Source organism: Balaenoptera physalus (assembly GCF_965194825.1).
Source record: "Balaenoptera physalus genome assembly, chromosome: 14".
Lineage (NCBI taxonomy): Eukaryota > Metazoa > Chordata > Mammalia > Artiodactyla > Balaenopteridae > Balaenoptera > Balaenoptera physalus.
The window spans coordinates 42,242,519-42,299,176 of record NC_138893.1 but is presented as its reverse complement, the minus strand read 5'-3'; the positions used below and the strand labels follow the sequence as shown (position 1 = coordinate 42,299,176).

The 56,658-nt window shown below is 42.7% G+C and overlaps 1 protein-coding gene and 1 long non-coding RNA gene across 2 annotated transcripts; one reads left to right on the top strand and one right to left on the bottom strand.

Moving 5' to 3' along the window:
* Positions 1 to 885: 885 nt before the first annotated feature.
* On the bottom strand, positions 886 to 12,326 carry SMNDC1 (survival motor neuron domain containing 1). Its single transcript, XM_082425400.1, has 6 exons — positions 12,142 to 12,326; positions 10,829 to 10,948; positions 5,884 to 6,026; positions 5,108 to 5,269; positions 3,071 to 3,224; positions 886 to 2,251 (listed from the first exon to the last, which is right to left on the bottom strand). Exons 2-6 carry the CDS (start codon positions 10,946 to 10,948, stop codon positions 2,114 to 2,116), a joined length of 717 nt encoding a protein of 238 aa, XP_082281526.1. The 5' UTR covers positions 12,142 to 12,326; the 3' UTR covers positions 886 to 2,113.
* Positions 12,327 to 19,296: 6,970 nt separating this feature from the next.
* On the top strand, positions 19,297 to 41,277 carry LOC309643058. Its single transcript, XR_014253521.1, has 2 exons — positions 19,297 to 19,332; positions 19,456 to 41,277. It is a non-coding gene; the product is annotated as an uncharacterized lncRNA (long non-coding RNA).
* The last annotated feature ends 15,381 nt before the right edge of the window (positions 41,278 to 56,658 follow it).

Here is a 56,658-nt window from a genome sequence, read left to right as displayed (position 1 = left end):
TGACTTCATGCTATATGCCTATTTGTTAAAAAATGTTTTCTACAACACGGTCACTTTTTTTTTTCCCTTTTCTCTCCTCCTACTGCAAAGCCCTCCAGGAAAATTAATGTGCGGAAAGGAAGGCCCATAGAGTCAAAGGAGGCACGAGTCTCAACACAAGTCTTGCCTACACAAACACCAGGTGAACTATTACTCCAGCAAACATACCAAGATAATCTCACCAAAAACCACTTTGTGTGGCCACAGAGTTATACCAAATTTCTTTCCAGTGCTTTTTAATTACTAGGGTTCCCTTGCAATCCTTTAAGGATACCATTAATTTAAAGTTTGTTATACTGGTAACAAGAACATTAGTATATTTAGAAGTTTTTCAGGCTAAGTAGCTCCTTTTCTACTGTAATTTGTGCCTTGTATTGAAAAACTACCTCACCTTTCATTCTGTCCTATGTGCTCTACCCTTTGGCCATAAATTACAGGGAAAGAAACAAGAAAACAAAACAACAGTGATCTCCTGGGTTGGGAGGGAGATGGAGACACGAGGAAATCTCTCTCTCATCACTGTCCTCCTGAAAGTTTCAACCTGCCAGACTTCCCTGGCGGTCCAGTGGTTAAGACTCTGAGCTTCCACTGCAGGGAGCACGGGTTCGATCCCTGGTCTAGGAACTAAGATCCCACGTGCCGTGCTGCGTGGCCAAAAACTTTTTTAAAAAGCTTCAATTTACCAAAAAAATTAAAATTCATGAAATAAAAAAAAATTTTTTTTCTTAATGAAATAAAAATTATTTTCCCCTTCTACCAAAAATTTACAAACACCCCTATGCAAGCACAACCCTTAAAACTAGTCTGTCCTTTCCAATTTCTTATGTCCGATATAAGGAGTACATAAGGATTTATCGAAACATTTATTACACACTCAATATTCTTTCCTGTGGAAATGATGTATGCTTAATCACTATATCAATGCTGGCAGCTAACTTCACCTTTCTGTTAACACACCCTGGAGATTTTAAAAACACTTTATTTAATAAAAGTTAAACATACAAAAACTGAAATTAATACACATCTTAAAAATCACCATCTTCCATTAATAGGAAGACCCTTTTCTACGCATACATTTGGCTTAAACTCAACTCAGGATAATTGTGATGTTCACTTACCAACAAATGCTGACAACTTGATCTAGTTAACAAAAATTACAAACTCAGCTACGTGAACATAATATACAGGGAAATTATGGTCAGATTAATGCACAAGAAATACAGTAAATTTTTAATGATGAAACATTCGGTACTCTTGTTCATTAATTTAGCCTTGGTTTTTTACAAAAATAGTATCTACATTGTATACAGGGCTATACATCAGCTTTTTGTTTTCTCATATAAACATTACACATCCAAAAGATGGTACCACTACCATAAGTGAAAATCAACACAGGAGGAAAGCAAACGTACAAAAAACAAAAAAAACATTAGAAAAGGTAGCTGGTCCTAAACATGGTTTCTTACATAAAACTAAAATTCAATGAAAAGAATACAGAGCTGGATCAATTTTAGAGATGGCCTAATAGGCTTAGGAAAGGAGTTGAGAAAAACCTCAAGAAAAACTCTGCCGTTTACAAATTAACCTACTTTTAGGTTAACTGGGCAACAGCTAGGCTTAAGCTGAAGATAAAAAAAAATGAAGAGAAGTTCTCTTTAGCAGGTTGGTATTTTGCCTTGATGTTCCAGTGAATTGCTAGAATATGTGGCAAGTTCAAAGCATCTGAAAATTCCCAGTTAGTTAGAACCTTACAAAACGTATATGCCATTCATTAAGTGGGGGCCTGATACTAGGAAGATCAATAATTCATCTAAGTGCTGTATTTATCCAGCATCTATCTAGAAAGTTGCTTTATCCAACAAACTTTGAGGAAACTGGTAGTTGTAATGAAAAAAGTTTAAATGAATAGCAGTTATCAAATACAATTTCTTCAAGTTTCATTCTACTGAAGTCAAACAATGACGACAATGGTATCTTCCTTACTCGTCTAACAAATAATTTACCTTTAGAAAAATATAAGGATAAAAAGGTAAATGTAAAGCCCTGCAGAGATGAAATCCAACAGTTTTTCTGATTATTGAGGCATCAAATGCCTAACATTGTATTTAGAGGTATCTTGATACTGTGTCATAGGTTTATCAGCAATTCCACAAGTTCCTACTCCAACTTTGCCAGTTACACTCTCAGGTGAAGCAAAAATACTCCTCTTTACCTAGGAGAAATGAAACAAACAATTCTTGATTAGTTTTGGAAAAAATTAAAATTCCAAAATACACCTATAAGGAAAAGTACCTCAAGGGAACCTGAGTGCTCATAAAACCCACTAGTGATACCCAACATAAGGCATGTTAACAAATCAGGTAGGGTTCAATACACTCTAAGCAGTATGTAAGATAACAAATAATTTTTCAAATTTTAGTTTATAAAAGGAAATCAGGGATTTCCCTGGTGGCGCAGTGGCTGGGAATCCGCCTGCCAATGCAGGGGACACGGGTTCATGCCCTGGTCCGGGAGGATCCCACATGCCGCGGAGCAACTAAGCCCGTGCGCCACAACTACTGAGCCCACGTGCCACAACTACTGAAGCCCGCACACCTAGAGCCCATGCTCTGCAACAAGAGAAGCCACTGCAATGAAAAGCCTGCCTGCCGCAACAAAGAGTAGCCCCCATTCACCACAACTAGAGAAAGTCCGTGCGCAGCGATGAAGACCCAACACAGCCAAAAATAAATAAATAAAAAAAATAAATTTATTAAAAAAAAAATTTAAAGAAAATTTAAAAAAAATAAGAGGAAATAACCTAGATCTTTTGTAATTCCTGGTATAAACTCATTCATAGTGCTTCCATTGCAGAGACAGTGGCTAATGGAGATATTTTTCAGTAAGTCAAAATGAAGATTAAAGAGGATTCTGAATTCAAGATCCAGTTACTATTTCGTTAAATCTATGAACCTCCTTTTTCATTTTAAAGTTATTTTAATGACAGTTGCACTTTGCAAATTTACAAAGTATGATGAAAGGATTTACTAACCTGGCCTTTTTTGTTTTTAGAATAGGCTCTGTTGTTGAACTGCTGCCATTTCACCTTCTGGTCCTCTCTTTCTTGTTCAAGTTCTTTTATTCTCTGTGCTTTTTTCAAAGCTTTCTTCTTTTTATATTCACGCTGCTGGGCAATCATTTCTTTTCTGTGTGGACAGAACAGGTAAATGTCAACTCTGAAAATTTAAAAGATGACTTCCTTAGAGATATTTAGCAGTGCAACCACTGCCCCCCCCACAAAAAAAAACCCAAAACCTAATGAACTTACACATTCTTCACCGCACGAATAAAAGCTAACATCAATGCCGATCACTCAGGACTACTAAGAAATAAATGTTATTTGAAATATACAGTATCCTTGGAAGCTTTTGAACGCAAGTGTAGTAATCTATTACCCATTTAAATCAAACATTTCAACTATGACTTTTAACTTGCTGTTTACATAGCTTTTGCCAGTTGTGTTTTAGGAATAGGATGAGTTTCAACATTAAAAGCTATCTAAACCTGTATCAATTGTTAAATGGGCAGTTAGCAAGTGTGATATGCTGCATTTGGAAAAACTGTATGAAGAGATTCAATGCAGATAAAACTATTTCATGTAGATTGGAAGAGCACAGCAGTACAAAGGGAAATCATAGCTAACAATTCTTAAAACAAAAACAACTAGGGTTTTCCAATCAGAGCCTAAAGCCCTCTCAATAACTTCTGCTCAGTCTGTTAACACTGACTTCTCACCAAAAGAAGGACGAAGAGAGAGGTCTTTAAAAACAAAGCTATACGATCTAGACTCCTCTGTATCATATAATCACTACTATGAAGTGTGGTTTTTACACAAATATCAAAGACTAAAAATAGAAATGTCATGTTATTCTACAATCTTTCTTATTGGGATGCTTAAACCAAATTTACTTTAATAGATGATATAATTTTCCCAAATTCAAATATATTTATGTAGCAACTTAAGTTTTGAAAACTGACAAATCCAAAAGATAGCAAATTGTGGCAAATATGCAGAACTGAAAATTGTTCATTCTATCTCTTAAATACCTCTCAAACTATACATGGGTCCATCCTTAACTGCTACTCCCTGGGTTCAGGTCCACGATCATCTTATACCTGGATGACAGCAGTAGCTGCCTTCTCTCTGCTGCCAGGAATCATTCGAAAGCTCCAATCTGAACACATCAGATCCTCTCTACTTGAAATACATCCGTGGCTTTCAAGCTTTTTATGATCTGACCTCTGCCCCTCTAACCTCTTCTCTTGTCAAACCACCCACCCTCGAGCCCCAAGTTTTTACCAAAGGAATTTCTTTGTTACCTCTATGTTCCCACCTTGTTTTCTTCTTTAAATGTAAACATTTACTGAGTGAGATCTTACTACATGTCAAGAACTGTGCTACATGTTTTACTCATGCCGTCATTTAATCCTTACAACCCCATAACGGATATACTATTGTCCCTGTTTCACAGATGAGGGAACAGAAGTTAAGCAGCTTGCCCAAGATCATACCTTCTAGTTCATTAACTGGCTAACACCTGTTCTTTTCAAATCTCAGTTTACACATCATTTCCTCAAAGAAATTTGCCCTGATGACTAAAATGCAGTTTAGGTACCTTTTCTTTGTTCCCTAAAAGTACCCGTTATGTTCCCTCCATTACTTTTACATATTATTAAAGTTCTTCTTTAATTATGTGTTTGTTCTTTAGACTATAAACTCAGTCAGGACAAGGCCTAATTTGGTCTTCTTTGCTGTGATGGAACCCAGAACCTGGTTTAGTGAGAAGTATCGATATATAGAATCCTCTTAATAATTATTCATTAAATGCCTAAGTGGGAACCAAAATGTCTTCACTTTACCTAGGCATACATATACAGACAATGTTGACCATACACTGCTAATCTTCAAAATAATGGTGAACAGTATTATTAAGTTTCTTACTCTAGTCTAGCCTGCACAGATTCTGCAGACCTCAAGTACCCAAATGGGGAAGATTACATTTAAAATGCTAAAGTCAAAGTCACTTACTTTGACATGGGTTTGTTGCCACTGTCCTCCTTTGCCTTCCTTCCTTCTTCTACAGGCTTGAGGTTCAACAGTGGAGTCACTTCAGCATTGCCATAGCCAGCAAAAGTGATTGCAGCGGTGCCGTTTTCTTCATCTATCTCCTCAATCTCCGCTTCATAACACCTGTAAAGATATCATGGCTGTAAGCAGGTGAGTAAAGGTTTAGCACTCAGCCTACAAGACTTATACTGCAGTGATTCAACTATTCAATGTGTCTAAAATGAAACTCCTATAATCAAATGTCCCTTTGGCAAAGATAATAGTGGCTGGAGTTAGCCATCTGCTTTTAAAAAAGGAAGTCCTAACCAAAATATTGCCAAGGAAGTCTCTTACATGTCTACTATATGTGCTTTAGTCAATCTCTTTTGAGAAAAGATACTTATTATAGGAATAATTTCAGTGTATGTGCTTCACAAAAGTCTAAGATAACCAACCATTACTCAATTTTCAATTGAAGGAAAAATGAATTTAGACTATTTTTTTTAAATATCCATTCATTTTCCTCTACTTTCATGTTTATTTCCTCTAGGATCCAAGCCATTCTTCTGCCCTAAAACTTAATCTAAAGCTAAAAATTAAACTGTATTAATGGTAACCACCCAAGAATCAAATTCGTTCTATAAGTCATACTGGCTATTATAGAAAGATTAAAATAGGGTAGTTCAAGCTGAATAAAATCACCTTACCATTGTACTTTACTATTTCATGTTATATTTACAGTTTTTTTCTACACTTACTGTCCATCTTCACTCCAGATTGCCATACACTTGTCTCCTACTTTCCAAGAATGAGTGGGCTGAGTAGAAGCAAAATTGTCTGAACTTGCCAGCGTTTCAGAAGGTTGAGTTGACAGAAGGTCTTTGGTTAGTTCTATAACTTCCTAAAAAGAAAAAACAAAAACCATTAACATTATTTTTATAATTCACATTGTCAACTACTTTCAACAAGCAAGTTCTTTCAGTTTTTGGTAACAGCTCTCATACCACATAGCACTCATTAAGTACTCTACACATATTTATTTGCAGTTCATAACAATACTATGATGTAGATACTGTGATTATCCCCATGTAGAAACTGAGATACAGTATTTTATACACTGGTGCTGGGATTTAAACCCAGGCAGTTGCCTTTCAATTTAATTAACCTCAAATACTAACAGAAATAGGGTAGACTTGAATTTACACTGTACATTATTTTTAAGCACCTATTTTAGCTGAATAGATCTCTCTAAAGATGAGAAACAGTCAACTGTAAGGCACTGACTTAGATTCAAGATCACTTTTCTCTCACATCACTGTCACGTGTACGTCGCGCAACTGCACTTTTTACAGGGCACTGCTTGGCAGTCGTATTAACTGCCTGCCAACAGTTGAGTTCCCCCTCAAAAACCCCCAAACACTTGAAGCAGCCTTATTAGTAATAAAAATGTTCCTGCTCATACATATTTCTACAAAGTACTGTAGATATATTAAAAATACAGTAGTTTCTCTATTCATTTATTATAAAATCTATCCCATCTGGGTAGGTAAATTACCAAGTCAGATTTAAAATATCCCAATACCTTAATGTTAAGCACATTAGCACAGCTTCATTTAAAAGAAAAAAATAAAATAAATGTAACACACACAGGTAGGCAAAACCTTTCTGTGTGGCAAATATATTTTCTAACTCAGGCTTACACTTACTGACTTTAAAGGTGTTTAGTAGGGTTGGTTAAAAAACTTAAGAAATAGAACAAATTGATAGATTCTGCTACCAATCTGCTATATGTTTACTCTGATGAAGACTCCTATTATGCATCACCTTATCTGACTGAAGAACTTGCATACCTGTTCCTCTGCTGTTGCAAATAAAATACCTTAAACATCGCATTGTATGTTGTGGGAGAAAAATTAGCAAAGTTACACTCTGTACTGAGTTTCTTCTGGTTCCCACTGAGGTTTTATAATAGTAGTTCTGGTTCAATAGCCAAGAAAGTTTAATGTTACTTCTCTCCTAAAGATTTTAAATCTTCCTGGCTATTTCTTAAAAACTTCTATTTGAGCCTTAAAAAAAAAAAGGATTATTAAAGCCCTTGGAGAAAGATCAGTTTTATTAATTAAAAAATTTTATGAATGAAAAAACTAGAAGACTCAGATTTAAGTTAAAAATTCAGTAGATTAACATCTTTAATGAAAGTTTTATTAGGTGCCAAATATCCATTCAAATACTTTTTAATAAGACAATCTTTTGCAAATAAGCAAAGAACTTCCAAATAAATAGATCATGTACTACACAAAGAAGGAGAGTAAATTATCCAGTCTTGTTTTTAATTAACCACTTTTAGGGCCAAGAATGTAATCCAATAAGCCTGACTCAAGAGCCCATACAATCCCTATCATTAAATAATTCCATTTAACTAGGGATCATTTAACAACTAAAGCACAAACATGAAGTCTGTGTTTGTAGGTCTCAAGATTTAGAACTCTACTTCTCTTGGGATAAAACATCTCCCCAATATATTTTCATAAGGAAATACATTTTCACCAAAGAAAAGGGTCCTGAAAAGCTGTGCATGTTATAATTTCCAGAGTCCTGCACTGAAATGACGCTTTAAAAAATCTGGAGCATTTATCTCTAGTTGTCTTTTTACTTTGCCATGTTTTACACACCCCTCCCAACAACTATGAAGACCCTTCTAAATGGTTTTTTTTTTTTTTTCCTTCACATGTGTATATGGACCAAAGTATTAGAGAAACTATTTTATGTATGAGGGAGTTCTTAAAGGTACATACCATTAATTACTTTTCCTCCCCCAAGTCTGAGTTCTGAAACTGCTCCTTCATTGACAGATGGGCAGCAGTTACAGTAATCGGCAATCCCAGGAAGCATCAGATGTTGTGATCTACATATCAGCAGGTCAAAGGGGGTGCACTCAAGCACTCTGCTTACTGAAGGAAGGCGTTTCGGGGATGCAGAGCCACTGTAACATATGAGACAAGTGACTTGACCCCTGCCTCCTTTAGAACCAGTGTATTCAGCAAACAGCCTAATAAATTGACTATATTTTGTGATTATCAGAGACTGCCTGGGGAGCTAGCCAACTAGCTAGCCTGGATTTTACTAAACCCACTTCTTTTAAGTGAAAAAAGAAAGGCAATTAGGACTTTAGTAAATTAATCTGCTGCCTGTTGAGTAACTTTATGTGAAAGATAGTACATAAAGAAATAAACATAGAAGCCTTACTGACAAAATGAAGGTCACTGAAAAAAATGCAGAAAGAACATTTTGCATAAATGAAAGGGCAAACAAATTCTTAACCAGAGTAAGGATATTCCATAAAAGGAACACAAGAAAATAAAGGAGGTCACAAACTCAAGTCATCAGTCTGAACAGATTCTTCAGCAAATATAAAAGGCAGGATTAAATATCAATGGCACCAGGTATATCCCAGAATGCAGAGAAGGAAAAGGATTTTTAAAAAAACAAACACACAAAAAAAAACCTATGACAAAATAGAAGCTGTAGCTGTTGTCAATGGAGATAACAATTACTAGATGGAAGGAGACAGCAAAAAAACTTTCCAGAATTTTATGTAATCCTAAATGATGCCTTCCACCTTTGAGTAGTTTTCAGTTCAAAACAGACCTATTTCTAGTAACCAAAATGATTTTTTTTTCCAAGACAGAATAAGAGAAAAGAATCCAAAGTCAAGACTGGTCAGGAAAAACATTCTCTATTATTTCTAACTGAAGTGTTAGAACTTATGCTTCTAAATCTGTGCCATCTGATATGGTAGCCACATATGGCTACTTAAATAAAATTAAAAATTCAGCTCTTCGGCCATCCTAGTCTTATTCCAAATATTTGACAGCCACATGTGGGTAGTGGCTATAATATTACGCAGCAGATAAAGAACATCTCCATCACCACAGAAAGTTCTATTGTACAATGCTTTTCAAAATGGTTACAGAAAACAGGACATTTTACAGATAAATGGCCCCCAAGTCATTATTAACTGCACCCTAAGTAAGCCATTTACCTAGTTACTACAATGCCTACCACAGTGGTCTGTCTCCCAATAGTATTTCCACTATGGATCATGTCCTAATAAGACAATTCTGCCCAGGCTCTGACAATTTACTCTGTAAGTACTAAAAACACCTCATAATAATGTTCTCAGTCTTCACTCCCAACTCCCCCCTCCACCAGTTCCACATATACCCCTCCCTCCTACTGCCCAGGAAGCAATATATACAACATTAGCACATGACGTTTTATTTTCTTCAAAGAAAAAAAGCACTGCTTTTAAGTTGGGTTTAAAAAAAAAAAAAGAGAGAGACAGAGAGATGGGGGCATGCCAGGCTCTCTCCTTGAGGCAAGCAGAAAGTTGGCCTGAGAGTGGGAGAAACTGCTCCCAAAACATCTTTTTCTTATTGACTGGCTCCTTGAAATCCACTGGCCTGATTTCCACGTACTGAAGAGAGGCCCTGGTTTCTGTGTTTTTAGGAAAATAACATACTATTGCAACTTCATGAAAGTCTATCCTAAATCCAGAATTTGAACCTGAAAATATTTAACTCATCTTAATTATGCCCAGGTAAGCGCTTTCAGAATCCTGAATCTGGACCCCATTTCACATAAGTTTCATTTGTTTGCAGTTCTAATATCCCTAAAATTTAATAATTTTAATGGGCAAGAGGATGATATAAAGGGAGGGAAAGGATTACTTAGATAGGATGAAGATGATTCAAGTTTTGTTTTGAATCAGTGAACACAGGCCATCTAATCAAAACATCTTTTAAAACTTTCCAAAAAATCAGGTTCAGAATTTTAAGTTCACAAATTTGTCAAGATGAAAACTCATACATATTTACAAGTATTATATATGGTATTTTTATTAATCAACCTATTGTTCTGAAAAATAACAGATATTTACTATTATGGCTTTATGTTTGTCTCGAAACCCCAGAGCAAGTTTTAAAAAGCAGGTTTCATACTTACTGCCCTTCCACAACAAAAAGAACAAATTAAGATCTCCTCACATAGATTCGGTTTAATTTTAAGTTGCTAACAAGTGTCAAAAACTACATGTAAAACCTAGCCTTAAGTTCAAACATTATATAACATTTATGCAGAAAACAGGCATCTTTTTAGGTATTTTTATAATGTGTTTTCAACACAAAGCACTAGAGCTAGCTCTGTTACACACACACAGGATCTCTGGCATGCGCGCTCTATTTCATTTTCAAAGACTCTTTTAGCATTAAAAAGAATCTTAATCAGGTTATATTTTCCTCCTTTAATTTTAGTTACCCTTTGAACTAATTCCTTTTCCAGGTCTTTAAAAACAAAAGTGCTATTCCTTGTAAAGTTGTATGTACCTCTTTCTCTAGAAAGTTTGACAATGACTTCTAACGTTAACTCCTATCTTTAAAAATTATATGAGCATACAAGGTTGACGTTAACAAAGAACAATGCTTCAATCATTTTGATGCACACAAACTGAGGAAGCAACCCTACTCCTAGAAGCCATGTATGCCTATGTGCGTACACACTTGTACGCACAAGGGGTGAAAAGGGGTGAAACACTCCCTCCAAATGGTGTTCTGGATACCCACAGATTCTTAACAATAGATCATTTGTAAAACACAGAAATATTCTTTTCAAGCAATGTAACTGTAAGTGTCCCCTCATACTTACTTGCAAATCTTTCTTTAATTTTAGCAAATCTTCGTTTTCTCCATTTCCAGACAGCGCAGCTTCAACTTGCTGGAGTTGAGCTTTGTAGCTTGCCAGTTGCTTTGCTAGATCCTCTGACATCTGAAGAAAATAAAAAGAGTAAGGCCATGAAAACAGAACCAAAGAAAAAACAAACCATAAAAAATAATTTTCCCTGTCTGCCTCAATCAACCCTAACTAATTTTGCTCCCAACTCATTATTATAATTCACTGCAGCGTAATTTATCACTACTACCTTTACTTTCATTTCAGAGAAAAGCTGTGAGCCAAACACAAACTTCAAGTATTCTGATGATTATAAACATGTCAGACAAATAACATATAGGAACAGAAAACAAGAGGTAAGAGGAAAAAGAAGAATTTCTAATTTTCTTTAAAGTCCTGTAACAGGGAAAGCACTGTTAGGCTCAATTAACAGGATTGTTACACTGTCACCAAAAAAAAAAAAAAAAAAAAAAAAAGGCACTAAACTGTTGAAAGAGTTGAGGCTTCTGATTTTTAAGCACTAAAAAATACTTCCAAAACCAATTCCAACTGATTTTGAATTAACCATACAAATAACTCTCTCCACAAGAGCTATTCAATTAATATGAATGTGTTTAGAAACTCTTATCCAGAGCAAAAACCCAGTCACTTAAATACTGACGATGCATTTTCTGCAATTAAAGAAACAGCACAGATACTCTCCTATTTAGGCAATCTAAGGAACGTGGCTTTCACCAAATCTGGCTCATTCTTCTCCCGAAAATAAGATAGGAGAGAATTCTTTCTCGCTTTATTAACGAACATACGGGGTTTCCGAGGACCCGTCTGTTTTACAATCCCCGTCCAACCACAGCCTGGAGCCTGGAAGGACTCCAGAAGGGTTAGAGCAAGCCAGGCTGCTCCCCCTCGGTCACCCAACACCTCAAAGCCCGCCACAACTTGCTCGACCATTTCAGACCTCGAAATTCAAACAGCTTCCAGGGAAACCGAAAACACGAACCCAGCGGAGGCCCCCGGAGCCGGAGCCCCACCCGCAAACAGGCTCGGAAGGGCCCGGAGCGTCCTTAAAATGCCAACTCCACCCGCTGGGTTCCCGCGGCTAGCCCAACCCCGTCCGAGGCCGCTCAGGGCTCAACTCTGGGTGGAAGAGAAGGCCGGCGCTCCTGACACTCCGGCCGGCGCCCGGGCCTCTCCAGCGCGGCCCGCTCCTCGGCCTCAGGCCTCCGCTTCAACTAGGGGGAGGCCAAAGCCCGGCGAGGCCTTACTCTCTCCCTCATCGCGTTTGTTACCTTGTGTGGGGCTGGGGGCGTGGCGGCGGGACGGGGTCGCGGCAAAGGAGCCCAGTGGTGGTTGCGACAACGGCAGCAGCAAGCAAAAGCTCCGCCGCGACAACTAGGCGACTCGGTGTGGAAAAGAATACCTCACTCAACGGCAAGCGGGAGAGGACTAAAGCCGGGCACTGGAAGGAGGAATAGAGGAGGCGGGTGAAGTCTCGCGAGAGGTTAAAAATCCTCTCAAGACGTCGCTCGACTCACGTGATTCCCAGCTCCCTCTAGGCCTCCGGCCCTTAATCACGTTAGGGAAGTAAAGTGGGCGGGGTTTCGTAGGAAGGAAACGACGTGCTGGTATGCGCCAGGCGCCGGATGTAGGTTCGTTTTATTTTAGTTCCGGCTCGGAGTTGGGGTCCGTTGGTTAGTTACTTCAGGGCTGGATGCTGTTGGGCACTTCTTGAGGTTCCCAGGATGCTGGGTGGTGGGAGGAACGGGGTTTAATACAGCATTCATACTACCGGTTGGTTCTCTGAGTGTGGTCCCGGTACCGTCAGCCTTGCGTGGTATTTTTTTTTTACAGTAATTTATAATTTATTGCAAAAATAATTTACTATAAATACGATTTCTCAACACCCACCTCACACCTTTGAGTCAGAAACTCTGAGGATGGCCTCAGCAACCTGTTTCAACAAGCCTTCTAGGTGATACCAATGTCTGGTCAAGTTTGAGAACCACCGCTTCACAGAATAATAAAAGTCTTAGTGGCAACAAAAAGCTATTTAGATTGTGGCAGAACCTATTCGAGAGTAGATTGGTTTATTTAAAACCTAATTGGACTTTTCGAGGGCAGTGACCCAATCTGTGGAGTCGCCCCAGGAGCCGGAGCTATCGCATCCCCGCCTCTTCCACTTCCCGTAGCAAACAATAAAGGCCATGCGTACCGTGAAAAAGAAAAGAAAAACCTATTTTGTTAGCACTTACTGGTTTTAATTAAGTTATATAGGTTAATACCGCCTGAAAGGGGACAATCTCCAAGTTACAATCTTGAATGATAAGTAGTGGTGTGAATACGTCCACTTATGTTTAAAAAGAAATGCGTGTTAAGTGTGTATGTTTGTAATAATATATACCATTTATGGACGGATGCACGAATATATGTAGACATTTGGAGTGGAAGCCACATGTTTTCACTAATAATCCTTTTTATCCTTTTTTTTCCCCATACGTATATAATTTTTTCCAATTAAAAAAAAAACTAGTTAAAAAAAAAAGATAAAGGTCTGAGACACGAAGAGGCTATGTGAATGCCAGGAAAGAACGTTCCCTGGAGGATTGGGGTCTGTTGCTGGACCCTTAAGAAAGCCTTCCTCTAAGGTGGGTTTGTGATGATTAAGAGTGGCAGTCAGCTTGCAAGAATGGAGAATGCTGCAGAGGGCAGCAGTGTGTAGCTAGAATTAAGAGGGAAGACAAACCAGAGAGGATGTACTTTTATTTAATATAGTAGAAATCTATTAAAAACACAATGTAGTATTTGACAACTGCTCTTATTTCAATTGTGTATTTTAAGAACTAATGCCAGGAGGATCTTCCATGAATATAAAGTAAACTTTAAAGCTGTTTTAAAATTTCTCAAATAAGAACTCTTAATGAACCCCCAAGATCAGAAAATAGGAAAATATTTATAAGCTTCAGTATAGTTTTTTGATAGCTTTTGTTTTCAGGATTGCTTTTAATCTCTCCCTGTGTGCAACATAGATTATATTTGGAAAGAAAAGTTATAGTGAATGTTATTAGTTCTCACAAAGAGATAACAGTTGTGTGTACCAGACACCATTATAAACACTTTACATGTATTCATTTATTTTTCACTGTGATTCTATGTGCTTTTAAAGACAAAGCTGGAGCAAGTACAAGCTTTGACTAAGAGTGTTCCTTCAAATAGGCGTTCTGACTTACCACTTCCTTTGAAGTGTCAAAATCTTAAAATATTCTCACTCAAATTTAATCGTGTTTATCTTCAAAAAGAACAGTATCTAAGACCTCTAGTTCTTTAAAGCTGGTATTTATTTTATTGAACTCAGTAAGTACATAAAATTTAAAGACTCCACATTGTCATATATGCAGCTATTTTCTTTCACTACTAAAGATAATTAAAGTATAGCCACTGCCTTTGGAAATGTGCCAACTCACTGCAGAGCATAAAAGTATAGAATAAACTAGTACATGTTGGTTAAATGGGAGATTGCATTCTTTAGCTTAGCTTTTATTGTATTCCTTCTTGACTAAAAGTAGCCCCAGATTTGCCTAACTTTTTTGCTATCTGTACAAATGCCTAAGGTAATGAATTAGAGATGTGTACATAGTCAAAATAACTATCTATGCCTTTTGCCCTTTTTAGTCATAATAGGTGTTTTGAATGTTTGCATGGAGATTTGTTGCAGGGCAAGCTACTGGCTTTTTCTTCCTATTGAGTGTTTTTGGGTACAATACCTTGCAAATATATCCTGAGATGACTCTTAGGTTATATCATCCATTTAAGTTTGATGGAAAAACAACCTTAAATGAATGCTGACCGATGCAGGTGTTCACCAGTCATAGCAATCCTGATTTGTTCACTGAAATCTGCATTGCCTTTCTAGTCTTAGGATGCACAATTTTCAGCTATTCTATGTTTCACGTGTACCACTAAAAAAAGAAAAAAGGATTAGTTTGAAAAGGATGATAATCTAGGCTCTACAAGGATCAGAAATGTCAGAGTCATCAAAGTTCTTTAGATCTATTTGAAAGTGGTGTTTAATAGTACTCCTACATTCTTAGTGGGATATATTCTGAGGGCAGAAAGAACAAAAACAAAAAATCTCAAACATCACAGATTTATTTCTAATAGTACTATTAGTAATGTAATTTTAAAACTTTTATGTTTATCTACTCTAGATAAAGTGAATAATTAATAAATTTTGTTAGTTAAAACTCTAATAAGAGGAAAGAAAAATATATTAAAAAAGAAGTTTTTTGGGGGGAAAGCCCTCTGATGTTAAATTTGAATTTTGGAAAAAAATATATATATATACACATATATCTTAGAAGTAATGTTACCCCAGTGGAGGGTGCCCCTATCTTGATATTTAAATACCATTCTCCACAAAAGAAACAGTATTTCTTGGGGAAATGGTTGCTTTTGGGTCTTAGGCCCGGAAAGTACAATAGTACAAAGGTGAGCCTGGAACATCTTGCCAGAAAACAAGGAAGTGCCCCAAAACTAATAGGATCAAGTCAAAAGTTCACATAACCCAGCTTGAGGGGACTCCACTGGCTAAATATGAGTCAATCACGGCACTAAAAAGAGTAATGACTGTGATAGATTGTCAAATCATTAAATACATTTTAAAAATCCGTAAGTCCAGAGTGATACTCAAAATCAAGGGTTGGGGAAGGGATTTTTTTTCTTTATAGATGAATGCCAGCCAGTAAACATAGATGGAATTATGGAATTGGAAAAATCACCTTGTGCAGTCCCCAATAATTCAGGCAAAGGTCATCAAGAGAAGCTAAAACCCATCTTGTAAAAGGAGGTAGTGAAAAGGAGGATGTTCGCACAGTGTCAGAGTATCACTCCATATATTAATAATTATACAGAGGAAAATATACCTTACAATGAAGAAATTCAGCAGTCACCAACTTAGCCTAGTGATCACACTTAGCACCACTAATGGTAGAATTGTTCTGCCAAAAAATTATATAAAATTTTGCTAAATTCGTTGTGTGTATGTACACACACATACATATATGGAGAGAGAAAGAATTAAAACGTGGCAAAATATTTAACAGTCATTGTGGAGGATGCATGTGTTTGCTCATTGTACTAATCTTTCAACTTTTTGTTGAAAAATTATGTCTCAGAATTTTCAAAAGAAAAAGATGGAGAAAAGTGTTCATAGACTAGTTAGAATAGTTATGGCCGGTGTTGTGCATGTTGGCGGGGAATGGTGAGGAAAGGCAGCAGATAGTTGAGGAGAAATCTAGGAGCTAGCAGTAGTTTAACAAGCTCAAAAGTAATATAGGAGATTATAAAAGCTTATGTGATTGTCAGAAACAAAAAGCCACAGAAAGCCAGATGGGTCAAGATGTGGGCAGTGGAAGTTGAAGTAGTCACAGGAGCTCTTTGAAGGCCAGGAAGGAAAGCATGAGAAAAAATTACTTTGTCCCCACATGCAAGAGAGAGTCCAGTGGGCCTTGCCCTCTGATGTGGTGACAGGAGCATTTTTCATTTTTTGGTTCTGTTTGGCTTTCTCGTATGACAGCCTCCATCAGTAGTCTTAAGATGGTCTTTTACACCCAGAGTTAATTGGATTCATCTGCATCATAGCCCCTGAAAGTACCCTCCTTATCTGTGTTTCCCACCCCCCATATTCATGTTGCCTGTTTATTTATCTTAGAAAAAGCTTATCACAGAAAAAGCAGGGAAAGCCTGGTACATTCCACATCACTTTTATTGCACAGTGGGTAGATAATAAAACAATCTTTTTTTAAAAGGATACATATTATACCAAACAACCATGGGGAGTAGGGGGATATACATTCCCAAATGTAAAGAAGAAAAAGGAGACAGTTAACATGACTTTTTCCAGAAGCCAGAATGAGCCCCAGAGTTTTGCCACAGTAAGACTAGTGGTCCATAGTTTGATATGGTCACATTTAGCCAACTTATTGGTATAGTGTCAGCAGTTGGGAAAAAAAGAACTACGCAATGGAGACCTTAATGCTCAAAGAACCATTAGGTGGCAGTAGGGACACAGGTATCTTTTTTTTTTAAATTTATTTTATTTTTAGCTGTGTTGGGTCTTCGTTTCTGCGCGAGGGCTTTCTCTAGTTGGCGGCGAGCGGGGGCCACTCTTCATCGCGGTGCGCGGGCCTCTCACTATCGCGGCCTCTCTTGCTGCGGAGCACAGGCTCCAGACGCGCAGGCTCAGTAGTTGTGGCTCACGGGCCTAGCTGCTCCGTGGCATGTGGGATCTTCCCAGACCAGGGCTCGAACCCGTGTCCCCTGCATTGGCAGGCAGATTCTCAACCACTGCCCCACCAGGGAAGCCCCACAGGTATCTTTTGATGTCCGCTTTCCCTCCCCCCATCCCCACCCCAGTGATGGAGCCTTAGTGAAGGAACATTGCCGAACAGATTTGTTGGGGAAAAGACAGGGAAAAACAAAAACATCCAAAAAAAACTATGGTTTATAGTATCCAAGTGATGAAGGCCTGCTATTCATCTATACTCAACTCCTGTTGTTGGTTTTAATATACACATTTTTACTTGTACTTGCTATAATTTTTTAATAAAATAACTTTATATCCAAATTCCTTTAGATCACCGTGTTCTGTTTACAACATCTCTCTGTTGTCAGTTTTAGAACATAAGCTGAAACATAAGTAGGAAGTGTGGCTCATCTTGTTCAAGACCCAGTACATTTAATATATACATGCTTCTATAGGGACACCTTCATTCTCTGTAATTAGTGACCACGAAGGGCTCTTTGTGGTCCTGGTAGGTGTAATGGGTTGGGGTTCCTGGGAAAAGGACTCGGATTTCTGTGCAAGAGGTTTATTGGAGTATACCCTTGGGAACGTCACCTGTGAGAGGTAACAGGAGCAGGATGGGGCAGAGGGAGAAAGAAGGAGCTGCAACACAGTTGCAACAAAGGCCTCAGCCAGTCCTGTAGGAGCTCTGGAGCTGGGATGGCCCTTCAGAGATGCTCCCCACCTGAAGTCAAGGGAGCCAGGGCTTTATACCTACCCAATCCCGAATAATCAGCCAATAGATATGGGCTGCCCCTGTGAAGGGGGCTAAGAGCAATTCAGCTGAAAACTCAGCCACCAACACTCCCTCCCTCTGGGAGAACAAGCACCTCAGTCCTGAAGAGGGAATCTGGGTAGGGCACCCAGCATCCACAGTAGGGAAGAAGGCAGACTTTCCCCATGGCACCCCTGTTTTTGGCACCTCTGATGCTGCCTCTCTTGCAGAAGCTACCCATTTTAGAAACCATGAAACAATGTCACCTTCTCATCTTGTTTTCCTTGTGTTAAAAGCTAATGGAAAAATATCTCAGCACTTCCTGCAGGTGTTTGTTTCGAATTGATTTCTGATATATATATACATATATACATATAAAATGCTGTAGGAGAGCTTGCTTATGCTTAAGCATCTCAGGTACCAAGATAAAGCATTTCCAGTGTTGAAGGATGCTCCAAAATTTTTTGGCCCAGTTTCAGCTAAAGGAATCACTTTTCTCCCTTATAGTAGTTTGACTAATTCTACTCACTAAATGTCTTTTGGATGTATTCCCTCTTCTCCATCCCAGTGCTGCAGACCAAGCTGTCAGCATTTCTCACCTAGCCTGATGCAGTAGCCTAAGAATGGGAATCCTTCCCTGAGATGCATCTTTCACACTTGGCTGCCAGATTGATCTTCTGGAAACACCAATCCAAGAATACCCACACCTACTTGTCAAAATTCCATTTGTTAACCCACCATATAAGGCCATTAGTGATATGGCCACAACCTGCTTGTCAGCCTGAGCATTGACCATACTCTCCATGTATGAACCTACCCTGTTCTTTCATGCATTACTGCTTTGCCCCTAGTGTCTGTTCTACGTCACATGCCTTTCCCCACTTTCCTGCTTGGAAGAATATCTTTAATGACCCAGTTCTGATGAGACTTTGGTGACTGCTCACCAGCTTGCACAGAACTCCTTGTTTCCCATTTCTGCTCCTTTAGTGTTTTACATCTAGTAACGAACACCCTGGGCTATTGGGGTTTAGAATGGAGCTACTCTAGACATCATATCTAAGGGGCAGTGATTACATCTTGTTCTTCTTTGCATCGTCAATGTTTGGCAAGGTGTGCCTGGCACTAGTAGAATTCGGTCTCCTTGAGACACATGGAGTTTGCTATCAAAAGCAAACTTTTGACAGCAGTGAACATTATATTTGACTTTGGAGAATATCCTAAAGATTTCTTGTAATTAGCGTTATAATATTTCTCTGACACATGGGCATATGATATCAGTTGCCTCATAAGTTTATTACTACAGTAACATATAAGGAGTTAATGTTTTGAAGCATTTTCTTGGTGGAGAGAATTTCTGATTGATCCTAATTAATGACATGTCTCTTTTCAGGCAGTTGAAAGTGATTTTTACATTCCTGTTTGCTGGTAAGTATATAGATAGGAAAAACATGACTGTAATTGCTTGATTATGAGCAATCAATGTATCGCTGGTTTATTTTTTTTTTCAGTGTTACTGATTAGGTGCCTAATTTGATACTTTCTCCACAGACAGAGTGAATAGAACCAATTAACCTGACAGTGGAAGAACAAAACTCATGTAACTGAGACAAAGTGACTACAATCTATAGATATATGTGGCCATTCGTCTTATGGTTTATGAAGAGAAAAGTATTGAACACAGAGCCCATGTTTGTTTACTCTCATTTTTGCTGTGACTTGTCAAGTGCCCTGGGTTAAGTCACTTTCCTTTTTTCTGTCCCATCTAAAAAAAAAAATGATAACATATTTCTTGTATCCTCATAAGACAAACAAGTTGATGTGAATATAATAGCTGCTTCTAACAGTTTGTGAGCCCAGATTAAATGGTTGTGGGCTTTTTTTGGTTGTAATTGATGCTCTGTCTTGTCTTACTCCATTTTTCTTTTGCATTGCTCTCAGATCTCTATTTTATGATCAAAGGAAGACATGACAACTTGCTTGACTGGCAGGTAAAACAGCACACTGGACCTAGGATCTGTAATTCTAGTGTGGATTCTGCCTCTTACTAGCTGTGAGACCTTCAGCAGGAAGACCTTAACTTTGGCCAGCCTCCATTTCCTTATCTGAGCCCTGAGATTCTGTGATTCTTAGTTTATAGGAGGTCAAGAAAGTTGACATATGATCTTCTCTGATTAATCCAGTCCATAGACAATTAATCAATATTACCCCCATCTCTCCTTCCTCTGAGTTTCTACTGAAGTATATCAAGGCTACACCATCTAACCAAATTAGTCCTCTGATGGTAAGCTCTAGTAAGGCAGGGTTCAATGTATGAAATCCCATCTCATCTCCTGCCTCCCTGCTCCCACCCCGGCCAACTCCCAGATCTAGGCATTTGTTGTAGAGTCAATTAATATATGTTGGCTAAAGGAGGAAGCTCAGGGACTCTACAGCTACCTATAAGAGTTGACTTCTTTTACCTTACTGAGAAAAGAAAGGTCATTTGGCAAGAATTTCCTTTGATAACTTCTTCCTCCAGCACATACACCTAAAAAAAATTTGTGTTAATTCATCCTTGAAAAGATCGAAAAAAAGGAGTATATTAAAATTCAAATCATGCATACAACCAAAAGCATCATTATGAAGTTAAAAACAAGCAACAGACCACAAGAAGGTATTTGCAAAAAGAAGTAGTAACCAGAATATTTTTTAAAAATCCTTCATATCATTAAGAAAACAGACAAATAACCCAGCAGAAAAGCGAAAAGAATGAGGAAGAGGAGGAAGAAGAGAAGATATGAACAAACAATTTACAAAATGACACCAAATAGCCAATAAACATATGAAGAATACTCAAACTTATGAATAATCAGAGATATAGCAACAAAAACTTATCAAATGGGAGAAAATTTAAAATTTTGAATGAAGAAAAAACCACTCATGCACAATTGCTGGATATTGTTTTATCCACATTGGAGAGCAAGTTGGCTTTATCTACTGAGGGGAGACTGACATCAACAGTTTAAAAATTAGATCTGTAGTATTTACATGGTGATAAGTTCCATGGAGAAAAATAAAGGAGAGTAAGGGGATGGGTAGTGCAAAAGGAGGGCATAGGTTGTATTCATTTTACAGCAAATACTCAGGAAAGCCTCACTGAAAAATTGACTTTGGGGCAGATATTTGAAGGGAGTAAGAATTGTGAGCCATGAGGACATCTGGTAGATCATTCCATGCAGAGGGAACAGCAAATGCAAAGACTCTGAGGTGGGAGTGTTCCAGGTTGGGACATGTTGAGTTTGAAAGGTCTATTATACATTCAAGTGGAAATGCCACAAAAGCAGTTGAATAGATAGATATATAGATGTTACAGAGATAGATATCTCCCCTCACTAGAATGTAAGCTGCATGAGGGCAAGGCCTTGTCTGAGAAAAGAGCAGTGCTAGGGCAAGGCCCTAGCACTGAGAAAAGAGCTTGGCATGGAATAGGTGTTCAACAAATATTTGTTAAGTGAACGTTGAAGCTACTTGAATAGAAGAGAGTGAGAAGAAAACATGGATGAGGAAGGAACACTAGCATTCACAGGCTGGGTGGTAGAACAAGAATCTGTAAAATAGACCAAAGTCCCAGCAGCCAAAGGAAGGAAATCCAAGATAGAATAATGTCACAGAAGCCACAAGAAGAGTTTCCATAAAAAAGGTGTCAAATATTGTGAAGATCAGGTGAGGTGAGAACTGCAGAGTGGCTCTCTGTTTTTGAGAAGTAGAAGAGCCTTGGTGACTTTGTGGATGACAGTCATTTTAGTCATATTGTACATATTATGTGTATATGATATGTATGTATCTCATATGTATATGAAATAAATAAAGTAGACTTGGAGAGGAGCAGGTTTGCTGGAGGTGAGAGTGAGAGAGAGAGAGAGAGAGAGAGAGGAAATAAAGGGTTTAGTTTAATTGGGGCTAGGTTAAGTGTATGGTGTCTGTTAGAGATCAGCATGGAAATATAAAGTGGGTGCTTGAATTTGTTTAACAAATATTTATTGGGCACCTGGAATTCCAGGTCTGTTAACAGCAGGTAGTTTATATTGGATTAACCCTTTTGCAAATAATAATTATAAACTCTGGTGGGGGAGATTATCTAAAGACATTAAAGAGTAACCAAACTAGAAACTAGAGAAGAGTTGACGCTTAGAAGGAGGGAATGGCACTAGATGAGTTTTCTGTTTGTTTTTAAAAATGATTTCTTCTGCCTGAGGGCAAGCTCCAGTCAACTCCATGCTGAGGCTTTTAGAATGTGGACAGAAACCCACAGTTTTGGTGAATTGGTTTGAGGAATTAGAAGACAGAGTTTGAAGCTATCACAGCAACTGGAAAATGTTAGTGGTCATGGAGGTATCCTAGAAAGGAGAAGACAACAGAAGAGAACCTCCAAATTCTGTGCATTAAGTTTTCCCAAACCTCTGGCTGATCTCTGAACAATACTCATGTGAGGCAGACTTCAATCATCCCAGCTAATGATGAAAGAACTGAATAGAAATTTCAACCCTTGCCCACCACAGAGGAGAAAAACAGTCTAACCAAGTTAACTCTTTTTTTTGTGGGAGAGGGACTTAAAAATTTTTTTTATTGAAGTATATTTGATTTACAATGTTGTGTTAGTTTCTGGTGTACAGCAAAGTGATTCAGTTATAAATATAAATATATTATTTTCCATCATGGTTTATTATAGGATATTGAATATAATTCCCTGTGCTATACAGTAGGAACTTGTTGTTTAGCTATTTTATATATAGTAGTTTGTATCTGCTAATCCCAAACTCCTAATTTATCCCTCCCCCACCCCCTTTACCCTTTGGTAACCATGCATTTGTTTTCTATGTCTGTGCCCTATGTTATGTTATGTGAGAGGAACATAACAGAAACCATAGTCTCTACAATGTATCATTCACATTGTGCAAGCACAATCTAAAATTAGAGACAATCAAAGAAACATAAAAGTGGAACCATGTTCAAGAGAAAAGACAATCAATGATGCAGAAGTTGGGATTAGGAGACAATTATTTTAAACTAGCTATTTTAACTGTTCAAGGACATAAACAAAGATATACTCATAATGAATGAATAGACAGGAAACCTCAGCAGAGGAACAGAAACTATAAAAAGGAACCAAAAATTCTGGATGTGAAAAATACAATATCTGAAATAAAAACTCACTCAATAAGATTAACAGGTGACTGGAAATGTTAGAAGAAAGAGTCAGTGAACTTGAAAATAGATCAAGAGAAGTGATCAAAAACTGAAGAGAGAAAAAAATGTTGAAAAAAACTAATAGAGCCTCAATGACCTCTGTGTCAATATCAAAAGTTCTAATATGGTTGTAATTGTCACTCCCAAAGAAGATGAGAGAGAAAATAATTCAGAAAAAATTTTTTAGAAAATAGTGGCTAAAATTTTTCCAAATTTGATGAAAGACTTGAAATTACAGATTCAGGTAGCTTAGTAAATGCCAAGCAGAGTAAGTAAATTTAAAAAACAAACAAACCATACATAATACTCAAACTGCTAAGAGCAAAAGATCCTTAAAAATACAGAGCACCTGCTGTGTGCTAGGCCCTGGAATAAAATAATGCACAAGACAGTTGTAGCCCCTCTACTCAGAGCCAATACATTTTTAACTGAGAAAACATTTTTAAGTATCAACTGACCACTAGCCAGATGAGCCACCGATCACCCACATGTCTAAAATGGAATTTATCTTCTTTTCTCCAGTGTTGCTTCATTTCTTATATTTCCTTTTTCAAGAAATGATGTCACCTGCCACATTCTCCTGAGGGAAGCCTGGAATCCCTCTGGGCTCATCCTTTGCTTTCTTCTCTACCTCAGTGGGACACCAACTCCATTTATTATACCAAATCTCTTTCCCCCTCACAGCTGCTGTCTTAGTTCAATCCCTTATCATTTAGAGCTTGGAAGCCTACTACATTGTCATCCTGCTCTTTCTTCTTTCAGCTGCCAGAATCATTATTTTAAGCCCCAATTCTTATCAGCCCAAGGAGAGAAACTTTGTACACATGCTTAGGTATGGATACCTGAGGGTACTGAGACATATTGGGCTTATTTTCCCATCAAGAGGATAACTTGGGCTAAGTGTTTCACCTCCTTAGGTGATCACCTCTTTGTATGATCGCTAGCACATGGGTAGACCAGCTGACTTAAACTAGGAGAGTGGTCATTTTCAGTGAAACTGTTTTTGTACTCTCCCCAGTTATACATGATTGACTACCCTTATTTACTTTTTAAATCACTTTTTGTGGAATAGTATTCATGCCCATCATTTATATTCCTTGGGTCTTTGCTTCTAACCTAGATTTAGTAGGCCCCCTTATGTCTATCTAGAATGGGTTTAAGCAATTCGTTTGCCAAAACAAGGTCCAAATTTCTCCAAAATATTATCTTTTGCTTGTAATCACTTTCGGCTCATCAGCATTTTTGATTTCAGATCCACCACGAAGAGAAGACTATGGCATTGACACTAGGGAAATGGTTCTCTCTGAACTTAGAGACCAGCTCAAAGTAGGAAAGATAGAACCTGCAGAAAGATTTCGCTCGCCCAACTAAACAGGGTTGAGTCTTCTTTAACTTTGTAGGGATGCCTCCCCTACTGCATCGCCCCTACCTGAGCTGCCCTCTCTCACATTCCTGCTCTTGCTTCGGCTCCGTCTTCTATCTTCCAACGTGGTTGGGAACAGAGCTGGAACCACGTGAGCCAGCTCTTACCTCTGCCCTCACTGGCTTATGCCAGCCCTCTCCTCTGTGGCCTGGTGTTCTCTTTCTAGGAGCTCCCAGACAATAACCATTCTCTGGTAAAGTTTATAGTATGACACCTACTTGAAAAGTATGCACATATTTTGTTTTTTTCATTGCTGAAGCTAATTATCACATTAATACTTTCTGTAAATACCTCTCCTACCCAGAGTTCTCACCCTGAACCCATTGAGTAATAACATAGGAAAGGCTCTTGAAACCTGGGAGAGGAATACTCCTCAAGAGCATCCAGCCCAAGACACATATGGCAAGTCTGTTGCCAACTCTCTATTTCTGAGAAACTCCTTTAGCATGCAGGAGACCCCTTTAGAGTTCACTAAAATGCAAGTTAGATGCAGCAGAAGTAGTAACAACAAAGGTATAAAAAAGAAGGAAAATAAGTTGTTACAAACAGTGAGTAATGATAGCATTTTTAAAAAAATCAATATCTGTCCACATATTTCTATGCATGAGGTGCATCCATCAAAGTGAGTGGGTGATATTTGTCCAAGCCCGGCTGAGCGAGCCAGTGCAGCATGACTCACCTTCTGTGCTATCAGTAAACTGCCAAGCCTCTTGCCTGGAGTTAACAAATAAAAGAAACTCTACTCTGAATATGTCACTAGTTGAATCTTTAAATGTAATCCAATTACCAATCAACTTACAAACTTTCTCCATATTCTTCAGGTTGTTTCTAACCTTCCTCCTAATCACTTCTGCAGCCTGGCTCGATTTTATTGGGTTTATCTTAGTTTGCTTTGAGAAGGGATTGAAATGTCTCCTTCTCTAAGAAGATCATTGTGTATCCACCCCCCCACCTCACAACAGGTTGGGTAGAGCAGAAAGGTGATCTCATAGGGTTTTTCCACCCAATTATTCTGATTTTTCAAACACAAATATATGAAAGCCCCAATCGTTGCCTCTTAAAATCCCCTTTGTGCTCAAAGAGGAAGCTTGGTGAATAGTTTCAGTAAAGTATCAGGAATATCAGATAGCACTGATTCACCCAGTTCTGGAAACAAACCTCAGTTTCTTCAATCATTGGTTCAAGATGAGAAAACTCTAAAAATGTGAAAACTTCCCTTTGTCATGTACTAATATGGCAACAAACCAGAGATCAGCCTGTCCTCTGACAAACATGACACATGAATTTGACAAGTGTTCCATCTTGTTCCACCCCAGCTCATGCTGTGCCCTTCTGGCTACATTGCTCCCTGTGTTCTCTATTCAAGTCTTATTCATCTTTGGAGGTCCCACTCTCTCCCAGTAACCTTCCCCAATTTATTGGCTTAGAGGGAGCTTTTCCTCCCCTAAACTCCTCTGGCACATATGTCAGAATGTCTTAATTGGCATTTAGTTGATTTCCAGGGTAGAGATTGTGCTGAATTCTTATTCTCACACCTATGGGGTGCTGGTGCTTTACTTATAGCACTGCTGTGCAATGTTGCCTGGGCATCAGAATCACCTGTGCAGCTTTTAGGAATTACAAATGTCTGGGTCTCACAACAGAGTTTCTGAATCAGACTCACTACTTAGGTGATTCTGATTTACCTCTGGAATGAGAACTACCACTTTGCCATCATTGTAAGGATTACATGAACTAATATGTGGACAGGCACTTTTTTAAAAAAAACTATAGACTTTCATTACACATTATGACTTGAAGTGAATGCTATGGCTGCTCCCTAGCCCCACCTTTAGCCCTTAGACCCGACTCCCTTCCTTTCTAACAGAACCTCTGTGTGTTCAGAGGGCCACCCCTCCTCAACACAGTCCCCTTACTTCAGAGGAAGCCCACCCCATCCTCACTGTGTGGTGAGGGGCTGAACGGTCTGAGGCTAAGTCCATGGTTCAGGAATGTGTGTGTGACCCAATTCTGGCCACTGAGAAGCAAGAGGAATGCTAAAGACTTTGGGAAGGGTCTTCCTCTTTACTCTTTCTCCCGCTATTACCTTAGTTGTTACTGGCAGCCACCCTATGGCCTTTCTCTCTCCCTCCCCTCTCTCCCTTTTCCAGAGGGGAGAAAAAAGTTTAGGATGAAACTGTGAAAAATCCTGGATCCTTAATGGTGGGACAACAAACCTGAGTTGATCTAAATTTGGACTTCCACTTATGTGAAACAATAAATACCTAATTGTTTAAAATAGTTCTGTTACTTGTGGCTGAAATATCCTCCCAGGTATACTTGTTTTCATTCCTTCGATCCCAAGTATCACCTGGCACAATGCCCTCTTTAGTAAATGCTCAATAAGCATTTGTTGAATGAATGAATGAATAAACACATATGAGTGCCTATATATGCCAAATACTGGAGATATAGTAACTAAACAAAGTCCCTGTCATCATGGATCATTTTGTATTCTGGTGGGAATAAAACTGCATTTGTGGGTCAGGTTAGCAGCTTCTCTACAGAAACAAGCTGTATGTTTCCACTTTGTAAGGAGATGGGTTCAACCATCTTAGTTAGAAGAGGAACACTTGTGCCAAAGGGTCACTGCTCAGGAATTCACCTGACCACCAGAGTGACTTTCTTTTCTTTTCTTTTCTTTTCTTTTTTAATTAATTAATTTATTTATTATTTATTTTTGGTTGCATTGGGTCTTTGTTGCTGTGTGCAGGCTTTCTCTAGTTGCGGCAAGCGGAGGCTATTCTTTGTTGCGATGCACGGGCTTCCCATTGCGGTGGCTTCTCTTGTTGTGGAGCACGGGCTCTAGGTGCGCAGGCTCAGTAGTTGTGGCTCACAGACTATAGAGCGCAGGCTCAGTAGCTGTGGTGCACGGGCTTAGTTGCTCTGCGGCATGTGGGATCTTCCTGGACCAGGGCTCGAACCCACGTCCCCTGAATTGGCAGGCGGGTTCTTAACCACTGCGCCACCAGGGAAGCCCCAGAGTGACTTTCTTAAGTTAAAGAAAAAGGAAATGACAAGTGGCATCATGAAGAATACTTTGTTCCCAAGTTTATGATTTAGAGGAAAAACTACAGTGCTCTTATCACTATACCTCAGCCTCAGAGCATAAGACAGGTAATTGCAGAGGACCAAATGGGGAGTAACAATCTGAAAGGGTTAGCAAAATGTAATTTTAATAAATGAATGGAATTTGGAGAAGGGAAACCAATGACATACTGAGTGTCAATCTGTGAGTATGTGAAAGGTAACCACAAGAGGTAGTGATCGGCTCATCTCCGAATCTTCCCTCTGTGTGAATGCAGGCAAAGGGAGGATGTCTTCCCCTTAGAGATTGTCCAGTGCCAGTTTAAACTGGGGATTGGCCTTCCTTAGAGATATTTTAGTATAGGATAGATTCTCGTTTAAGACCACCTTAGATGTATTCTTTGCGTATGTTATAGGATGACCTCATTCATTTTCTGGGGTAGTGAACGCTGGTGAGGGTGAATGCAGCCATCACTGAAGATTAAGGAAGGAACCACCTGGTGAGGACTGATGTGAAAGCAGACTTTGGACAGCAACAGGCCTAATGATTCAGCTAGCTGGTCAGAAAACAAATTCAGAGGGATCATGTAGGAAGGAGCAGTCCAGCAAAATGAGTTGAGGGGCAAAATCAGAAAGATTAATGATGATGCAAAGCAAAGGTAAACACTCTAGACCTACGGAGATGAGGGCTTCAGAGAGCAGGTGTCATTGAAGCCTGACACCAGGGAAATAAGAGTCAAGGACATTGACGCTAAGGTTCTGAGGTCAGGTCTTAGTAATTAAACTCAGCACCAGCTCACAGACAGGAGACTGACAAAGCATAACCCCTGCCAGGGTAGAAAGTGTCACATAGACCTTGTGAGATAAGCTATGGTTAGTGCTGTGTAAACGTTCAGTGGGTGAATGAGCTCACCAGGCTGTCCTGTAAGATGGCGGCAATCAGACAGTTCTTCATCCTTAAGCTCTAAAATTGTAGGTTCTTCTGGAACTGGCAAAAATTTCAGTTCTCTGAAACAAAAAGACCATTGTAATGGACATCTTTTTTCCCCCCACAACTTGCATCTCTTTCCCTAGTGATAGCATTGCAGTTTCCTTTGGGAGACCACACCTCCTTGGCTCTCAGGTGATGCCAACTCCCAATCACACTCTCCCATCTAGGAGTGGGTAAGTGACTTGGTTTGACTAATTAGCATATTCCATCCCTCTAGACACAGTGATTGGTTCAGGAAGGCATGCGATCCAAGTTGGTTCAATGAAAGTCAATTCTGAGATTTTTGCTGGGACTCCTGGGAAGAGGCAGTTCTCTTTCTGCTGGGGCTCCTGAGCTGTACAATGTAGAATGTAAGCACAGAGCTGGCAGGAGCCACTTCATGGAGAGGACTTGTGTGCAAATGGAACCAAGCCAGAGGTAAAGAGAGCTAAGGCAGGAAGAGGGAGGGAGAGATTGAAAGACAATTATTCGGATGATATAATTTGAGTCTCTGGAACCAGCTGTGCCTGAAGACAGACCTAGCCTTTTCTGTTACAATTAAGACATCCTGAATTGGGTTTCTGTTACTTGTGACTTATTATTTATCATTGAAATGATAAATAATGGAGACTATATTATGATAAATAACTTTGCTTCCCCATCTTTTCAGATGAGTTGATGAGATCCAGCCAGTCAACTTATGTTGTGCTTTCTATTGCCAAATACTGTTCTGAGCACTAGGGATACAGCCTTGAATAAAATAGAGTCCTTGCCCTCAAGAAATTTACCTTCTAGCAGGAGGAGACAGTCATTAAACAAGTCAACAATAAATAAGAAAAGTTTAGGTATAGATAAGAGATATTAAGAAGATTAAATAGGATCATGAGTAGGAGAGGCCATTTTTAGTGAGGGTAACCAGGGAAGGTCTCTTGGAGGAGAAGGTGACATTTGAGCTGAAGTCATAATGTTAAGAAGAGACAGCTGTTCAAAGATTGGGGAAGAATGCTCCCAGCAGAAAGAAGAGCAAATATAAAGGCCCTCAGACAGGAACAAGACTGACCTGTTCAGGGGATGGAAAGAAGGTGAGGGTGGCTGGAGTGTCCCGTGTGATGGGACAAGTGGAGGGGAGTGAGACTAAAAAGGGACTAGTTTGGGACAGATCCCTTGACCTTGTGAGAGTTTGGGTTTTATTCTGGATGCAATGGGCACTCACTGGAGTGTTATCAGGACCTGACTTACCTTTTAAAAACATTATTCTTATTGTCAGGTGAAGTTTGGACTAAAGGAAGACAAAAGGGAAGTAAGAAAGACCCATTAGGAGATAATGCAATGGTCCAGGCAAAAGATGATGGAGGGGCTGTGATCTAGGGTTGGAGCAGCAGAGATGGAAATGGAGAAAGGTAATTGTATTTAGGATACATTTTGGAGGCAAAGCCAATAGGGTGTACGAATGGATTAGAAGTGAGTTATGAGGGAAAGAGATGATTCAATATGTTGACTAAGTTTTAGCCTGAGTAGCTAGGTGGATTATGGTGCCATTTACAAAAATGAGAAAGCCACATTGGGGAGATCTGGGGTAGGAAAGGATCCATAGTTCTGTCTCAGCTGTGTGAGACATCCAAGTAGAGATGCCACGTGAGCAGTTGGCTAGCCATATCTGGAGTTCAGGGGAGATGTTTAGGCTGGAGATGTTTAGTCATAGACATATAGATGGACTAGATGAGTTCACCCAACTAAAGAAGAGAAGAGAGATGGTCAAAAACAGAGCCCTAGGCTCTGCACCATTCAGAGGAGGAGATAAGGAGCAAAGGAGAATGAAGAAAGGCCAGTGAGGTAAGAAGAAAACCAGACAAACACGATGTTACAGAAGCCTAGATAAATGTTTCAAGAACAAGATAGATGTCATCTAAGTTGAATGCTGCCCAGAGGTTGAGTAAAATGAGGACAGAGCACCGACTGTTGGCTTTGGCAAGATGACCCTGTTAAGGGACCTTTCAGTGGAGGGATAAGGGTGAAAGCAATGAGAAGAAAGCCAGAGGAAAACGCCCAGGTGGTTCTTTAAGGCTTGCTGGCCAGTTCTAGATGTGTGGAATGTACTGACAAGCCCTTGTTAGGGATAGGCTGTCTTCTTTTTTTTTCCAAGAGTCAAGTATTTTTAAAGTTTATTTTTAGTTTACATACAATGAAATGCACATAGCTTAAGTGATGACTTTCTTTTATTGAGGTAAAATTCACGTAACATAAAACTAACCATTTTAGAGTGAACAATTCCGTAGCATTTAGTACATCACCATGTTGTGCAACCACCACCTCTATGTAGTTCCCTAACATTTCCCTCACTCCCAAGGGAGACCTCATACTCCTTAATGGGTATGGGGGGTGTCCTTTTGGGATATGCTTTTTTTTCGGCCACCGCGCATGTGGAATCTTAGTTCCCTAACCAGGGATCAAACCCGTGACCCCTGCAGTGGAAGCACAGTCTTAACCACTGGACCGCTGGGGAAGTCCTGGGATATGCTTTCTTAATACACCATTTAAGGCACTCCGAGAAAGCAGATTTGTTTTTTAGCTCTGAATAGCGAAAATCCACATAAAACAGTTCTTTATTGAAAGGACATTGGCCAAGCCAAAGTAAACTATTGTGTAAGAAGTCAGGATTGTGGTTACCCTTGAGAAGGAGAGAGTTTGTAGTGAATGGAGGGAGAGCATCAGGGGGGTTTCTGGGGTGCTAGAGATAGTCTGTTTCTTGACCTGGGTGCTGGTTGTGGAACCGAGCAGGACCCTGTGGGGCTCCTGGGTCTGGAAGCCTTTCTGTTTCCCCCGTTCCTTGTTTGTAGGGAACAGACCCCAGCCTCCCTGACCTTCCCAGAGTTCCAAAGGGAAGATTCGAACAGTTGCTAATCAGGGAAGGGAGGGGATGCAGAGACAAAGGAGGAACAGCCAAGAAACAATAGTGCAGCCTTGGGGCAGGGTCCTGGTTCCTCCTCAAGTGATACACATATCTTTAAGCTCTTTATAGAAGGAAACCCCGAACAAATGGAAGATGTCAGCATTCTTCAGAAGACCACCTGAGGCCAGATTAAAGGAACCAGAGAAACTCATCAAAATATTACCTGAGGCCAGATTAAAGGAACCAGAGGAACTCATCAAAATATTACCTGAGACCAGATTAAAGGAGCGCAGGCCCTGCACACACCCTAACCTTATCAGCAACCCCACCCTTGAACGATTGCTATAAAACTCCTCACCAAATCCTCCTGGGTTGGGACACACAGTTTTCGAGGGCAGGAGCCCGCTGCGTCCCCCTTTGCCTGGCAAAGCAATAAAGTTATTCTTTTCTACTTCATCCAAAACTCTTGTCTCCGAGATTCGATTCAGCACCAGTGCACAAAGGCCAAGTTTTCGGCATCAGTTGCATGGATGTATTCACTTAACAATAATTATTCAAGCTGTACAGTTATAATATGTACACTTTTCTGTATGTATGCTTCAAGTTAATTTTTAAAAATAGCTAAGGAATCAGGATGCCTAGGCTTTAGTTCCAGCCTGGAGGTGACTAGCTGTGTGATACTAGGCAAGCCACTTAACCTCTTTGGACCTCAGGTCCCCTCACCTGTAAATGAAGAGGATTGAGCCAGATGCCCTCCAAGGTCCCTTCTACCCAACATGGTTCCACATGTGGTTTCCTCCGTTTGAAGTCGGGCACCTGTGCTCCTGAAATCAGCCTGAAGCCTCGCTGAACTTGGCAGAGAGGGAGCCGGGCCTTTTTTGCGTTCCTCCTTAGTAATTAGGCAGCTGGATGTTCAAGCATTATTGTTATTTAAAAAAATCAATTAGCTGAATAAGAAAATGCCATTGAGACAAACGTTGATTTTTCTCCCTAGCGTGATTCCAGCTGGGTAGGAAGATAATGTGGTCAAATCCAGAAAGGAAAAATATGTTTCTGATATATTGGAACTAATACATATATTTAAAACTGCATATGGGACTTCCCTGGCGGTCCAGCAGTTAAAACTTCACCTTCCAATGCAGGGGGTGTGGGTTCGATACCTGGTCAGGGAGCTAAGATCCCACATGCCTCACGGCCAGAAAACCAAAACATAAAACAGAAGCAATATTGTACCAAATTCAATAAAGACTTTAAAAATGGTCCACATCAAAAAAATCTTTAAAAAAAAAAAAACTGCATAGGAGAAGATGGAGGCTTTTAATTTTTTTTTTTTTAAGTTTTGTAGGGGAAGAAGCTTCACACACTTACTTGTGATTTGTACCCACTGCTGCATTATTAGCAAGCCACTGGCTCTGGCAATGACCACATCCCCATTTCCTCCTTTTAGAAAAAGTTTAGTTAAAAAAAAAAAAATGCTTCTAAGACATCTGGAATGTTATCAGTCAGTATTCCTATCTCTGGGATTAAACCTGGAGAGTCTATGAAACAAATTAAATGAAACAAACATTTTTTCCTATACTCCTCTTGTTCATTATTCCAATAACTGCATTTAGCCAAGCAGAAAATATGATATTGTTGTGTTTGTTTAAAGCTTTTTTCTGAAGATTACCTGGGTCTGTGTCCTGCATTAACCAGGTAACTCTGGGCCAGTTTTTGTTTGTTTGTTTGTTTTGGCTGCATTGGGTCTTCATTGCTGCATGTGGGCTTTCTCTAGTTGCGACGAGCGGGGGCTACTCTTCGTTGCGGTGCGTGGGCGTCTTATTGTGGTGGCTTCTCTTGTTGTGGAACACAGGCTCTAGGCACACAGGCATCAGTAGTTGTGGCATGTTGGCTCAGTAGTTGTGGCTCATGGACTTAGTTGCTCCTTGGCATGTGGGATCTTCCCAGACCAGGGCTCAAACCCGTGTCCCCTGCATTGGCAGGCAGATTCTTAACCACTGTGCCACCAGGGAAGTCCTGGGCCAGTTACTGAAATTTCCTGAGACTTAGTTTTCCTTTCTGTGAAAGAAGATACTGTTAGTACCCACCTCAGGGTGTGTGTGTGTGTGTACACATGTGTGTATGTATACGTGTGTGTGCATATACACACAGGTAAATTCGTTTACATAACCCATGGAAAATGCTTTGCTCAGTGCCTGACGTATAACAGGCACTCATTAAATATTAGGTGTTTTTACTCTGGGGAAGAAGAGGAGTTCTTATGTCTGTGGGGAAGGAGCAGGGCAGGGTCAGGCAGCAGAAAGTGGATCTGACCATTTTCCTTTTGTGTGGCCTTGGGGACTCCTGCCCCCCAAGAGCTCTTGGCCACTGTGGCTTTCACAAGACCCCAGCAAGGCCTTTAGACTTCTCTGCACTTGTCAGTTTTTAGTCCCTGTTTGTTGCACTTTAGAACCACAAATAGCCCTGGAGAGAGGGAGTCAGAAGTTCTGGGAGTAATGTATGGTGACCACACCCACTGCCACCACAGCTGGTGACACAGGCCTTTAGCATAATGGAAGGCATTTGGAGATCTATTTTTCTCTCACTGCGCAGAGCATTACTCACCTCACACCTCTGTGTCACAAGGAGGGAGGAAGGAGGGGGACACGATAAATTGTCAAGGATGAGTCAAGTTTCAACAGAGCATCTTTGCTCAGAAGGCAGTGACTGCTGTTTCTTTTGCATTCCTGAGATTCAAATTGCAAAGCGAGTCCCAAACTCCTGTTTCTTTCTTCTTCTTCTTTTTTTGTCCCCAGGGAAGGACGGCAACTGGAACTGTATTTTGATTGTGTTCTTTCTAGGTTAGAGAGTGAAGGAAAATGATACTCTCAGAGCAGGCTTCTTTAGGGCCTCTGTGATTGTGGGTTTTTAAAAATATATTTCTATTATACTTTTTTTTCTTCGTTTTTCTGCCGTGCCACACAGCATATAGGATCTTAGTCCCCTGACCAGGGATTGAACCCACGCCCCCTGCAGTGGAAGAGCAGAGTCCTAACCACTGGACCACTGGGGAAGTCCAGGGCCTCTGTGATTCTTGATCATGAACGCAGGCTGGTTCTTTGCCGCCTCAGCCTCTCACCTTCTGTTAAGACATCAACCCCCATCTTAGCTCTTCTGCCCTTCCTTCCCTTCTAGCAGTGACCACGATCATGTGATGGTTTCTCAACTGGCTCTAGATTAGAGATGAGCGTGGAGAACTTTCTCTTTCCCGCTGGTGTACCACCTAATCGCTGCTGTGTTCATTTCAGGTAAGAGGCTGGTTGATTCCTACATGGGCACAAGTGCCTCTTCCTATGGCTCTGATGTCCCTATAAAGCTCTCTTCTCAGGGTAGCATGAGGTCTTTCCCCAGGAGGTGTCAAGAAAGAGGAATACTAAAGGGAAGGAAGAGATGTGATCAGTTTTATGATCATTTGGTGTTTAAGCTAAAGGATTTTTCTTATAACACATTATATTTGCATATATTTTCTTACTTCCATGGTACAAAGCAATGGAAAGATCGGAAGGAAGACAAGGGATAGGGTCAATTTCAGGGTGTAGGGCAGGAAAGGGAGCATATGACATTGTTGAATTGATCGGCCTTCTGTCTGGCATGAGACATATTTTGAGCATCTCCAAAGACCACAGGAAACAACACTGCAGAAAACATTGATTTTAACTGAACTGGTGTACTTGAGGCCTGCGGTTCCCAAACTTGGCTGAGCGTTAAGAGGTACGGGGAGCTTGCTGATGATATAAGCTCTGGGCCCTGGGCCAGGGAATTCTGAGTCCCTGGTGTTGGGTGGGAATCTTTATTTTAGAAGTTCCCCAAGGTGGTTCTGATGACAGGTCAGGTTTGGGAACTAACTAAGTGAGGCCACATTTTCAGGGGAGATGGTCACATATCACATACCATCAATAAGGCAGTTCTGGTTTATTCCTAAACCTTTTGTTGTGACGTGTAACACACATTCAGAAAAACACACAAATCGGAAATGTTGTTCAGAACAAACACCCGAGTGTTTACCTCCCAGTTGAGAAACAGAACATTGCTAACAGATGCATTTTTGGGCAACTAAACAAAATCTAGAACATTTTTCTATTTATAAATCATTGGAGCTATTCCATTCTCTAGCACCTGAATGTGAGCCTTGGGTTTTAGGTGTATCTCTGATGCTCTCAGGCTTTTCTCTGATTTAAGGAGCTGACTTTTCTTCCTTCAGAATCTTGCACTTGGATCCTGTAATTAATCAGGAGTCGGAATTTTGCTTCAAACCCCAACTCCTCTGCTTGCCGGCAGTGTGATCTTGGGCAAGTTACTTTACACCTCTGGCCCTTAGATTCCTCCTCTATAAAATAAGAAGAATAACAATATCTACCTCATAGGATTGTGTGAGCATTAAATTTACTGAGCAAACTCAATATTGCCCAGCAATCTACAATTTTTCTTTCAGAACCCTTTTTCACTTTGCTCCTCTCCAAAACGTCTCTTCCCAGAAATTATCCTCTCTCTCCCCTGCATCTGGACCCTGTGCCAGAGACCTGTGTCGTGTCCATCCATATAGAGACATGCTCTCTTCTATCTTGACTTAAATGGAAACAAGCAAACAAACAAAACACCCTCCTTGACCCCATATCTCTCTCCTGACATCACCTTATTTTTCTGCTTCCCTTCATGGCAAAGTTTTTGTAATTACCGTCTCTGCTTATTCACTCTATGCTTGAATCTGGGCTTCTGTAAGCCGCCCCTAAGCCACTGAGAACCACACCTGTCAAGATGACCAGTATTGTCTGCATTGCCCCAGTCCAGTGATGACTGCTCTGCTCTGAACTTACTTAGCCTTTCAGCAGCATCCGACAGAGTTGACCCTGCTGAGAGTTAGAGGCAAAGGCTTTTAGGTGTGGGGAAACTGCAAGTGCAAAGGCCCTGAGATGGGGACAAGCTTAATGGGTTCAAGAAACAGAAAAAAAGACTGGTGTGGCTGGAGCACAGAGAGGGAAGGGTGGAAGCTGAGAAGGCAGAGGTCCAGTCACGTGTCAACTGGAGTGAAGCTTCAGCACTGGGCCTTGTGCAGAGCAGGTGCCCCGTGTTTATCACTGTTATAATTAAGAGCTTAATAGTGCCAAGTGGGAGAGGTGGGAAGGGAGCTGGGCAGGGAAATGAAGAGAAGATTCCAGGTTTTGAAGACCCCCTAGTTGAGGGTCTAGATTATACCTGTCACATAGGTAATGGGACAAGCAAGCCCGTGAGCTGATTTCTTGATGGTCAATCTGTTGTCATCACCTTCCCTCCAACAGTAACCCTGCACACACTTTCTTGGTGAATTGTGTCCCATCCAGTGATTCTCTCTGGATAATTAAGGTTTAGTTTTTCACTTGAAAGGGAAGAAAAGGGGCTATGAGTCTCAGTGAAGACAGAGATGACTAAGAGGATACCAACCATGAGATCACAGTGTGGGCTGGGGACATAGACCAGCCTCTGCTTTTCCAGACCACTCAAAGTCATCTCCTCCAAATAAATAATAGCTGGTCTCTGCTGTTGTTTCATTTGGGCCAAGCTAGAAATCAGGCTCTGGAAGCAGCCCTTTGGATTCCTGATGCAACACATGTGACCTAAGGCGAGTGTGTTTTTATCCTCCTGGTGTCCTTGCCACACACATCCCTATCACAGGCACACACACGCAATCACACATACACACACTTACACACACAATCTATGCACATATACCCTCAACACCCAGACATTTAATGCACATAGACACTCAACACACACCCTCAACACACACAACATACAAGCACAACACACATACTCAATATATACAAGTACAACACACATACTCAATATATACAAGTACACACACTTGATACACCTACATACTCAACTGATACACAGAGCAATACACACACACACACTCAGCACCCACACATTCAAACACTCATGCAAACGTTCATGCACAATCTGAACATTCATGATCCTAGTGGACTATGAAATTCTTCCCATCTCTATACCTTTATTGCCCAGCAACTGAAAGTGGGCCAGTGTGGAAAACTGAAGTGAGTCAGGAAAGACTCACCACTTTCAATTATAATTTTATGCCTCTTATCTGCCAGATCAGAGTCTGGTGGAAAGGAGATCGAGAAAAATGAGTAAGTAATTCTTGTACATGAAGACACAACTGACAGAGTGCACTCTCTTTTTCTATCTCTGTCTCTCTGGCTGTCTTTTTCTCTATCTCTGATCATGGAAAAGTTGGCCCAGAAGGGTGACCCATTTAGAAATTAGCTCAACAAAAAGTTAATGGGTACCATGATGTTTAAAGGGATGTGTTTGAAATAGGCCACCCTGAGTTTACTCCCACAAAGCTTGAAAGTTTAGAGAATATTCCAGATACCATCTAGGCAAATTAATTGATGTTGGATGATGTGAAACCAAAACTTTAGTGAAGAATTCTGTGAACAAGTGGAATAGATGATTTCGCCTCATCTAAAATTAATTTACGTTCATTTCCAAACTTGGACACTAGCAGAGTTCTTCCTCAAAACGATAAACCCATAGAGCCTCCTGGGTGATGGCATGTAAACAAGTAAGATCACTGTGTTCCCTGTTTTTGATTCTGGTAGACCACTCATATGGCAAGAAATATGCTAGGGAAGAACGGATTCTGTTCTTAATCCGGTTGTTTTCAGACTTTTCTGCCTGAGGACATTTTGTCATTACACTAGCTTTCTAGTGTTCCTCTTTTTCATGTCTGGTAGCTCAAATTTTTTCTTCTGTCATGCTCGATTTTCAGCACTCCAGGACAGTGTGATATATTTACCCTCTCCATTTTAGACTCTAAGGCATCTGTCAAGTGTCTCAATGTGTCTGGCTCAGTACAGGTGTTTCATTGAAGAAAATCTAGCAGAGTATTAAAAGTCAAAGTGACAGAGAAGGACAATTGTCTTAGTACTTTTAATGTTTCTAAAACATTTTTAAATTTATATTAATCTTATTTTATTTTAGAGCATATCTATCTGCCACTGACAGAAAACAAAACAAAACTGGTTCATCACCATTAGATAGTCTGAGAAGCAATGAAATAGACAATGTTAAAACCGAGACGTTCAGGTCATGAAAAGACACATATGGAGAAACTAGCCCCAGAATGGAGAAAAAAATGTTTGCAGCACAGTAATTGTTAAAGGAGTTATAAGACTCAATTCAAATAAAAATGGGCCCAAAACGTGAACAGATATTTACATGAGAAATCCTAATGCCTGGTGAGCACGTGCGGAGTGGTCAACCTCACTATCACTAGGGAAAAGAATATTAAAGCCACAGTGAAAGCCACAGAGCCACCAGATCAACAGAAACAAAGCCTCATAATTCCAAATGTTGACGAGGGCGCTGAGCAGCAGGTGCTCCCTGGCGGGAGAGTAAACCAGCCAAAGCCTTCGGAACACTCTTTGGCAACACTCACCAAAGCTGAGCCTAAAAAGCTGGATTCGTGAGCCACAATTCCACTCCAAGTCCTAGTCCTAGGAAGTAACGACAACTTGTGCACAAACCCGATGACGAAAGCAGCATGATTTGTGATGGTTGCAAAGTGCAAACAAGCCATATGACCACCGACAGTGGACCGGATAAGTAAATGCTGTGCTCCTTACACTATGAAACAGTAAACAGCAGCAAAGCCCATCAAGCCACAGCTTTAGACGATGACGTCGGCAAAGCCCATAGGATGCATCCTCTGTCGGGACATCTCAGGACATTTGTGCAGGACATCTCAGGACATTTCAGGGTCAGACTCTCCTACGAATTCAGTAACATTTCGTGCTGCAGTCATTTCTGTCTTCAGAGCCCCTGCTTGGTGCCCAGATGCTGTGGGAGTGAGAGAGGGTCCTTGAAAGGGTCTTGGGCCAGGGGAGTCCAATGCTGTGGTGTTGTGTCACTCTTGTTGAGAGCATTCGACCCGCTGGTTCTTGAACCACAGGGGCTGGTTCAGATTGAGTTGTTAGCCCTCCTGTTGCTCGTAGGCTGGCTGGCTGCCCTTCTGAAAGTGTTTCCCAGCTGCTGTTGCTGTTCCCTGGTGTGGACCCTGCGTTCCTGGTGCCACCTCCTCTGGGGCCTGGTGATGGTATGGGGCCCATGAGATTCTTAGGTTCTTACATCCTTCATTCCTCTGTTCACTCCCCTTGAGCTTGGTACATTTTTTAATGGTTTTTCTCAATTGTATTTCAAGCCATATACTCATCCAGAATAGGGTCCCCCAGAAGCATTAGAGAATGAAGCAGTCATGGCTCTAACCTCTGTGGACATAGCCCAGATTGACTGGGTAGAAGACACACAAGGAAATGTTAAGACATTGAATGAGGACCGAGGACCTACCGAGGACCTACCTTTTCCTCCAGGGAATAACCAGTCTCCTCTTTTCCTTCCCAGCTGCAGGCCCCCATAGTTCTACTCCTTAACCATGTCTTTCAATCCCACCCCAAAGATCTCATTTTAATTTTTCCTAATTGCTCCAACAGGTCTTGTGGTTATTTTCCTTCCGAGATCTCTCAAAATTGACTCCCAATCTGCCCACCATCCCTAATCAGCATCCTAGTAGAACAAGCCCCAGCCTCAGCTTTTGGAAGAAGCCAAGTTACAAATCAGCTCAGAACTCTGTGGTGGCTTCACACTGAAATGGGTATGTTAATTGTTACATTGCTTTTTTTTTTCAAGTTAGTCAGTCTAATTAAAAAATATAAAATAGGTAAAACATGTACATTGTACAAAATTCAAAAGGTAAAAAGGGGGGTATAAAGCGAAAAAAAGTCTCATACTCTCATTCCTGTCTCCAGCCTCCCCAGCCCACTCTCCAGAGGCAACAATGTCACTAGTTTCTGCCAAAGACAGTCTGCATATGCAAGATTACATGTATAGATAGCCTTGGTCTTTTTAAAAACCTAAACAATGGCATACTGCATACAATGTTTGCCTTTTTACTTGAGAGTTCTTGGCAATTGGACATTTAGCTCTGCCTTGTTAAAGGCACCATACTACTCCACTGTACAGAGATTCCAATTGGGGGACACTTGGTATTTTTCCTGATTTTTGTCTGTTACAAGGCTGCAGTGAAATAAGGACCTCTCTGTTTCAACTGTCCTTCTCTGGACTGAGTTTCCCTGGGTAGTTATTAAAATGCTTAACTTTCCTTTCAAGAAAAGAGGATGTGGGAAGGGAGGGGTCTTCTGCAGGCCTGCTGGGAAAACAGGGCTCTTCTGTCTACTACCCCGCCCCCTTGAGAGAGCTGCTTGTCACATGGAGGTGATGTGGGAAAACTTCCAGAAGAATGGTCTGCACGCAATGCAGTGACACATTGGTCAAGGTACTTTAAGAAGCTAAAAACATTTTTTAAATTAAAAAAAAAATTTTTAATTTAAATTGTTTTTTAAATAAATTTTTAGGGACTTCCCTGGTGGTCCAGTGGTAAAGAATCCACCTTCCAACGCAGGGGACGCAGATTCGATCCCTGGTGGGGAAACTAATATCCCACATGCCGCAGGGCAACTAAGCCCCTGGGCCGCAATTACTGAGCTCACGCCTCAACTAGAGCCCGTGTGCCTCAAACTACAGAGCCCACACGCCCTGGAGCCCTTGCACCGCAACTAGAGAGAGAAAACCCTCATGCCACAACTAGAGAGAAACCCGCGTGCCACAACAAGTAGCCCGTGCCACAGTGAAAGATGCCACGTGCCGCAACTAAGACTCGACAGAGCCAAATAAATAAAATAAAATAAAATAAATAAATATTTTTAAAAAAATTTTAAAAGAAGAAGTCAAAAACATTATACAGATATAAGGTGTGACTATAAAGTAATGGGGCAGATTCTACTGGAATCATATCCTGGAACCAGCCACTTTGCTTTATGCTTGGATAGGTGATACCCAGAAGATTGAAAATAACTAATTAACCTAATAAACTAATAACCTAAATAACCTAATTCAGAATAACTCAGGGGAAAACTGGAAATATATTGTCTCACGTACAAGTCCACAGTGTAGGGCTGGCTTTAGGAACCACTGGATTCGAATGCTCAGATGATGTCACAGGACTCAATTCCTCGATCTTGGCTTCACCTTCTGGTGTATTGGCTCTGTTCTCAGAGGTCTACCCCTTGTGGGGACAAGATGGCCATAGCAGCCTAAGCCTCAGTTCCCCTTCAGCTTTCACACAACAGGAAAGAATCCTCTTTCCTAGTAGCTGTAATCGAGTCTCCTTGACCCTGATTGGCCAGTCAGGTGGCTGTCCCTGAACTAGCCAGAGAATGTGATTCTCTGGTTGTCCCAGTCCTGATGTCCCAGTTCTGAGACTCAGGTCAACATCAACTCCACTGGAATCCCTTGGACTGAGAGGAAAAGAGTGGATATCTGAACATGAACCCCATGCTATTCTGGCATTAAGTGACATGGACACTGGGCCAGCAAGAAACTACACATTTTCATCACACTCAGGACTTACTGTTCATGAGCCTGTCATTTCAAACTTCTGGCTCAGAGAGCTGAGTTCCCTTTAAGGGATTTCTCCACATTCTGTTTTACGGGGTGGTAGAAACAAGCAATTAGATGCATGTGTGTGGCAAGAGGAGTGTTTATGTATTGAAATGAACTTTTAAAATGTTTCTTCCCTTATGAGACCCAAGAAAACTCTTCTTCCTGTCAAGTAAAGAGGTTTGCCCTATAAAGAATGAATGTAGTTCTTAATCAGAGTTGCAGGGAAAGCAAACACAAAAAGGCTGAACGTCTTCCCTCTGCACGACTGAGATCAGGTGTAGAAAACCCTGCAATATGTGGAAGGACATTTAAATCAAAGAGAAAAAAAAAGCAATTATTGTTTTCTGATCAAACATGATTGCATTTAAGAAAAGCTCAGCCATGCCTTTACTGTCACAAAGGGAACGTGAAGGAGGGCCCAAATAAGCTCCCCTACCCTCAAGCTTTGAAAGAGCCAATAATGGGATGCAGACGATCCAAAACTGTGCTAGGTAGTTAACGCTGAAATAATCAATGAGTGTGTCAGTTCTCCAGTATTATTTTCTCAGCTTACACATCTATTTTAACTCCTTCCTACATCTTCCTTCTGTTTATTTTCCCAGCTCCATCCTATCCTCACATCTTCACTTGCCAGTCTCACTGAGCACTGGGGAACCCAGCAGTGCTTGCAACCCATGGACAGGCCCTCCTGGGCTAAGGCTGGCTGCTCAGGGTCCTTTTCCCATCTCACCTTTCATGCAAATCAGCAGTTACCATCCTGCCCTCCATTCTGCTTTTAGGGAGAGTGGGGTGACTCTGGGGGCAGGTGAGCCCCAGTAGGCAAGTTGGGGGGGGCCACAAGGGGCATGGGTGTAGAGCAGACAATCTGACAGCCTCAGGGAGGAACCAGGACCAGGGGGCGCCCTTGGCTCTTTTTCTGGCTCTGTGGCCAAGCAGTTCCCAGCTCCCTCCTCTACATTCATTGTTACCCCACAATAGTACCCAAAACTGTGTTGACTCTCAGATTTTGCTTTGTTTGGCCAGTAACAGGCTTTAACATTTTAAATGTAAATGCCTTTGGGTAGAATATATACCTCCTTTAGTTCTCCAGGCTCCGCCCCCCTTACTCCCTATGCCTTTCATAATCCTGCTCCATTATACCTTATCTGACCCTGACCTTCAGCTCCTGTGTGACATATTAACTTTTCATTTTTAGCACCTTAATTCTCTCCTTCCTTTCTCTCTCTCTGAAGTAAACAGCCTCAAGAAATGACCCTCAATCTTGAGTGGATACCCACTCCCATGCCTCCACTGCTTCACTGGGCCCCAGTGGGCCCTGCTCTCCACATCTTCTTTTCATGTCCTCAAACAAGCCATCCCCCTCAGATCTGCACACATTCTGGCCCCTCTTCCTGCCATGCCGTCTGCCTCCTCTTAATTAGTTCACACTCAGCCTCCAGAGCTCCACTCAAATGTCACTTCCCCAAGAAAGCCCTTCCTGACTGCCCCAGACTAGGCTGGATCCCATCACATGCTCAGAATGCCCTGTACTTCTTCTGCTTCATTGCACTTACCTCAACTGTCTTGTAATAATTACCTGTACAATTAACTGTTAACTGATATCTGCCTTCCTCCCTCCCCTCACCTCCTGACCTCCACCATTTCCCAAACAGGAGCACGGAGAGGGCAGTTACTCTGTCTTATTCATAGCTGTATCTCCAGCTCCTGGCACAATTTGAGTGCTCATTACATATTGATCAGTGAGTGAGGGAGTGAATGAATGAAAGGATGGATAGGATGTCATCAGGCTGAGATGGCAGGGAGGGGCATTTCAGGAGAAAGACAGCATGAATAGAGGGCCCAAGGTAGTACAGCATGGGACATATGACGGTACCATGTGGCATCTAGTTTATTCATAATTTCCAGCCTCTGTGAATGAGTTGGACTTCGAGAAGTCACCTCAGGGATCAAGCGCTTTTGTACCATCATTCTTTCCTTCACCACTGTATTCCAAGTGCCCACCATGTGTAGGCAGAGGAGGATTTCCCAGCTTCTGTGGGCCCTTTTAGTTGTCCGCAAGTTAAGTCCCCTTTTGCACTCCCTCTGGTAAGCTTTCCTCACCTCCCCACTCTGTTTAAACTCCTTACTCCATTCCCTCTTGAGATAAAGGCCATTTGGTGAGATTGTCCTTGGTTTCTCTATTTTGCATCTCAAATCTGACCCTTGACAGTATTAATATTTAGTTGTGTAGGGAGAACAGTCTTCCCAGGACAAGTTTTTCTAAACGTTTGTGGTTTTACCTGAATTGTTTTTGTTTGAGGTTTAAATGGATCCATTGATTTTTCTCACCCATTCAGGAACTTTGCTATTTTTAAATAAAACAGAGATGTGCTAAGTAATAGCAAGCTGAAACCACCTCCATTGGTGAAAATCACCTTCCAGAAGGACACACCACCTCTTGGAGGCCTGGCAAAGTAGTCAAGGCGCTCCAGTCCAGGTGCAGGAGATCTGGTGCTGAGCCTGCTCTGACCCCAGCCCCTGGCGTGTGGTCCTGCACGTCACTGGCCCTCTCTGCACTAGGAGGGGATTGGTCTGGGGATGGATCTCAAGCCCCCCTCTAATTCTGGTGACCCACCTGGGTCCCTGAGCTCAGGGTCGGTGGATGTCATTCTTTCCCCCTGCACTGAAAGCCCAGGAAAGCCCCAGAGCATGGGTCACCACGTGGCAGTCTCAGTGGCCTTGCCTTTGTCCTTGGACAATCATCTTGCCCGTCTGGGTAGGGGGTACATTGTGAGGTCCGATTTACAGGAAAGGAAGGAGATTAGAAAAGTCTCTTTCTGTGTTCTGTGAAGACTCTAAATAAGCCAGCCTCTCACTTCCACCCACTGGGCCTGTGACTCAGAAGTGGGCCTCGTGGTTGGTGTTATGGATTGCAATGGATTGAATGTTTGTGTCCTCCCAATGTGCATATGTTGAAATCCCAACCCCTAATATGATGGTTTCGGGAGGTGGGGCTTTGGGGAAGTAATTTGGTCATGAGCATAGACCTCTCCTGAATGGGATTAGTGCCCTTATAAGAGACCCCAGAGAGCTTACTCTCTGTCTGCCATGTATGGACGCAATGAGAAGTTGGCACTCTGCAGCCTGGACGAGGGTCCTCACCAGAACCTCACCATGCCGGCACCCTGATCTTGAGCTGCTGGCCTCCAGAACTGTGAGAAATAAGTGTGTGCTGTTTAAGCCTCCCAATCTACAGTAATTTTCTATAGCAGCCTGAGCTAAGCTGGGTTGGAAGAGGGATTCTCTGCATACAAGGGGTCTCCCCATAGTCCCTTCAGGGTTCCCCACATCTTTTCCCTCCTCCAGCTCTGGTCAGACAGGGAATGGAAGGAGGCCTCCTCCACTGCACCCCTATTCTAACCAGAGAGGCATATTAATAGCCAAAAAGGACACAGACCTGGTCAATCATTAGATATTCACCCTCCCCTGGGGAACACATTGTAGTGGAACAGAAGAAATTCCCAGAAAAGTCACTGGCTCAGGAACACATGGCCTGGGCAATTAATAATAAAGCATGAAGTTAGTGCATCTCAGGACCAGAGCGACTAGGGTCCGTTCACCCCAGGGCCCCAGGAAGCAATGGCAACCTCTCAGAAAAGCTTGGAGCTTACTGAAGGGCCAGTGTTGGGCATCAGGAAGAGACGGTAGGTGGAGGAGGGCATGGGACAGGGGTTCAGGACACCATGAGCCAGATAGCGTAAGGCCTGCCACCAAGTCAAGCTGCCATGCCTTGTCTGTGAAGCGGGATGAGATTTACAGCCCTGAGCATGACTGGCCTTCTGGCCTCAGGCTTGACCCATCCAGAACCTTCTGCTCTTCCTAAGTGACTTTCATTGGCCTTTCCCTGCTCATAAAATTTTATGAGTCTCTAGTTTTCTAAAGCAAAACAAATATGACCTCCCCTGCCAGGCCAGTGCTCAAGGCTGCCCTGGTCTTTCATGATGGAGCCTCCCCAGCCCTTTTCACTTCTGCCCTCCATAAGACAGCAGGGGGCGATGAGGCACAAGCCTCCATGCCCACCCACCCCTTTTCCTCTAGTCCTCACTCCTTTTTCAAGGTCCATTTCTGGGTCATCTTCCTTCTTGAAGACCCCTATCCACCTGGTCTCTGTGGGTCTCTTCTCTCTCTGAACTTCACTATAGGAATGAAGTGCTGCATCCCAATCCTGACCCTCCAGATTATAAATTGTGTGAGGGCAAGGACTGTTCCTGTGTTGTTCACCAATGTATAATTTCCATCATCCAGGACAGTAGCTGGCACATAATAGGTGCTCAATAAATGTTTGCTGATTTAGTGGATTCCATTTTTTATTGTTTGTTTTGTTTCATGGATACAATTTGGTTGCCCCAAGTATACTGCAGGCTCTTCAAAGCTTAACCATTGTTCCATAACAGATACCTGTAATATTCTTGTCTGTTGACGAGGGTGGCCATCAGAGCCCAGAGAGAGTAGTTACTATGTAAGATTGGGTAAGGTCAAATGTCTTTGCTGATGCTTTTTCTGGAATGCACTTTGAAATATGAATCAAGAGCCTTAAAACTGTCCTCATTCCTGGACTTGGGAATAGTACTTCTATCAATTCATCCTAAGGAAATCAACTGAGTTGTCATCCATATTAATAAAACAAGAGTGGCTATAACTTAGTAAACACTTATATGTGCCAAACAGTCTGCTGCTAGCCACTTTACATCTATTCTTTCATCTGATCCTGTGAGTCATCTTATAAGTATTATGATCCTCATTTTACAAATCAGAAAACCGAGGCTCAGAAAAGTTTATGAAACTTGACTATGGTCGCATCCCTGGTAAATGGAAGAGCCAGAATCTGATCTGGGAATATCTGACTCCAAAGTCCATGTATCACATCCTTATCATAATAGTAGAAAATCATAAGCAATCTAAATGTCTAGCAAAAGGAAACAAATTGAGTTAATTATGGTATATCGACAATATGGAATGTTAGTAACCATCAAAAATAGTTCTTGGAAGACTGTTCAATGCACAGGAAATACTTTAAGAAAAAAGTTAAGTGAAAATAAGATACTGTGGTGGGTTGAATAGTGGCCCCTAAAAGATAAGTCCACATCTAAATCCTTGGAGCCTGTGATTTTGACCTTATTTGGGAAAAGGGTCTTTGCAGATGTAATTAAGTTAAGGATCTTGAGGTAAGATCATCCTGGATTACCCAAGCAGGTCCTAAATCAAAAGACAAGCAACCGGACTTCCCTGGTGGCACAGTGGTTAAGAATCCACCTGCCAATGCAGGGGACACGGGTTCGAGCCCTGGTGCGGGAAGATCCCACATGCTGCGGAGCAACTAAGCCCGTGCACTACAACTACTGAGCCTGCGCTCTAGAGCCCGTGAGCCACAATTACTGAAGCCCGCAGGCCTAGAGCCCATGCTCTGCCACAAGAGAAGCCACCGCAAGGAGAAGCTCGTGCACCGCAACGAAGAGTAGCCCCCGCTCGCCGCAACTAGAGAAAGCCTGCATGCAGCAACGAGGACCCAACGCAGCCAAAACTAAATAAATAAATAAAAAGACAAGCATCCTTATAAAAGACAGAAGAAGAAAAGAGACAAAGAAGTGTAGAATGTGATGCGAAGGTGGAGGCAAAGATTGGAGTGATGTGGCTACAAGCCAAGGAATGCCAGCAACCATGAGAAGGTAGAAGGGGCAAGAAACAAATTCTTCCCTACAACCTTTGTAAGGGATGTGGCCCCGCTGACACCTTGATTTCAGACTTCTTGCCTTCAGGACTGAGAGAATAAATTTCTGTTGCTTTAAACCACCAAATTTGTGGTGATTTTTTGCATCAGCCCCAGGAAACTAATACAGATTTCAAGCCATATGTGCCTTTAGAAGCCTTACTCTCTGTCATGACAATCCATGACTCTGTGACTCCAACCTATATCTCAAGTCAACAAGCATTCTGATGATTCTGCCCCAGGAAATGCTGTCCTTTCTCTACTGGGCCTATGTCCCTTGAGTGCTCCATCTGGAGATCAGTACACGTATAGACATGTGCCAATATAACTGATATAAAAATCTATATTGAATACCACCATCGGGATTTGGTGGAGTCAACACTGAACAAGCACTGAGCATTGGGCTGGGCACCAGGGATACCATGAAGATCCCTTTCCACTGTGTAATGCTTTCAAGTTTGCAAGTCACATCCCTGTGCATCGGTCTATTTGATCTTCACATCACCCTAAGGCAAAACATTTTATACCTCTTTTGCAGATGAGTAAACTGAGGCTCCAGAGATATTAAGTGCCTTGCTCAAAGTTATGAAGCAGGGCAGAGCTTAAACCTAGATTCCCTGCCTATCCCTTCCAGGATACTAATCTTCCTCCAAGCTCAGTGTTTTGGAAGTCCAAGGAGAGAAAAGTGAAATATCACGTCAGGGAGCCGGCAGCGTTCTTAGAAGAGGCACGATTAGAGGAGAGTCTTGTAAGATGGTAGAATCCCAGTAGATCGAGGCAGGCAAATTATGGCCTGCAGGCTAAATATGACCAGCCTCCTGTTTTTATAAATAAAGTTTTATTAGAACAGAGCTTCATTCATTTGTTTACGTAATTGTCTATGCTACAATTGCAGAGTTGAGTAGTTGTAACAAAAACTGTGTGACCTGCAGTCACTAAAATAATTACTACTTGTCCCTTTACAGAAAAATCATGCCAACCTCTGCAATAGTTGGCTCCATGTGTGTGGGAGGAGCTTGTGGGGATGGAGGTGAATGCCTCCAAGATAAGAAAACTCACAGCTTCTGGTTAAAAGTAATTTTCAATTCCTTGGAGTAACTATCTTTCTAGTCGTAATTATAGCAAACACTTACGTGGTGCCTGTTATGTGCCAGGCAGTATTTTAACTGCTTTACACATAGCAACTCTTCATTATTATTTTTTTCTTTATAAATTTATTTATTTATTTATTTTTGGCTGCGTTGGGTCTTTGTTGCTGCACGCAGGCTTTCTCTAGTTGCGTGAGCGGGGGCTACTCTTCGTTGAGGTGCGCGGGCTTCTCCTTGCGCGGGCTTCTCTTGTTGCGGAGCACGGGCTCTAGGTGCATGGGCTTCAGTAGTTGTGGCTCACGGGCTCAGTAATTTAGTTGCGAGCTCTAGAGCTTTGTTGCTTACGAGCTCTAGAGCGTAGTTGCTCTGCGGCATGTGGGATCTTCCCAGACCAGGGCTCGAACCCGTGTCCCCTGCATTGGCAGGTGGATTCTTAACCACTGCGCCATCAGGGAAGTCCTATTATTATTATTCTTATTCCCATTTTATAGATGAGGAAACAGGGACAGAGAGATCAAGTAGCATGCCCAAGCTTGCATAACTAGCAAGTGGCAGAGCCTGTGTTCAAAGCTGGGCAGTACCTGCCAGAGGCTGTATGCGGAACCACCTGCTATGATGCAGGCCCAGTGCTCGATGCTATAAGAGCCAGCTGTTTCTTTCTGCTCAGACATTTCCTATCATTTTCCTGACAGCCCCACACACCCTGCCACTCATCTGGGAGCAGAGGAACACTATTCACAAGATGGTGACTCTCTTCTGATGCACTGGTCTTGGGAGGTCAGAGAAGCTATGACAGAGTAAGTGTAAATGCCTTTCTGGAACAGAGACAAAGTACTAAAGCCATGATGCTGTGATCAAAGACAGCGTCACCAGCTGAGTAAGAAAGGGAGAGAAGCTGTTGGAGTCCTGTCATGACGCTCAGAGACTAGTCACCCAGCCCTGAGGATGTCTTCTATCCACTAAGGCTGCAGGACTCTGCTGAAAGCCACACCGTGACTGACTGGAGACGATCAGAATGATGGGCAAGCCAGTAGCTGCAGCATTGAACCCCACCCTATCAGCACCAATCAGCTTTGTTCAGCTGCCTAAATATCCTATCGTGGCTTGTTTCTCATCCCTTCGCAAATGTGATTGGTGCAAAACAATTAAGTATCTGGCATCTTATCTGGAGACACAGAACTTCATACTGATTATTTCATCTGAGGGTGGGGGAGCGAGGGGGGAAGGAAGGAGGCCGCTGTGTGGGAGTATGTTGAAGAGCACCCTGGAGCAGGCACCCACCTGCGGAGGCGAATTCACCTGTCCCTGGCCTCCTGCCACTCCACCCGCGGCTGCTGGGGAGACGGGAGGGGGAAGAGAAACTGACTGCTGAGGGAAATTTGTCTACAATCGGTTTCAGCCCTCTCCACTCACAACCCCTGCTCTCCAGGCAGAGAGCCTGGCAGGAGAGAAACAGGCTGTACTTCAGTGCTTCTCTGTCACATAAATCCTTCCCCTACCCACCTCACTGGCCCAATATGGAGAAGAAGAAGAAAGAAGAACTGATCAAGGCTCCCCGGCCCTTGGGAGGCATCACATACAGCATCAGTCACGAAGTCGTGGGTGTTAAGTGGAAAAAAAGAGTACGCTCCTCCCCAGATTAAATGCAATGAAAGAAAAAAGTACTTGGGTATGAATAACAGGCTGCCCTCTCAAGATAGCTTCACGATCTGGAGGTGAGCCCAGAAGGCAGGAGAGGGAACTGTTTCTGAGTTTCTTAATCATTCTCAGAGTGCGACAGCCCCCTCAGGGGGCATCCGCCTCCGCCATCTGCCCGTGACCTCAGCACGCAGCCCCTGGCACAATTGCTGGTGAGCTGGTTGGCTGGGGGCTTGGGGGGCCTTCGCAGCTCAAAACTCCTGAGAAAAGGATGGAGCACCAGAACGTACTTCAAAGACACACGCAGCCTGGCTTGTACCTCGGCACCTCTGCGCCTGCTTGGCTGGTCTGCCCTGAGGGGCTGGGCACCATTCACCGTGCCAACCACCGGCCCGCATCCCTTTGTGCCTGGAGGGAGAGGCTTACGCCTCAGCTCCCAGCTGCAGGCGGGCCTGGCCAGGCTTCCAAGAATGAACTAGCAAATAGGTGCTTGTTCTAGGTGCCCCAGTCCAAACCAGCAGATGCCACCATTCATTTTAATTAGCAAGTGATTATGGAGAATCTCTATATGCCAGGCCAAGGGCCCAGAGACACCAAGGGCCCAGACGCTGCTCACACGGAGCTTAATGTCTAGTGGGGGGACCTGGAGCTGAAACAAATACAGAACCGTAAGTGACACCGTGTGCTCTGAAAGAGAAGAACCAGGGGCCGAGAGCGGGGAGCTACCAGGAGACCTAAGTTAGCTGGGTACTCAGAGGAAGTGTTGAGGCAGCTGTGCAGCTTTGCGGTGGGTGGGCTGCTGAGGCTGGAGGATGGAGGTGAGGGGCGGGCCATGGCAGGCAGAAGAAACCACACCTGCAAAGCACACGGCTTAGGCCAGCAACGACCGATTGGGTATAAGGGGAGAGAGTGGGATGAGAAAAAACAGGGGCTCAGGCAGGCCCGGATCAGATGTGACTTTTACTGGGATTTCCCCGGGGCTCCAGGTACCAAATAGAGCAGCCCCTAGTTCTTTCTCAGGAGATTTGCATGTTGTTTGCTTGCTGTTCTTCAACTTTATATTTTTCACTGCTTTTAAACCCAGACCCTGCAGCCTTTTTTTCCCCTGTGTTCATGTTTCAATGCCATCATTTCTTCTCTCTCTGAGTTATACTAGGCAAAAATATATGTCTAGGAAAGAAGCCGGGAGACATGAGAAAGACCCTTGGAAGGGCCCTATCTTGGGGTCTCCTTCCTTGGAGACCCCACTCTGTCCAGTGCCGAAGAACACATTCCTGACTCTGCTCCCAGCTGACTGTGGGATCTTGAGCAAGTCACTCACCCCTCTGGGTATTTGCTGTCTCACCTGTGAAATGAATGGATCACATTAGGTCACGGGTGCCCTGCCTGGGATGCACGGGTAGGCTTTAAGGGGATCCAAGAATCCCTGGAATTGTATGTAAAATTTAGTGGACATGAATGTTGTGCATTTTTCTGCAGAGGGTCCACAGCTCTCATTTGATTCTCAAATAGGACCAGGACCCCGAAAGGATTAAGAACACCTGTGTTGGGTGATGTCTCTGCACCCACAGCTTTCACGATTGTTGGGTTGTCAACTCTGAGGTCTCATTAGAGGTGCACTTACTGTAAAGCCCATGAGACATGAGCTTCCGGGGCCCTGTGAGAGCAAAGAGATGCTGGGAGTGTTCTAGGCAGGGAGGGAAGCCGGTTATAAACAGGAAACATTTCTGCATGAACACTTCTGATAAACTGCCTAAAGAGATCACTGAAGAAACAGACCCAAATCTGCAGGGCGTCAGCAATGTGCTGTGATCCCTGCCCCTAACCCCAAGCTAAAGAAATATTCACTTGGTACTGAACTTTGTTTTCGTAGTTTTGTATTCTTTTTATTAAGGAGAGCTCCTATATTGTAAGTCTTTGGACATCATACAACCTGGATTCACTCCTGGATCTGGAATGTAACCAAGGCTGAGATGACCCAGTGGGCTTGTGCACTGGCCACGCCGGTGGCAGTCAGACACCAGATGCTGCTCGGACTGGCCAGCTCTCCTCTAACTTGGAAGCTTAGCCATCCTGATTTCTGCTTCTTTTCCTTTCCTTTCCTTTCCCTTCTCTTTTCCTTTAATGTGGTTTCCAGGGAGTGGGTTGGAAATGACCTGAATGAAGGACCAAGCTCCCTGAGACAGCGGCCCAGTATTTTTGACGTGGGAGCAGCGTCTGCTGTGACTCAACCCTATACCAGCCCAACATCTCCTTCAGAGTAGCCACTGCGTTTCGTTTTAGGCAGCCCAGCTGTGTTCTGCATGACCGAATTGGACACCTCTCACTTCCTCTGAAAACGGAACTTGGTGTTTGGATGACGTGCAGGCAAGTCGGTTGGGCAAAATAGCACATATCTACCGTCGGTCTCCCACCCCTACCCCCAGGCCTAAAAAAAGCCAAGAAACAGAAAAAAAGCAACACCTGAAAGGAACTGAGCTTCCAACGAGTACAGATTTTGTAAGAGACACAAACGCTGCTTGCAGGACTGGAGAGTGACCGTGGTCGCTCCTGAGACCTGCTTGAATCTCAGTTCAACGCCTTCCTGACTGTGTGACTCAGGCCCGAAGGTCACTGAAATAGCACTGTGCTCAACTGGCCCAGCAAGGAGCACTTGCTCTGAGCCCTTCGGTCTTCATCTTCTCAGGGACAACGACTTACGTCTTTGTGTGGCATAACTGGGTGGCACAGGTAGCGTCCAGCGCCCAGCAGGGCACCTCCTCCGGGATGGCAAGAAGAGCTGGCCCTGCCAGAGGGTGGAGCAGCTAAAGCTCATCCCCGCCTTGGAAGTCCCTCCTGCCCACCTCTTCTCCCACCCCCAATGCAGGGTGGGTCCCATGGTCCAGGCTTCAGGCCATTTGAGGGGTGGCCAAACCCTCCAAGTAGGAGGGAAGCCCCATCTCCACATGGGTCACAGAAGTCCCAGCTCCCCAGCTTGACAAGACACACCCAGGACAGATGTTTGATCTCTGAACCTGCCCATTTCCTTCCTGCTCACAGGCTCGGTGGCTAGACCATGACACACATCGATGAGCAAATCCTCCAGGAATGACGCTCCTTTGAAGTTCTTGGCTGAGTGAAAATAAGCAAATAGCTGAAAAGATCTACAAGCCACGTGAGGCAGGGTTGTCTGCACCAGCTGACGGCAGAGTTTCTGCGAGGTCACAGAAGGCACAGGCTCTCCTCACACAGGTCTGGTTTGCCTGAAGATGGTGGAAAATAAACAAGCAGTGGGCACAGTGTGAAAAGTCAGAGGTCTGCAGCCTGAGAACTGGGGCATCACTGACGCTCTCTGGGCCTCCCTTTCCTGTCTGGGGGCGACTTTAACGCCCACCTCAGAGAGGTGTTTGGAGGATTAAAGGAACACGACTTAGCATAGTACCTGGCACATAGTGGGTGCTCAGTGCGTATTCATGCCCCCCCCCTTCCTTCTGAGCCCCTTCCCCTACCTCTGGCTGCACTGTCTCTGGGATGACAGTACTCACCTCTGGGACCCGCCAGCACTCCAGGCTTCAATCTCCCTGTCCATCTTGTTCTGCAGCCACAGAGGCCTGTGGATGCTCCTGCCTTTGCATCTTGCTTCCCTGCTTCTTCCCCAAATGTGCTGCAGTGCCAGGTCTCTTATCTCTGGTCTGGATTCCAGCAGCCACTTCTCACCTGCCTTAGGGTGGTTCCGTGCTCTGAGGCAGGATGCTATCCTGCCAATCCGTGGACTTTGTCTACTTTGGTTACATGCCTGCCCTCCTTCCCTTCCACTGGGACCTCCCCTAGGGTCCTTCTCAGCTCCCTTCTGCAGACCTTGCATGCGGTCAGGTCCACGACAAGGACCACCGAGAGTGTCCCCAGCTGAAGGATCCAGCCTCTCCCCACCTGCCCATCAGACACGGAGGGTCCAGGAATTGCCATCCTCCCGGGAAAGGCCAAGAGTCAGAAAGATCAGCCAAGCCCCCAGCCCCACCCCAGGCAACCTCCTCATAAGGAGGGAGAGGAGGAGCAGGAGGAGGAAGTCACAGCTTTCGGAGCTCTGTTCCTAGGATGTCCTGTGGAAAGAACCAGAGTTCTGTCTTCCAGGGCTTCGTGCAAGACCTGGGGTGGAGCGGGGTCACCACCAGCCTCCATCCTCGGCCCCGCCCTCTCCTCCACACCCCCTGTGCTTCGAGATGGCCAGGAACACAGTCAGTACATCTTGTGGCACTCCATGCTATCATCAGGTTGAGTCTGCAGCGGAAGCCTCAGGTTTGCCATCCTGAAGTGCCTTCCGAATCTGCCTGAGTGATACCTTCTTCTGGTTTTGAAGTTTCTGCCAAGGAGGAATGTTGCTGGAATGCAGCCTCCACTGACACCTGGGCTGCTGGTCCTCAGCTGTGAGGCTGACCCAGCTGGCTCACCCATCGGATGCTGCAGCTTGCCAGGTATGGACCAGGGGCCCTCTGATGAACCAGCTACATTCTCCCAATGAGCATGTCTCCAAGACAGGCAGCCCAGTTAAGGACACAGTCTGTGACTAGAATGATTACAACAACAACAAAAATGAACAGTGGTAGCCTCTTAAAGCATGTCCCATAGACCAGGCTCTGAGCCAATCACAACCCATGCAGGGTCTAATCTCATCATCTCAGGCAACCCAATCAGATATTAATATCCCCATTTTACAGATGAGAAAACTGAGGTCCTAAAGTTGGGAAAACTTGGGAATTCCCTGGTGGTCCAGTGGTTAGGACTCCATGCTTTCACTGCCGTGGGCCCAGGTTCCATCCCTGGTCAGGGAACTAAGATCCCACAAGCCGTGTGGCACGGCCAAAAAAAAAAAAAAAATGGGGGGGAAACTTGCCCAAGGCCACACAGGGGTGGAGCCTGTGTGCCGGGCAGCCCAGAGCCTGTTCTAACCACTGTGCTTGGCTGCCTCATGGAAATGGAGTGAAACTGATTCTGAGCCCACACAGAGGTATGGGATGCAGGTTTAATCAACACAAATGACTGAGTGTGTTTGAGCAATGCTGCCAGCGACCAGCGGAGGGATTCCCCTCCACCAGGGCCCCAGGTGGAAAAACAAACGGGAGGGAATGGACCACTCCTTGCCTCCCCCTCCCAGCCTCCCCATTCCAACCCATTTTCCTCTCCCACGTGTTTTCCAACCACCCTCCCATCATCTCCCAAAATCTACCCGGAAGGAGGAGAGAGATATTTGAGCACCTACAGCATGTCAGTTTCTCTTCAAAACACGTTTATTCCTCATCCAGCCCTTTGAGGGTGGATATCATTCTTCCCATTTTATAGATGGAGAAGCTGAGGCTCTGAGAAGGCAAGTGACTTACTCAAGATCACTTTATTGGCCGAACTGGGCTTGAGACAAAGCTAATCTGATCTAGAGCCTGAGCTTGGTAGGCCACACCAGGAAAAAAAGAGACTCCCACAGAAGTAGCAGAAACAACTTCAGAAGTTTGGAGAACAGGGCGAAGCCTGACTGAGAAGGAGGGGTTGGCCAAGGAGAGATGTGACCTCCCCTGCTCATGCCAGCTCATCGGCTCCCTGCCAAAAAGGAGGACACCGGTCCTCCAGCATCAGGCGTCTGTTTGCAGGCTAAGCCACCCGTCGCCGCCTCCCCCGTGATACACCTAGCACAAGGCATAGGGAAGCAACAGACCAAGGGGCTAGACTTCTGGATGCTGCTGCCCACAGGCTGCTCATTAAGCCAGGGAACGCTCAACCTCCAAGGACCTCGGATTGTACACAGCCGTCCACCAGGCTCCCTAGCGGCTCACCCAGCAGGCCAGAGGTTCCCATGCCAGGGAGCTGGGTTGGGCTCTGTGACTGCCTTTTAGGGAGATGCCTTCCTTGGGGCCCCCCCCCCAGACCACAGGCACTGATGCATTGGCCTGCTGCCTCTCACTGTAAAAACAGAGGTGGGCAGGGGCAGACCTACTGCACAGGGCTTGAGAAACTTCAAGGAAGCGCACGTAGCCATGGAGCCAGGTGGCCATGGGTTAAATCCCACACCTCCTCTCATCCATTGGGTGACCCTGGGCAAGCTCCCAGGCCTCGCTAAGCCTCAGTGTTCACGTTGGAAAAAGGCATCAATAATACCCAGCCATAGTTTTGGTTGGATCAGGGAATTTACATAAGCATCTA

Bases quoted from the DNA above. Each gene is read 5' to 3' on its own strand.
- SMNDC1 (XM_082425400.1), bottom strand. From the start codon at position 10,948: ATGTCAGAGGATCTAGCAAAGCAACTGGCAAGCTACAAAGCTCAACTC. The intron at 5,270-5,883 runs GTAAGTGTAGAA...ATATCTTTACAG, and splicing joins ATCTGGAGTGAAGATGGACA to GTGTTATGAAGCGGAGATTG. The intron at 3,225-5,107 runs GTAAGTGACTTT...CTGTCCACACAG, and splicing joins GGCAACAAACCCATGTCAAA to AAAAGAAATGATTGCCCAGC.